The sequence below is a fragment of the Hibiscus syriacus genome, unplaced genomic scaffold (assembly GCF_006381635.1).
Source record: "Hibiscus syriacus cultivar Baekdansim isolate YM2019G1 unplaced genomic scaffold, ASM638163v2 tig00015339_pilon, whole genome shotgun sequence".
In the NCBI taxonomy this organism is placed as follows: Eukaryota; Viridiplantae; Streptophyta; class Magnoliopsida; order Malvales; family Malvaceae; genus Hibiscus; species Hibiscus syriacus.
In genome coordinates, this window is record NW_024062358.1 from 12,667 (window position 1) to 83,605 (window position 70,939).

The 70,939-nt window shown below is 33.1% G+C and overlaps 7 protein-coding genes, 1 long non-coding RNA gene and 1 pseudogene across 10 annotated transcripts; 6 read left to right on the forward strand and 3 right to left on the reverse strand.

Annotated features, from left to right (window-relative positions):
• Nucleotides 1–1,278: 1,278 nt before the first annotated feature.
• LOC120207761 (probable CCR4-associated factor 1 homolog 6) lies at nt 1,279–2,744 on the forward strand. The gene is made up of 2 exons (XM_039207182.1): nt 1,279–1,603; nt 1,697–2,744. Exon 2 carries the CDS (start codon nt 1,772–1,774, stop codon nt 2,594–2,596), a length of 825 nt encoding a protein of 274 aa, XP_039063113.1. The 5' UTR covers nt 1,279–1,603; nt 1,697–1,771; the 3' UTR covers nt 2,597–2,744.
• Nucleotides 2,745–9,950: 7,206 nt separating this feature from the next.
• On the forward strand, nt 9,951–10,762 carry LOC120207768 (annotated as a pseudogene).
• A 4,877-nt stretch (nt 10,763–15,639) lies between these two features.
• Nucleotides 15,640–18,456, forward strand: LOC120207764. Of its 2 annotated transcripts, none has more exons than XR_005524236.1 (9): nt 15,640–15,811; nt 16,064–16,146; nt 16,279–16,313; nt 16,755–16,866; nt 17,201–17,282; nt 17,626–17,737; nt 17,862–17,992; nt 18,084–18,132; nt 18,259–18,456. XR_005524236.1 is itself a non-coding variant. In XM_039207185.1 (9 exons), the coding sequence occupies exons 4-9, from the start codon at nt 16,828–16,830 to the stop codon at nt 18,334–18,336; spliced, it is 498 nt and encodes a 165-aa protein (XP_039063116.1). In that variant the 5' UTR covers nt 15,640–15,811; nt 16,064–16,146; nt 16,279–16,313; nt 16,755–16,827; the 3' UTR covers nt 18,337–18,456. The 2 variants fall into 2 exon arrangements, 1 of the variants encoding a protein (XP_039063116.1); XM_039207185.1 differs by having other exon boundaries at nt 17,194–17,282.
• An 853-nt stretch (nt 18,457–19,309) lies between these two features.
• Nucleotides 19,310–22,665, forward strand: LOC120207762 (VAMP-like protein YKT61). The gene is made up of 6 exons (XM_039207183.1): nt 19,310–19,509; nt 19,759–19,856; nt 20,704–20,808; nt 20,923–20,988; nt 21,898–21,984; nt 22,591–22,665. The coding sequence occupies exons 1-6, from the start codon at nt 19,317–19,319 to the stop codon at nt 22,639–22,641; spliced, it is 600 nt and encodes a 199-aa protein (XP_039063114.1). The 5' UTR covers nt 19,310–19,316; the 3' UTR covers nt 22,642–22,665.
• Nucleotides 22,666–23,897: 1,232 nt separating this feature from the next.
• LOC120207763 lies at nt 23,898–26,070 on the forward strand. The gene is made up of 3 exons (XM_039207184.1): nt 23,898–24,159; nt 25,388–25,411; nt 25,580–26,070. The coding sequence occupies exons 1-3, from the start codon at nt 23,964–23,966 to the stop codon at nt 25,879–25,881; spliced, it is 522 nt and encodes a 173-aa protein (XP_039063115.1). The 5' UTR covers nt 23,898–23,963; the 3' UTR covers nt 25,882–26,070.
• Nucleotides 26,071–26,417: 347 nt separating this feature from the next.
• Nucleotides 26,418–28,671, reverse strand: LOC120207759 (alpha/beta hydrolase domain-containing protein 17B). Its single transcript, XM_039207179.1, has 5 exons — nt 28,291–28,671; nt 27,866–27,902; nt 26,991–27,227; nt 26,855–26,902; nt 26,418–26,792 (listed from the first exon to the last, which is right to left on the reverse strand). Exons 1-5 carry the CDS (start codon nt 28,587–28,589, stop codon nt 26,511–26,513), a joined length of 903 nt encoding a protein of 300 aa, XP_039063110.1. The 5' UTR covers nt 28,590–28,671; the 3' UTR covers nt 26,418–26,510.
• Nucleotides 28,672–37,603: 8,932 nt separating this feature from the next.
• Nucleotides 37,604–40,173, reverse strand: LOC120207760. 2 transcript variants are annotated; one of them, XM_039207181.1, is made up of 2 exons: nt 39,913–40,173; nt 37,604–38,445 (listed from the first exon to the last, which is right to left on the reverse strand). In XM_039207181.1, exons 1-2 carry the CDS (start codon nt 40,100–40,102, stop codon nt 37,766–37,768), a joined length of 870 nt encoding a protein of 289 aa, XP_039063112.1. In that variant the 5' UTR covers nt 40,103–40,173; the 3' UTR covers nt 37,604–37,765. The 2 variants fall into 2 exon arrangements, with proteins under 2 accessions (XP_039063112.1, XP_039063111.1); XM_039207180.1 differs by having other exon boundaries at nt 39,901–40,173.
• A 713-nt stretch (nt 40,174–40,886) lies between these two features.
• On the reverse strand, nt 40,887–42,406 carry LOC120207758. The gene is made up of 3 exons (XR_005524235.1): nt 42,354–42,406; nt 42,026–42,181; nt 40,887–41,080 (listed from the first exon to the last, which is right to left on the reverse strand). It is a non-coding gene; the product is annotated as an uncharacterized LOC120207758 (long non-coding RNA).
• Nucleotides 42,407–59,252: 16,846 nt separating this feature from the next.
• On the forward strand, nt 59,253–62,883 carry LOC120207756 (indole-3-pyruvate monooxygenase YUCCA6-like). The gene is made up of 4 exons (XM_039207177.1): nt 59,253–59,975; nt 61,231–61,479; nt 62,425–62,547; nt 62,644–62,883. The coding sequence occupies exons 1-4, from the start codon at nt 59,277–59,279 to the stop codon at nt 62,854–62,856; spliced, it is 1,284 nt and encodes a 427-aa protein (XP_039063108.1). The 5' UTR covers nt 59,253–59,276; the 3' UTR covers nt 62,857–62,883.
• Nucleotides 62,884–70,939: the final 8,056 nt, after the last annotated feature.

Sequence of the window (70,939 nt, forward strand, 5' to 3'; positions counted from 1 at the left end):
TATCGCTTCCACTTGTTCCACTAGAGCATCAACAACCGATTCCATCATCACGACACCTTTAACAGCAGTGCATCTATGGCCGCTGTAGGAAAATCCTCCTTTGATTATGTTTGATGCAACTGAATCTAAGTCGACATCTTCAAGTACGATACCTGCATATTTTCCTACCATTCCATTTGAAGAGGGACCATTTTGACCTTATTCAAGATAGCGATACCGGTGTGTCCACCGGTGAAGCCGAGCAAAAGGTGATTGCAACATGTTATTATTGTCGAAGACATGTATTACCTCGATCACGAGACGAGTCGAGAGTCCTCATTGTTCTCTATCACTCAACAAGGAAGTGGGAAATACAAACCTTAAATACTCATTCCCAATAATGTTCCAATACTATGTGAATTGAACATTACCAACAAATAATGCCGGTAAAATCGAATCGGAATTTCCTGATGCAGTTAACTCCAAGATGCATAATGAGGAAATCACCGATTTTGGAGCCGTTCTCGGTCACACAGCTAATGAGCCCTTTGGGAAATCCGGCCATGTGAAAACAGTGGGCCATATGAAGAGCAGAAACAGCACCCTGCAGGAAGAACCATCACTTTCGGCTTTTTTTTTTATCAAATACCTGTGTCGGTGGCTTGAGTACAAGCGAGTTCCCGGCGATTAACGCGGATACGATCTTCCAAACGGCGAGGTTGACAGGGTAATTGAATGGTGGAATAGCTTGTCACTCCAAGTGGAACCTGCAGTTTCAAATGCCCATGATTTGTGTGCTTCTTTTGCTGATTCCATGACCTTATTCACTTCTTGTGCACAAGCTAGTTTTCAAGCATCAACGATGGATGGACCAAGGGGTGGTCGCACCCGAAACTTTAAATCCCTACATAATTTAGATTTTTTTATCGATCTAATCTTGCACTTTTGAAATTTATAATTTCGCACCTCTTAAATTTCTAATATAACTTATTATGTTATACCTCTAACATAAAATCATACATTCATCCTGATTGTAATAACCAAATCACTTAATTTAATAATATTAATAATTAGAACACTCATTTGTAACTAAAAATTTAAGGTATTAAACATTAAATGACAGAAGGATATATTTGTAACATTCGATTAATTGAGTAATCTATTTATATTTGTTTTAAAATTAATAACTCATTTGTAATATTATTAATAGTTTAATGTCTTATATTGTAATTTACCAAAGTAAGAAGCTATTCCGTATCTATAAAAGCCTTCCTTCTTCCTCTTATAAAGTGCCTGGTCTTTCTCTCTTCTCTCACTTTATGATTTCATCTCCTCCATGCTGATGTTGTCACAATGTGAAGCCCAGGGAAGCTTTTGGATAAAAGCTTTCTTCATCTTCTTCATCCCATCCTTAACCCCCTTTCTATAAAACAAAGAAAACGAAACTTATACGCCCCCGAGATTTCAATTTCTCGTTTTTTCTTAAGAAAACAAAAAAACAAAAATAAAGATAAGAATCCATAAAACCCTCCTCCTACCATCATTCATTTCATCTCTCTAAAGCCCCTACAGGTTTCGATTCGAATCTCATTATCTTTTTCCCTTTGCTGCCACGTTTCCCGGGGTAAGATCTTATGTTTTTTTTTTAAATTTTCAAGGCTTTGATTGTTTTTCAAGATATGGGTACCTATTGTTGTTGTTTTTTTATTATTTGCAGATTCTGGGGATTTTTTTTTATAGTTATCCAGGAAATTAGAACTTTGTTCCTTTTTTTTCCTTTTGGTGAAGAAAGATGTCGATTTTGCCGAAAAGTGAATCAATTCACATAAGGGAAGTTTGGGATGAGAATTTGGGTTGTGAATTCGATTTAATTCGTGATATTGTTGATGATTACCCCTACATTGCTATGGACACCGAGTTCCCCGGCATTGTTCTACGCCCATTAGGCAATTTCAAGAGCAGCTTTGATTACAATTACCATACTTTGAAAGACAATGTTGATCTTTTGAAACTGATTCAGTTGGGTCTTACTTTCTCGGATGCCAAAGGGAATTTGCCTACTTGTGGAACTGATAAATACTGCGTTTGGCAATTCAATTTCCGCGAATTTGACCGCAACTTGGATATGTATGCTAATGACTCCATTGAGCTTTTGTCTCAGAGTGGCATTGATTTTCAGAAGAACAAAGAAAAGGGTGTTAGTGTTCGTGACTTTAGCGAACTGTTAATGTCTTCTGGGATTGTTTTGAATGTTAATGTTCATTGGGTGACTTTTCATAGCGGTTACGACTTCGGGTATTTGCTTAAGTTGCTTACGTGCAAGAATCTTCCTGAAACACAAACGGGTTTTTTTAGTTTGATCAAGATTTACTTCCCGAAACTTTACGATATCAAGCATCTGATGAAGTTTTGCAATAGCCTTCATGGTGGGTTGAACAAGCTCGCTGAGCTGTTAGAAGTGGAGAGGATTGGAATTTGTCACCAAGCTGGTTCAGATAGTTTGCTTACTTGTTGTACATTCATGAAACTGAAAGAAAATTTCTTTGGTGGTTCGACAGAGAAATATGCCGGTGTGTTATATGGTCTTGGTGTTGAGAATGGACAGAGTGCTCCGTAATGATTCAAAGAAAATTTCTTTAGTTGGTGGACTGAGAAATATGCTGGTTTGTTATATGGTTTTGGTTGTTGAGAATTGACAGAATACTTATTAAATATCAAAGAATTATGAAATAAAATCCATTTGTTAGACTTCGTGTTCCACTTGCGATCTACTTATACTATCTGTTATCTTTACCATCAGCTTGTTTTACTCATCTAATTGTCATTTCTATTATCATGGATATATTACTGATTATTTTGCCGACCTATCATACGTGTTTTGCTCTTGTTCTTTGTAATACATATAAGAGGAGGGATAGGTGGGGATGGATGATAAGAGAAATGTTTCACGACGGCCAGCCATTGTAAGAATGATTTCATGGTGGTTTTGAGCTATTCCTATGTGATTGTTTTGCTCATGCTAATCCTTAATCAAAACTGTAAGTTTTGATCAATTTTCTTTCTTTTTTCCATTGTAATTATTTTGAAGTGTTCAACCCTCAATTCAACAGGTATAATTTAGGGATGCCAAGGAGCAACTGTAAGATTTATCTCGGACATTGCCGTATTGCACAGAGCTGATGCTATATCAAGATTGCGAAACTTAGGTAAGCTATTGTTGATCAAACTTAAAAAAAGCAAACCCAACATATTTAAGAAGAATAAACTGTAAGATTAATTAATGATCATATTTGCTGTGCCCTTGGCATGTTCTTTATTAACTGACTGCAGCCCTTTACGTTACATCATCCCAGTCTTGGAGAACATGTTAGGATGGATATGCTATGTTATGTTTTGTTTTATGATATGTATTATGTTTTACTCTAGAAAACAGATGTACCTTTTAGTTCATATGTATTATCTCGTACTTTTGTAACGGTAATGGACGTGTTATTGTTTGAAAATGAATTTAAATTGTGAAAATATATTGGGACTATATGTTGATGGTTGAAAACTCTGGTAGTTCACCTCATATTTTGTTATCTTGAGGTTGGCCGCAACTACTATATTATCTGGCGCATTACTCCAACTACTTTCTGTTTTCTAGCGATTCACCGCAATTTCTGATTTGGAGTGCATGGCTAGACCAAGTTTCGGGGAACTCGTACTGATTTGGAGTATAGTAGATGAACTATGTAGCGAGGCTTACTATCCTAGATAGGCATACCGTCATCCGAATGCATTTTTTCCACCACCTTTGCTTGTGATTACTAGATAGGCTTGATATAACTTGTTATGAGGATGTGGAAATGATGATAGCAATACATTGCTAAATCAAAAATGCAGTAGCGAAGTTGGATAATCCCTCGGTAAGATTATGGTCTTGTTGATCATCCCAGTGTTGCGGAAGACGGCTATCGGATAAGCAAAATCGCAACTGATAATTTGAGAAAATAAAAAAAGATAAAAAGAGACACAAAATTTACGTGAAAACCCCTAAATAATATAGGGTAAAAACCACGGGCAACGGTAGAAGAATTTCACTATGAGAAAATAGGAATTACAACTCTCTCGATCTACCAAGGAGAAAACAATGATAATTCTCTCTTGATAAAAAGGAGAAAACAACTCTCAAGAAACTCTCTAAATTCTTTCTAGTATTGGAAGAAAGCTAGAATGCTTTGGGATGATTTTGAAGCTAAATGAGCTAGGGTATTTATAGTTGATGCTTTAAGGACTAATTTGTAAATACCTTAAATTACAATGACTAAAAATATGATTTTACCATTGTCCAAAATTCTACAAAAACCCAACCTTTTTGACAAATTTTTTTGGTGGAATTTTTTTATTAGCACCTTTCGGTGCCTGCCAAGACTTTTCAACAATCTCCCACTTGAAGATTTGATTGGAGCAATCATATCTTCACACCATTCTTTCTACCTTGTACCTTCATGTTGCTTACGTTTCTGACAGGCCACAGGAGGATCGACACCAGGTAAATTTATCAGCATTGATTGCCTTCGTCATGAAATCTGCTATGTTGTCTTTGGTATGGATTTTCTGTATGTCTACCATTCCTTCTTCCACCTTTTCACGAATGAAGTGGTACTGAACTCGTATGTGTTTTGTCCTTGAATGAAATGCTAGATTCCTTGCTAGATGCAAGACGCTTTGACTATCACAAAATAGAGAGACATACTCTTGATTATGCCCAAGCTCCTCCAACAGCATCTTCAACCAAATTGCTTCTTTACTGGCTTGTGTAGCTGCTACATATTCTGCCTCTGTTGTGGATGTAGCCACAACTGATTGCAACTTAGAAACCCAGCTTACAGCTCCGCCAGCAACTTTGAACACATACCCTGTAGTAGATTTGCTTTTATCCAAATCCCCTGCATAGTCAGAATCTACATACCCATTGATTAGTAAATTTGATCTTCCGTAACATAATGCAACATTTGAGGTCCCTTTGATGTATCTCAGGATCCTATTTATTGTATTCCAATGCTCTATGCCTGGATTCGTCATGTACCGACTAATCACTCCCACTGCTTGTGCAATGTCTGGTCTTATACATATCATAGCGGACATTAAACTTCCCACTGCTGATGCATACGGTACTCGAGACATCTTCATCCTCTCTTCTTCACTGCTAGGACTCATACTGGAGGATAACTTTAAGTTAATAAAAGAGGGGTATAAATTCGCTTACAATCTTGCATGTTGAATCGTGACAAGATCTTCTTCAAGTAATTCTTTTGTGAAAGCCAAATCTTCATATTACTTCTGTCTCGGTGAATTTGCATCCCTAGAATCTTGTTTGTTGATCCCAAGTCCTTCATTTCAAATTCCCTAGCCAGTTGTGCCTTCAATTCTTCAATATGATCTTTGTTGGGTTCTGCAACCAACATGTCATCTACATACAACAACAATATAACACCAGACCTCTTGAAATAAGCACAAGGGTATGCGTTAAGTCTGTTGTATCCAAGGCACATAATGAAGGAATCAAATATCTTATACCAATACATCGGCGCCTGCTTTAGACCGTACAGAGATTTGTTCAACTTGCAAACCAAGTTCTTCTTTCCTTTTTCTTCAAAACCTTCAGGCTGGAGCATGTAAATCTCTTCTTCAAGATTTCCATGAAGAAAAGCTGTTTTAACATCTAGTTGCTCTAGATGTAAGTTCAATGTAACACATATTGCCAAAACTACTCGAACTGTTGTTAGTCGAACCACAGGAGAAAATATTTCATTGAAATCAATACCTTCTTTTTGAGCATATCCTTTGACCACCAGTCTTGCACGATACCTCTTTACTTGATTGTCATCATTTCGCTTGATTTTGAAGACCCATTTTTTACCAATTGCCTTCCTTCCTTGTGGTAGTGGCACAAGGTCCCATGTATTATTCTTATGAAGGGCTTCAATTTCTTCTTGCATCGCCATCATCCACAGTGAAGCATCAGAGCTGTTTTTTGCCTCCTGGTATGTTGATGGCTCACCGTCCTCTGTTAAAAGGCAGTATGCAATATTATCTTCTATAACATAATCTGAGTGCCAATTGAGATGTCTTCTCACACGATCTGATTGACGAGTTGTTGGAGCTTCAGAACTCTCTGGTTCTTGTTCATCATGTGTTGGTTCTGCTTCAGAAGAATCTCCTTGTTCAAACTCTTTTTCCACATGTATCTGCGTAGTCTCTGACTTTTCAGCGTTACCATCTTTTTCTTTTCTTTGTAGCTTATCTTCTACAAAGATAACATCCCTGCTAATGATCACTTTGCAGGCAGTGGGATCCCACAAGCGATACCCCTTTACTCCATCACATACCCCAAGAATTTGCATTTTCTGGATTTTGGATCCAACTTTGAAATTTCTTGGGAGTTGTACATCACGTACACTATACTTCCAAATACATGGAGGTTTGAATAATCAGCTGGTTTACCAGTCCACATCTCCATTGGTGTCTTCAGCTCTATTGCAGCTGATGGAGCTCGATTCACCAAATAACAGGCGGTATTGTCTGCTTCTGCCCATAATGATTTTTCTAGGCCTGCATCCCTCAACATTGCTCTTGTTCTTTCTAACAAGGTTCTGTTCATCCGCTCTGCCACTCCATTTTGTTGAGGAGTGTTCGCCACTGTGAACTGTCTTTTGATGCTTCTTTCCTGCAAAAGTCATCAAATTCTTCACTTGTGTATTCTCCTCCATTATCTGTTCTGAAACACTTGATTTTATTTCTAGAATCAAGTTCCACCCGCTCTTTGAAGTTTTTAAAAGTTGAAAACACATCGGACTTCTTCTTAATAGGGTACACCCAACATCTCCTGGAGTAGTCATCAATAAATGAGACAAAATATTTTGCTCCGCCTAGGGATGTAACTTGTGCTTGCCATACGTCAGAGTGAACCAGTTCTAGAACACTTTTGCCTCTAGAATTTGATGTGCTGAATTTGAACCGGTGCTGCTTACTTGTTATGCAATGCTCACATAAAGTAAGTGATACATTTGTTAAGCCTGAAAGTAGCTTTTGCTCCACAAGGACTTTCATTCCTTGTTCTGACATGTGTCCAAGTTTCTGATGCCATAGCATTGTAGAATCTGAACTACATGAGGCAATAGAGGCTTCTGCTTCTAGCAAAGTTTCTCCCTTCAGCATGTATAAGTTTGCAGCTATCTTTTCGCCTTTCAGCACCAAAACGCTCCACGAAACACCTTCATGATTCCTTTCTGTGTTTCAATCTTGCTTGCATTATTATCCAACAATCCATAGGATAATAAATTTTTCTTCAGGCCTTTCACGTGTCTCACATCTCGAACAATTTTAATTGTTCCATCATACATCTTCAATTTGATGGTCCCCACGCCAACGATCTCTAAGACATGATCATTGCAACTATACACAGATCCTCCTGAGACAGGTTCATATTGATGGAACCATTCTCTTCTTGAGGTCATGTGATATGTTGCTCCTGAATCAATGAGCCATATATATGCAAATCTTTTTCTTCCTTCCACGGTGGTTGACGCTTCACAGCATAGAGCATCTCCATCATCTGAAGTGTTTGCGGTATTACCTTGTGGATTGGAGTTTTATTTAGACTCCAACAATCCTTCTTCAAGTGACCCTTCTTTCCACAGTTGTAGCACTTTAAATTCTTCTTGCTCCTCGACTTCGATCTACCATATTTGTGACTGCTGCTTTGGCCACGTTCTGTTGATCTCCCTCTCATCGTTGTCAATGCTTCTGCTTGTTGCAGATTTACTTGTCTGTCTTCCTTGTTCTTGCGTCGATTTTCTTCTTGGAGAACAGCAGCTGCAACGTCATCGAAGACTAGACTGGTGACATTACTGTTTATCAAGTTGATGATGAGTTGATCATACGATTCAGGTAGACTTTGAAGTAAAAGTTCAGCACGTTCTTGTTCTCCTATTGTACATCTTAAGGATGTAAGCTGAGAAAATAATGTGTTCAGTGTGTTTAAGTGCTCCGTCACTGAAGTAGATTCTGGCATACGGAGAGTGTACAATTTCCTCTCAAGGAAAATTTTATTGTGCAACGATGTGGCCTCGTACAATTTGGTGAGATGATCCCATATCTCCTTGGCTGTCTTCTTTTCCTCGATGCTTGACAATACTTCATCTGCTAACGCTAGATGAAAGTTTGTCATAGCATTCTCGTCCATTTCGATCCATTTGTTGTCATCTGTAAAATCTACTGGCCTTTCACTGATAGCTGCTAGACATCCGTCTTTCCTCAGGATGGCCTTCATCTTCAATTTCTACAATGAGAAATTTCTCCCATTAAATTTTTCAATATCAAATTTCGTTGTCATAACTTCTATTACGGATAGCTCCCACTATTTCACTATCGTGAATAGTTCTTTGGAACCTTCAAAGAATGGGTAATACCTTCTTACTTTCTTATGTTGGAGGATCCACCTTTTGGTGGCAACCACAAAGACAATAAGCAGATATTACACACTCTAATCTAGCTCGGATACCAATTGTTGCGGAAGACGGCTATCGGATAGAGCAAAATCGCAACTGATAATTTGAGAAAATAAAAATGAAGATAAAAAGAGACACAAAATTTACGTGAAAAATCCCTAAATAATATAAGGTAAAAATCACGGGCAACGGTAGAAGAATTTCACTATGAGAAAATAGGAATTACAACCTCTCTCGATCTACCAAGGAGAAAACAATGATAATTCTCTCTTGATAAAAAGGAGAAAACAACTCTCAAGAAACTCTCTAAATTCTCTCTAGTATTGGAAGAAAGCTAGAATGCTTTGGGATGGTTTTGAAGCTAAATGAGCTAGGGTATTTATAGTTGAAGCTCTAAGGACTAATTTGTAAATACCCTAAATTACAATGGCTAAAATTATGATTTTACCAGTCTAAAATTCAACAAAAACCCAACCTTTTTGACAAATTTTTTCGGTGGAATTTTTTTATTAGCACCTTTCGGTGCTTACCAAGACTTTTCAACAATGATGATAGCAATACATTGCTAAATCAAAAATGCAGTAGCGAAGTCGGATAATCCCTCGGTAAGATTATGGTCTTGTTGATCATCCCAGTTCATCTGCATTTCCGGAACATATCGCCCTGTAAGTATATTAGCCATATGAGGGTGAAGAGTAGGATGCTAGGAGACGTTCGTTTGTGTGTAGATCTAACTTTGATCTAAATGGTACCCTGAAGACCCCTACCTGTACCAGTATCTTGCAGGGCATTCAATAGGTGGAGTTCATAATATCCTATCTGATGAAATGTTTTAGTATAATGTTGACGGTGCAAGCAAACTCGAGGGCTTTAGTCCTTGTGTTGATAGCTGCCATGAGATCCCAAGTTGGATACAATGTCTCATAAGAGCATGGATAGTCAAACATAGTGCTATATGATTGTAAGATTTATTATTTTAGTACTTATACTCGAAAATCAAACAAGTTCTTGCTTGGAATGTCAACTTAAATAATTCCTTGTTTAAAAAGTTGTGATCCAATAAATCATGAAACACACTAATATTCATTAACTATAGGATAACACTTAATTGCTTGAAATTTGTTTTCTTTACAAATATATAATAAAAAAACAATAAAATAAAACATCATGAAGTTCTTAAAATAGCAATATTTTTAAAAATTGGTCCTTAAAACTTTTTTTTTAATTTCATATTAACTCTTAAACTTTTGTCTTTTGCCAAAATCTCATGATTTACTTATATCATCTTTCTTTAGTTTCTTGAATTTTCATGGCTTTGATTGTTTTTTCAAGAAATGGGTTCTTCTCTGTTGATCGTGAGAAATGGGTACCATCCTACTTATTGGTGTTTCATCTTGATCCTGAAGATTTGGGTTTCTTCCATACTTATCCAAGAAATCAAGCCTTCATTCCTTCTTTTTCATTTGGTGAAGAAACATGTCGAATTTGCCAACAAGTGAATCAGTTCAGATAAGGGAAGTTTGGGATGAAAACTTGGCTTCTGAAATCAAGTTAATCGAAAACATCGTGGATGATTACCCCTACATCGCCATGGACACCGATTCCCAGGCACTGTAATAACACCCACAGGCACTTCCAGGAACATATTTGACTACGAAACAATGAAACCAAACGTCGATCTTACGAAACTGATCCAGTTGGGTCTAACATTCTCCGATGCCAATGGAAACTTACCTACATGTGGAACTGGTAAACACTGCGTCTGGCAATTCAACTTCAAAGAGTTCGATCCGAACTACGATGTTCATCACGAGCATTCCATTAAGTTATTGTCTGAAAGTGGAATCGATTTCAAGAAGAACAAAGAAAAGGGTGTTAGTGCCAGAGATTTCGGCGAGCTGTTGATGTCGTCTGGTGTTGTTTTGAACGGCGAAGTGCATTGGGTGACTTTTCACGGCGGATATGACATAGGGTACTTGCTGAAGTTGCTTACGGGGATGAATCTTCCTAGAAATAAAGAAGGGTTCTTTGGTTTGGTTAGGGTTTTCTTCCCTAACCTATATGATATCAAGCACATGATTAGGTTTACCAATGGTTTATATGGTTCGTTAAAAAGGGTTGCAGAACAGTTGCGGATCGAGAGGATTGGTCCTGCTCACCAAGCTGGTTCGGATAGTTTGGTTACTTGCCGTGTGTTCATGAAGATGAAAGCATGCGTCTTGGGTGATCGTAAGACCGAGAAACTTGTCGGTGAGCTGTTTTGGCTTGGTGCTGTGGATGGAAGATGAACCCTAGTGAATCAAAGGAAAAATCTTGTCATTTTCTTTTCTTTTTCTTGTCATCTTCATGTGAAACTTGCTGGAACATGTAGAAAACATTATTCCAGTGCCTCGAATCTTTCTATTTTCGAGTCATTTGTTCAGAGTTTGAATCTTATCTGATTATAGAAGTTGGAACTGCATGGTCATGATATTACAGCGCCCTTGAAACAATGATCTAAATATATTACATTTAAATTATGATAAAATTAATTGTCAATGTATTATTATATTATACTGTTATATTTACGTTGATGATATTTATCTTATTCTTTATCGTAGACAACAATGATATTTGTATATTTTATTTTAACTATTTGTTTATATGATTTTATTTTTCATTTAACAGATCATTTTTAATTTTGACGGTTTTAAGAAAAATGTTTAATTGATGTAATTAATTTACTTTAGGTTTTGTATACTCTTTTTATTGGAGGTTATGAGTTTAATGTTTTACTTCAATGATGACATTTTCGTTGTTTATTTAAATTAATCTTTATTAATTTTAAATAAGATTATAAGTTAAATGAAATTTATTTCATTGATAAAATAAAATAAATAATTTAAACTAACAAAAACCATAAAAATCAAAACGATTATATTATTAAATATTATTTTTTTTAATATTATATATATTTTAAATTTAAAAGTCTAAAAATAAAAAAAAAATATCGAGATTATAATATTTATTTAAAAAAAGGTTGGAGAACCAAACGAACGTTAAAAAACACATTCAAAACCCTTTTCCATAATCCTCTCTCTCTTTGCTTTTCCCGTCTCGCCCTCTCTTTCTTGTTCTTTTCGAGGAACTCCCATGGAAGACGACGATGAGTTCGGAGATCTTTACACCGACGTTCTCAAGCCTTTCTCTTCCATTGCTCTGCTACCGTCTCAGCCTTCTACAACCCCCAACTCCGTCGTCCGGTTGATTCCAATCATCAATCCCAAGACGGCGACGATAACCTCCTCGGAGCGCCGCGTCCAATCCCCGATGTTCAAACCCTAACGACTTTTAATTTTCATCCACCCGCTGCTGCTACAGAAACTCTGGGTTTGGATTGAGGGAAGGGATTGGGGAAGAAATTGGAGGGGAAGGATTCCTCGGTAAATCTTCTTTAACTTTGTAAACAAAGTTACTCTTATTTTAACATTTCATTTTAATTATGTAAAAGGTTTCACTTCTGGAAGAAAATGGTAATTTACCATTGACAGTAAGCTTAATTTCAGATAACATGATCTATAGATTGAACATAAAGCAAAGTTGGATTTGAGCTATTAGCACTTTGGTTCTTAGATTTCTCCTTTGCATCATAAATTGCAATTTTTGATTGAACATTGCTATTACTTGTTAGTTTTATAACCAGTGTAATGGTTTTGTGTCATTATTACTGTTACCTTTTGCCTTGGTTAGGGCTCGAAAAGTGACGAGAAGAATAAGAATCCGGTTCATTATAACTCTTCCAGAAAACGCAGAGAAGATGCTTCTTCGGGTGATGAACAGAAAGAGTCGACACAGGGGCGCTCCAAATCGGAACGTTGGACGAGCCATAAGGAGAGGGATTATAGTATCATCAGCAAGTCATCATCTTCCTCAAAGTTCAATGAGATCGAGAAGATCAATAATGTGGATGCTTCAGAATCTAACAAAACACTAGAAGAGTGTCCGCGAGCCGGAGACCAAGGATGCTGATACAAGGCCATCAGAGGATCGGCATCTTGACACTGTCGAGAAGCTGAAGAAGCGGAGCGAGAGGTTCAAACTTCCGATGCCCGAGGAAAAAGATGACGTGTCAATATAGAAGTTGGAGAACGAGGCACTGCCTTCGTCAATGAATGAAACTCCTGCAGATTCCGAGATTAAACCAGAGAGACCAGCCCGAAAACGAAGGTGGATAAGCAAGTAATAGTGGAATAAGTAAACCCTCATTTTTGCTGTGTGACCCCCAAAGGTCCTGCATAAGGGTTCCTGGCCATGTACTCCCCCCCCCCCCACCCAAAAAAAATACTTTGTATATACTAGAGAATGTAACATTGAACTAGTCATAAATGGTGGCACGTATTTGGTGACGGCCGTGTAGATTAATGGCACCGGAGCAGGAACTTGTTTTATTGCCTTAGCTTTCAGTTTTTTTAATGGAAATTTGTGCTAACCGGCAAGTGGATGGGGATGCTTTGCTCTTGCCATGGCTGGAGAAGACACTTGGAGAATGGTGGCATGTACGAGTGTGCGACACCGTTATTTGTGTATACCCACGGTTGATTAGATTTTTTTTTCTTTCGTTTTCTCCCCTCGAGAGAAGTTGCAATTTGAGTATTGGGAAAGGCATTGTAGATGTTAAAATTTGAATTATAGGTTTATTGGATTTCTCTTGCTAGAATTTCAATTGAAGGTGCGTTTGAACCAGCGATATCTCTGAAATTTTGCTTTAATTAAATTCAAACGATATGATGGTATGGATTAATGATATTGTTTTGGTTTGATTATTGATGTCTAATACGGCGTCATTTTAAATGTTAAGAGTATTGTTTTTACTATTAAACTTTTAAGGGTAAATTATGTAAATGGTTATTAATTTTTTAGTAAATTTTTGTTTTTATCACTAACGTTTCAAAAGTCATAAATCGATCACTAACACGTTATCGTTTGTTACAAATTGGTCATTCAACGTTAATAGTTGTTAACAGGCTTGACGGAAAAACACATTTGACGTATGAACTGATTACATGGACTGGGTTGACTGCCACGTTAGAGACCCAAAAGCCTTTAAGGATCACCTCTTCTCCTTTAAAAAAATCACAATCCTTATACTTAATTTAGGGTTTTTCATTCATATCTCTATTCTTTAATTTTTTTTTTTTTGAAATTGTAAGAGAAAGAAACTTTGTGAAGATGGAAGGCTCCATTATGTTCAGCTTTAGAATTGTGGATGCCCAGCTAAGGTTTTTTTTCCTATCAAACCCAAAAGAAGCTAACCATAAAGCATAGCGTTGTATCCCTTTGCTATAACATTCATGTAAGTATAATGGTTTTTCTTTGCTCATTTCTTTGCTCATTTTTCTCTCTATTTTTTCTCTCAAATTAATGGAAGAAGAAGAAATGAGTTTATGAAAGAAGAAGAAAAATGTTTTTGGAAGAAAAAGAAATGGGTTTATGGAAGAAAAAATGTGTTTATGGAAGAAGAAGAAAGACACGCTTGTTAACGATCGTTAACGTTAGTGACCAATTTGTGACTTTTGAAACATCAGTGATGAAAATGAAACTTACTCAAATATTAGTGTCCAACTATGTAGTTTACCCAACTTTTAAATGGTTCACTTTTATATACTAAACTTTTTAGTCATTGTTGACAATGTATCACTATGTTTTATCGGTCGTCATTTGCGATAATATTGATATCAAATTATTCGTATTTCATTTATTTTTATTCTCCTAAAATTGATTTTTTTACAAAAATTACCCAAAATTGATGAAATTAATAGAAAATATATCTTTTTTAGGGTTTTGTAGTTTTCTCAAATTTGATGGGATTGAGTTGTTTTTTGAAATTCAAAAGATGAAAAATATTAGTTCGAGAAGATAAACAAAATATCTCAAAATTAACTTCATCGGATGATCATCAGAGGATGTTAGAGTATTAACATATTGAATTTTTAGATGAATTTTCATCGATTTTTGGTGTGTTTAGTTAAAAATCAATTTAATGAGAAGAAAACATAAAGAAATGTGAACGCTTTGATATTGATCTCAACGCAAATGACAGCTTGTGAAGGGTGACAATTAATTGATAGTAACAGTCGAAAAAGTTTAATGCCAAAAATTAAATCTCTTTAAAATTTAATTACAAAATCAATACATGCCTAAACTTTAGAGTCTAAAACGATATTGTTTTGGGTATCAATATACACATCAAAACAATTGTCAACTTTACATATCATCACAATAACTTAGGGTGTGCTTGGTTGAGAGAATGTGAGATTCCCATGGGAATGAAATCCACATTCCCCTGTTTGGTTGGTCGGGAATGTCATTCTCGGTAATCTTACATTACCAATAGTAGATTTTTTGGGTATATTATCGGGAATGTCATTACCTCTATTTCCTTAGGTATTGTTGGATTACCGACGTTTTGGACTAAAATACCCTTAAATTTTTTTTTCTTCAAAAATATCCTTAATCTGTCATTGAATAATAAAAATTCTACAAAGGTTAAATTACAAATTTTTCCTTAAACTATTTTAGATTTACAAAAAAAATCTATAATTAAAATTTTATATGAAGTTCAGGGGTTAAAATAAAATTTTACCCTTTCATTAAACCTTTTTATTTTTAAATTTTGTAAAAAAAATTATATAAATTTTATGAATTTAATTTTTTTTAAAGAAAATATATAAATATTTTTCAACTTGTTAAAAAATAAATATATAATAAGGACAATTTGGTCAAATATACATTCCAATAATCTTTTATTCCTTTAACCAAACACGGTAATCTTACATTTCTGCTAAACCAACCAAACACAAAATACAACATTCCCAGTAATCCTATTCTCTGGTAATCTTTTATTCTCATTGGTAATCTTACATTCCGTGAACCAAACGCACCTTAAAGGTTTGTTAAAGTTTAGGGTTATAGTTAAAATAATTGGAAGTTTAGTGATATGAATAGTGCATCAATTAAAATTTAGTGTATCTAATGTAATTTACGCTATTTATTTTATCTAGGTAGTAGTAAAGTATTTACTAATACCATTTTTTTATATAGGTTATTAATAAAAGCAAACTATATCGTTCATTTTGAAAGAAACAGTTTTTGCAGAGCTACCAATGGAGAGATCCCCATCGTGGCTTCGTACTTTGACTATTCAGCTCTCCCTTTGCGTTGCTCTCTTCCTTGTTATCAACTTCGGTCGCCCTCAAAACTTGCTTTATAACCATAACCGTACCCCCCTTGATCTCTACTTTATCAGCGTCAGAGGAGGCTTCAGATCAATTCAACAACAGACCCATCTTCTCAAACTCGTTAGTTTCTCTGTTTCTTTCCTCTTTCTTCTTTTTCCGTTTAGTTCTCTTATCGGAATATCAATCTCATTGAGAATTTAGACACTGTCGGATCACTTTTGTTTCCCCTTTCTTCATGGGGTGGTGGTGTTTTGGATTGTATATTTGGCTTATGGAGTTGATGATTGTTGAATTTGTTGAATTTCTATTAAGATGAATAGGAAAATTTTGGGTTTTCTATAGAAAACGAAAATTTCTTTGTCCTTGATGCAGATGGAGACTGTGGTGAAAGCTTATGATGTAAAGTTTGTGGTGAATATTTGCGAGCTGGGGGGGATGATCCACTCGTGCAGAACGTAAGTCCTCTCTGCATTTTTCTCCAATTGCTTATCATACAATGAAAATCCTTTTCAACAAGAAATTAACCTATAACTTATCTCTAGCTTGGTTTTTTTGGTTAGTAATGAATCTAAATATATGTTTTGTAGGTAACAAGGCTCTCTCCATTACTGAATATTCCTTGGTATTCGATCCTCTTGCCATTTTCCAATTCAGTCTCTCTTGGGGTGCAGAAGCATCATATGCTGAAGCTTTATGTGTGCTGCATCATACAAAGATAATATGTTTACCAGGGCTTTCTCGGACATTTTCGGGATCCTGAGTGAAAACTCAAAAATGGCCCCCTTTAGAACAAAAGCATATTCCGTTCCTTCGAATAATTAATTTAATATTTTATTAATATATCGTAGAAACATAATTAAACTTTGTCAAACACATTATTTTCATTGTTTTGTTAGGAAAGCTCCTTAAATACAACTAAAACAATAAGGGGCAGCCACTAAGTTACAATAATGTCAAACACATTGCTGATGCTCATGCTGCTCCCCCCATGAGCCGCGCTTGATGTTTGCATGCATCTGCCACCCTTGCTTCTGTGAGTAGTGATGGGTAATGGTTGTTGTAGGTATACTACTGGAGGTTCTAAACGTGATGGACTTGGTTGCTTTCTCCAGCAGATAAAACTGCCCGGTGGGGAAATGTTAGATATCATCGGTTTAAATACTTCTTCACTGCAGGTGGATATTTTTTTCGAATTCTGCATTTAAATTTGTTCTTTATTGACTGCACATATGATGAGATTTAAAAAGAAAATCCCACTAACTCCTGCACCATCGCTTAGAATATTGAGGTTGGTGGAAGTTATGTTCTGTTAGTTGTTTATTCTACTTTTCTATCATAGTTCCTGGTTTTAAACCTCATAGATCGGGTATCGAGATATTACCATGTTGAGAGGCCCTACATGTTAGAGAAGAGTATGTTTGATGTAGTGTATTTATGAGCATAGTTATGTGTTAATAATCTTTCTTCTTTCCTCTAATTTGGGCTCATTATGAAACTGTAAGGACACAGAACTTGCGGGATCATCAAGTGGCACGAGGGACAGGTTGTCGAATTGGCTTACAAGGACACTAAAAGCAACCATTAGTAGCTGGTAAACGAGACAATATCTTGTTGGTTGGTCATAGTTTAGTCTTTCAGTGGTTTAGTTAACTTGGATTTGACAAGGTTTCTCATTTCTGATCTCGATGATAATAGTAAAGATCTGTAACTGAAAGATAGTCCAGCTAAGTTCCTTCTGCTTTAAGCAAGAAATCTTGCATTTCTTGTTCTTTGGTTATTGTTCAGCCTGCCTGCTGAAGTGAAAACTTCGAGAAATGATCTATATTTTCTTGACCTGTACTGATTTTGCACACAAGCTTACTCTTTGAGTTTCAGCTCTTTATTATCGAACCCACCCCTAACAGTAGTTATGGTTGTATGATCTGTTAATTCAGGAGGGTAGTAGTTGGATTCCATCCGTTGGTTGCATGTGAAGAGGACGAGGAACAATCGGTTGCAAAGCTGATTAATGAGCCTCTACACCAAAAATTTGTTAAGTTTGGAGTGGTGAGACTTCTTTGAATTCAGTATCATAATGAAATAAAAAGGAAAACCATTGTTTTTCTTTAAACATGACATTACTGGTAATCACGATGCTTAGACTGACTCGTAATATTCTGCTTGTTTCTAGAATGTTTACCTAAGTCAGCAAGGTTGCTTAAGCTATGCCCTTCAAGATAGTGTTGCTTATATAAGTTACCTAGGTTTGACTAAACAGAAATTCCTTTCAGACTCTGCCAATGAAAGATACCAAGCTAGAAAGTGAGTTATATTCTTGGACACCTCATGTCAATCTGTTTTATATTTCGAATACTAATAAGAAACGAACATTCTTCGTCTTGTTGTTTCTCAGAGAGATGACTAATGGGTTTCTTCTCCATAGACTCAACTCGTTAGAGATGGTAAGTACTCAGATTCATTTTGAACTTCAGAAGTATCCATAAATATTGGTATTAGGCATTGGATTGGATTTCCAAAATCTTCTCTCTTTTTTAATTGCCTGCAACTTTCAAAGCCTTCTATGGCAGGTTACCTACTTTGTTACCTCGGCAGGGGAGATCGTGAACAAAATTGTAGTCCGACAGAGGGGCAGAGAGATCATGTAAAAAACTGTCTGAATTCTGTATACATTTGCTTCCAGTTTTTCTTTTTTCGATTGTTTGAGCTTCTATTCAACAATCCCTGTAAATGGCATTTGATTTACGGATCATTATCCTTATATTTGAAATGGGAATCTTTATTTACAATCTTATTCGGATGATATCAATGAAATATTGAGCATATTTAGCATCACTGCTAATGTGATGAAGAATGAAGTTTAGCATAATTGCCACAAGTAATTACGAAGTTCGAAGCTAGAATGAGCTCAATCAAGGCAAGTGAAGGAAGAGGAGCGGCTGAAAAATAAAATGAAAATGGAAACTCTAACTTCTAATTGACCAATTCAGAAACTGCATTTGCCTTTGCAAAATCCAAAAAACTCAACCACTATCATGAATTTAAACTTGTATATTTACATTCAGATTAAACTTGAAGTTTTCTTTCTTTAGATGTTGAGTTTGAAAGGTGGTGAACGGTTAAAATCGTAAAACCAAGCCGAATCAAAGCAAAAATTTCAATTTTCATATCATTCGATTTCAATATTTTTTAAACCTTAGTGCGATTTGATTCATCTTTTATTAAAAAAACTAAACAAACCAAATTTACTATATTTTTAAAGTTTTTATATATTTTACTATAATTTTTGGTATAACTATTAGTATCCAGCTTATTGACTAACTAATACGAATCGAATATTATAAAGATCTATTTTAAATCGAATTACTTTATTCGTAACATAAGAATTTAAACCTCTAGCCCTTTCCCAAACTACGTATTGTTGGTATTTTTATAAATTTATATAATAATTTTATAATATTTAAAGTGGAGAAAATATTTCAACATTGCATGGTGCTGTTGGTTTTATTGCCAAGAATCCAGGAAAGAAAAAGCCTCCAACTTCGTTTCTTACGGATCCGAACAAAGAAAAAAGATATTTCTACAGAGAGAAAGATCAAGAGACAGAAATTGTGATTGCTAGGGAAAGATGAAGATTACATCGTTATTAGTATTGAAATGCCACCCAGAAGGATCAGATCCCATAATACTAGCCAACGCATCCGATGTTAGCCATTTCGGTTACTTCCAAAGGCCAAGCATCAGGGAGTTTATCGTCTTTGTCTCTCGAACCGTCGCCAAACGAACCCCTCCCGGCCAGCGCCAGTCCGTCCAGCACGAAGGTTATTTCTTATTCGTTAATTCTTGTGTTATTTGTTTCGTTGATTATTAATATCTCTGGCAATTAGATCAATAACATTAACACTGTCTTCAGATCTTTTGTGTATTATCTTGTATTACATTGCGCTCTCCATTTTTTTTCTGTCGATTTCATTTCTGTTTTAGATTTCAGACGATGATTCGGTTGAACATGTCGAGGCTACGGGGAATTATGCTTATTTATTCATTTATGTTTGGTGATTTTAATGTAGAGTACATGGTGCATTCTTACAACAGAACTGGACTTTGTGCTATTGGATTTATGGATGGTCACTATCCCGTTCGAAGTGCTTTTTTGCTTCTCAACCAGGTATTATATATACAAACTGTAACTCCAATCTTCTCTGTGTCATGATTTGCCTTAAGATTCAATATCATCCAATCTTATTGACTGTAATATTGCTGTTTTGCATTGGTTGTATATTTTTAGTTCGATTATACAAGGTGTCATAGCCTGAGAGTGATTATAGCAGGAAATGAATGGACAGGCAAAGGTGAGAAGAAGAGAGGAATTGGGGAGAGGACATTTTCATTGATGGTTATGATCTTTTAAATGGATATATCTTCATAGACTCGATTATTGTATAATGAGCTATAATTTATCTGCGCAACAGGTTTTGACTGTTGTTCTATTTACAACAGAAGCTTCTACTCCTATGTATTGGCCTAATTTCACCAGATTCAGTAACCACAAGCTCTACTCTTAAATTTATTGCCCTGGATTCTTGCTCCTTTTCAGCATGAACTGTTTATGATCCAATAAATATATAGAAAGTGTCAATAATAGTTAAAAGTTTCCTTAAAATACCATTACCTTTTGATTGCTTTTCACTGGTAACTCATGTTTATGCTTGTTGATTGCCACCATATATGTTGGACATGGTTGTCCTTTTTTGATTTTTAGATATCTGGATAAAGGTTTTGTTCCTTTCTCTTTGCATCCGATAGAAATAACTAGATGGACAGGGCGATGGGGGATGGTAGATGTGTCTGTGTCTATAATACATTAATAGTTTAAGATGATGTCAAGAGTTTGTTGATCACATTCATCACGTTTGGTATGCATCGTTTTCTGTTTCATTGTGTTCTGAAATATGTTTGCGAGGTTGAATCCTCTGTGAGTTCTTTGGAAAATTTCAAAGGGTAATGTTTGGCAGGTGGTAGATGAATATCAGAAAAGTTTTGGGGAATCATGGAGAAGTGCACAAGCTGATAGCACTCAAACTTGGCCCTATTTGGATGAGGCTTTGACCAAGTTTCAGGTGTCTGTTTTCTTTCTCATTCTTTATGCTATGTTTTAAATTTTTGATATGGGATGTATAGTTATACTTTTCAAATTAAACTCACACCTTATATTATCCTTTTACCGTTTTCAGGACCCTGAAGAGGCTGATAAATTGTTGAAAATTCAGAGGGAGTTGGATGAGACTAAAATCATCCTTGTAAGTATTTTGCTATTTTTTGGGGGGAAAATGATGATTCTCTGCACTTTTCTATTTGCTTTTACATATCCTACTATGCCATACTCAGCTCCAATGATCTTTTTTGTTGACTATCTATACTTGAATCTTTTTTTCTTTGTAATGCTGTGATGAATTATATCATTTCAACATAAAGATTTGTTTATAAAGGGCAAATTCGTTAAGGTCATCGTGTATGTGATTTGAATATGGATGATGTTATGGAATCTTTTTTTTTGGGTTTTTTTTTCCAGTTGGATATTGGAGTCAAGTTTTTGGTTTCATAAATTGTTTCTCCTTAAAATTCTGCTGCCTGGAAAAGTCGTTTGCTGATAGTTGTAGCTTATTGTAAATTGTCAGGGAAGATAAGTACTGTGAAATATTCAAGTTTAGGTATAACTTGTAAAGTGGCCAGTTAGAAAAGAGGAAAAGATCTATGGTTGCATTGTTTTCATATGGTTTGTTAAGTCCATAAAGAGATTGTGTTTTAGACCCCATTTAGCATCGCTTTTAAAAAGTGTTCGAGGTTCAAAAATACTTTTGGAGTCGAAAATATTTTTAGTCCCCATTTAGCATTGCTTTTAGAGCCAAAATTACACTTTTAGTTATCTTTTTGTGTTTGAAAAGCGTTTTTCCATATCAAGTTTCAAAAGCAATGCTAAACCAGACCTTAGTATTCTTTTCATGTTCTCAAGTTGAGGATTATAAAGGATTTTAGTTCTGCTGAATTATTTCATTGTATTCTCTTCACATGTCATGATTTCCGTAGATTTTCCATTTAAAATGCAACTTTTAGAAATGCTGAAAGTATTAGTATGCTTGTGTTAGCTACGATTTGATTCATTATAAATCCTTCTCTCAATCATTGGAATGACTATGCCTTGGATGCAGCATAAAACTATTGACAGCGTGCTTGCACGAGGTGAGAAGCTGGACAGTTTGGTTGAGAAGAGTTCAGATCTGAGTGCAGCATCTCAGGTACATGTGCAAGACAATATAATCCTCTATATCTTATTGTTCTTTTGTAGTTACAATCACAAGTCATACATATCTAATTAGAATCGGAATTAATAGCTATAAAACACGAATCATATCGAAATAAATTTAGAACAACTCACATACGATAGAATTTAAATTATAATAAAATCTGGAGATAATAACCCACACGTGATTTACACGAGTAAAATCTGGGTGTATGTCCTTACCAACTGTGCCAAGGTCTCGTTGGTTGCATGTCTTATAGTTTATTTTTAATAATTGTTACTATTCTAATGTTAGTTTCTTATACTAAGTAGTAAGGGGTTATTCGGTTTGGTTCGATTTTTAAATAAAAGATTATTCGAACTCAACATTTTCTGTTTGATTTTGTTGTTTTATTCATCATTTTTCAAACTCAACTTCCAAATAAAATAAAGGAAAATTGATTTTTCAATTTTGTTGTCAGCCCTACTTTTACCTTTTTTTTACCCCCTCCCCACTTTTATGTTCTTATAGGAATTATTATTGTCTTTACTACACATCATCTGAATTGAGTTGAACAATACGTTGTTGCTAACATGAAACCTGTTTTGGTTATTGGAACAGATGTTTTACAATCAGGCTAAGAAAAACAATCAGTGTTGTAGTATACTGTGAAACTTGTAGACAAAGACGGCTATGGCATTCCCTTGTTCTACCACCTGAAGCCGATGGTAACTGTTATTTGTACTGAGAAATAGCAGATTTTTAATTACCGGTTTCTTTTTCTGGATGTTTGCGATTCTTATATAACATAACTGTATGCCTAATATGGCTTAAAGTGTGGGTAGTGCAAAATAAATAAATTCCATATCGGTTAGATATTGACCTTTTAAAACGTACCTTATATTTCTTTTTAGGCCTTGTCTTATAGTATAAATTATGAATGTGGTTATGATGTCGTGATTACGGATATTTTGAATATTATAATATCATTTGTTTCTTAAAAATAGTCGTTTTTAAATTAAGGATATGAACTTAGTGTCGTAATAACATTGAAAATCGTTATAATATGATAGTAATATTATGTTGCGATTATAATTTAGTACTATGCATTTTTCACAAGTTTTTTTTTATCAAAATTATATTATTTTGGTACATTACACTCATGAGCACTTGATTATGAGTGAATTTTATTTTGACCATTGATCTTTTGATTTTGTCAATCAAATTACTTAATTATTTAAGTGTTGTCAAGCAAGTCATCAGTCGTTAACATTTAATGGAGTAGTCAATGTAGTTATTAAAAAATTAGTATAATTACATATTTAATCCTTACTATCTACATATTTTATAAATTTAATCATAATTTTAATTTAATTTAATAAATTAATCTAGATTTTGGGGTTTCACTACTTTTAAGTTTTGAGTTGAGTTTCGTGACTTTTAAAATGATTTTAAAAAATTCTAAATTGATAGAAGGATAGGAGATGATGAGATAAGCTAAATGATATTTTGAATGGTTGAAGAAAATATAAGAGAATAATTATTATGACATTGATGTGATAAAGAGATAAGTTATAAAGTTTACCTTTAAAAAAGAAGAATAAATCAAAAGATAAAAAGGAAAATATGAGATGGATGACATCTAAATATCTAATTATTTAATGCTCTAATAATCAAATGTGAGTAAATTAAAAAATTAGTGGTTAAATTAAAATTTTAAAATTTCAAGGACCAAAATAGAAATAAAATTAAAATTGAGTGATAAAATAATGTAGTTTAACCTTGATTATTTTGGTGAAAGCTGACTTTAGAAGCTAATTACTAAAGGTTAATGGGAAAAAGACGTGAGAATGAAAACATTAAAAAGGCAGTTGAAGCAGTAGATTTCATATTTATAGCCACCAATCAATGCATCCCTGTTCAGATCTCGCTGTTCCATCAACACTATAAGAGAAAGAGTGAGAGAAGCAAAGTAAAGAGATAGACAGTAAACGATGTCAAGGCGATCATCAGGGACTTGCTTGAGGCTATGTCTAGTAACATTTGCTGTAGTATCAGCACTTGCAGTTTGTGGACCAGCTCTTTACTGGAGATTCAAGAAAACTCTCAAGCTGGGTGATTCCAAATCCTCTTGTCCTCCTTGCATCTGTGATTGTCCTCCTCCTCTTTCTCTTCTCAACATTGCCCCTGGTATCCTTTCCTTCCCCCCCCCCCTCTGTTGTGGTTCTGGATTTGCTGTTAGATTTTGTTTTTGATTTACTTATGGAATACCCATTTGAGAAATTAGAAGTTTTGATCTGCTTTTTGTTGCTAAATTTGAATTCCGAGCTTTGGCTTTGTTTGTTGTCTTTGTGAAGTTCATGTTTCTTCTGTTTGGGGTTTTGATCTGTTGCTGTTGATAATGTCTCTGCTTGGCTGTTGTTATGCAAGTAAACCCTAATTTGAATTCGGATTTGTGCTTGATTAATCATATGTTGAGTATGAAACTCAATCCCCTTCCTGGAATTTCCGTCAAAGTGGACAAACTTATAATATTTAAGGGGGACAAATTTATAAAATTTTAGGTTGTTGAGAATATATTCTCATTTATTAATAGAAAATACAAAGAAAATTTCTAAAATATGAGAATTTGGAATTTTGAGTGGAGATTGTCCCTGCCGCCCCATTCGATGTTATATTATTACATTCATACACCCATACGAGGAAGATGAAACTCAATTAGTATCGCTCTTTCCATCTGAAGAAGAAGGTTGATCTTTATAGAACTAAAATGGCGAGAAGGGGTAAGGAGAAAACATAGGCAACCAGAATACCAGATAGATGGTGGTATATGAAACAGGGAAAAAAGAGTGATGGTGTCTTAAAAAAAACACGCCAGTTACGTGTGAAAACTAACCGCCGATCACTCAATGAGAGAAAGTATGAATATTATACTTAAACACTCATGATAACCGATACTCGATCGATGATTTCTCACTTTGCATTATCAACGGCGACCGACCTTTCGTGATTTTAGGGCTTACTAACCATACAATAACATGTCATAGAAAAGAGGTCCGGTTTCCTTTGTTTAGTGATTTTGTTACTTGTCAATCTGTGGGGAGATGTAAACTACACCCTCTCTGGGTTTTACATCGAGGATGGTGAACTGGTCTTTAAATTTCTGGAATGACTATTGATAGTTAGCTGCATGTAAACTGATAACTTTGGACTATATTACCTTGTGATGATGATATATCATGCCGAATCTGCAGCTCTTATGCATTTTCGCTGTTGATTTCCTTCTTTCGTGTTTCTGCTAGTTTTGGCGGCAACAGTTGTAAAAGTTTGCGTCAAGTGTTCATGTGTCTGCTACTCGAAACTGTAGTTGTCTCACTGAATTACTCATCTTTTTTGTGCTTTTGTTCTTCTTTTACAGGATTGAGCAATCTCTCAATCACAGGTTAGAGTTTACTTTATCAACTCATATTGGTTTAATTTATGACGAATTTCTTCCTATCCAACTTTTTTATCTATACTGAATCGTTCCCCTTCTTTCCTAACGTGTACTCTGTCCGTTCATCTGATGAACCAAGATCATGTATGCCTGATATGAACTATGATGTCACAGATTGTGGAAGCAATGACCCTGATCTCAAACAAGAGATGGAGAAGCAATTCGTGGACCTTCTGACGGAGGAGTTGAAGTTGCAGAAGGCTGTTGCCGAAGAGCATTCCCGCCATATGAACATCACCTTTGGTGAGGCAAAAAGGGTGGCTTCCCAGTACCAAAAGGAGGCAGAAAAATGTATCTCGGCCACTGAAACCTGCGAGGATGCAAGAGAGCGAGCCGAGGCCTCACTAATCCGGGAGAGGAAAGTTACAACATTGTGGGAACAAAGAGCTCGACAAATAGGTTGGGAAGGGGAATAAACTGTCATACTACTGTGTGGACCTATTACTATAAGATCTCTTTTTCAGATTTTCTGCTTTGCATGAGAAGCTGAGACTGCATTATTTACATAGGTTCCAGGCCATAGGATGAATGTTGATAAACGTGGTGGACCATAGGAATAACAACAGAATGAGTCGAATCGGGTAATGTTTGATCCTCCGCCGATTCCTTATTGGCTTGCTCTGCTCTATCTCTCGTCTCATCTTGATTTTAGATGTCAGACTATGATAAATGTTGGACACATTCATAACTGTATCATTACATCATTTCTATTGTTGAAAAAGAAAACATTCAAAATGAATCGATTCAAAATTCATTTAACGATTCGAATTTTACAATCTCATGCAAAGATCAGGGCTAAGATGGGGGATAGGGAAGAACATAGATGGTAAATGATTTTCTTTCTTTCTTGCTGAATGCTTTGAGTTTTTACACAGAATCAACTTTGTAATATTATACATGAAACCCTATGAATATCGATAGTTCAAAAAACGAATCCGAATCAGAGATTATCTATGATCCCTATCAATTTATAAATTTCAGAGAAACAGATCAAGCCCCGCTGCCATTCAATGGGGCAGGACAATGAAACTATACGTGTTCGGACTCATGATTCCTTTGTCGAAGCACTTCGCTTCGTCTTCAATCTCAAGCATTTACAGTGGTTAGTTTCTGCAATGCTTGGGGTAGACGTAAGCTGTTTAGCCGGCTTCGTAATCGAAAGCTTCTCCATCGCTTTTATGAATTTGCGTAGATGCCTAATGTACTCCGGAAATGTTTCGAGGTTGCAATGGCCACCACCCTCCACCCATAAAGGATCATATTTTTCCTTAGCAAGTTCCCACAATCTCTTCCCGTGTGACCAATCGACAATGTCATCTTCCGTTCCCTGCGATGAACCATTGGTATCATTCGACAAAGACAGAGGACAAAGACATGAACATCACTTACATGAATAACCAGAACTGGACAGTTGACGTGCCGGATTTTGTCGATATTCTACAAATACAATCAGAAAGAGCTTTCAAGTTCCAATCATATCTGCAACGACGGGGGAATTTAGACAATAAAAGAATAAGTTACAAACCTTGAAGATATCGAACCAGAACGTCATCTTGACCGGATATAAGACCCGAAGGCCGGAAAGGATGGCGCTGTGAAGAACAACGCCGCCGAGTTTCTTTAAACGAGAAGCTAAATGGAGAGTCGGTCCACTTCCGACAGATTGGCCATACACAATCAAATCTTCCTGCTTAACTCCATATTTGTCCTTTAAACAATTGTGCACCGCCTCTATGTCATGATACGTGTTGATTTCGGATGGCTATATTGTATTTGCACAAGAATTAGCAAACATGTTCAAGCAATTCAAATTACAAAAATGCTTAATTGAAACAAGTATTTAAATTATGTCTCTTATTCATTTTACGTCTTTTCTTATTAAATTAGATGTTTAACGTTTTTAAAGTTATTATTTAAGATGTTCGACTATTGCAGAACCGAACGATTTCGGTGTAAAGGAATTGATCTTATACTTACCTTACAGATTAATAAAAAAAATGTTTGGATGCTTAAAAAAATTATTATCCAATCAATGTTTGATATGTAATATTTTTGTTTTTTTAAATAAAATCATTAATTTTTAAAAATTTCTTATATTACTCAAAATTTCGAAATTCATTAAATCTCTAACCCAAAATCCTTATTTTTTTCTTTCAAAATTTAGAGTTTATCATTTTTAAAAAATTAATATTAATCAGAAATAATACTATGTGTCAAGTAATCATTTGTTGGTGGATTTTTTTTAGTAGTAGTTGACAGTATGACCTTAAAATGGTGACATAATGAAACCTTAAATGATAATTACACCTAAAATAAATAAGAGATATAATTTAAAAATTTATTTCATTTTAATTAAATCATACAAAGATGAAAGGAAACAATCTTAAATGCCCCATTTACCTTGCCAGTGGATGCTCCGTATCCTGAATAATCATAACTACAAAATCAAAAGCAAAATGATAATATAAAAACCAATTTGCTGATAGGAGAATCACAGCTGTGGCGACTTCCCACAATTTAATATTTGATAGCAAAATGAGCAATAAAGCAGTTTTAAACTTTAGTTGTCCGTTCAAATGAAGAGTAAACCGTTAAGAGCCACCACAACCACAATTTTCTTATCAACACAAACCTTTCATGAAGATGGAAGACGATACAGAGATTTACGCATAAACGGATTTAAGATTTTATGTTAGAAGGAAGATGGAGACGAACTTATAAAATTTGAAGGAGACAAAAATATATTTTTAATAAAAAATATAATCAAATAATCTAAAATATATAGTAATTTGAACTTTTTATTGAGTTCATGAATTCAGGTATACCTCATGATATTAACCCGAAGATGGGACCTGAGCTCGGTGAAGAGTTCATGCATCTGCCCCAAATCGGCAGCATTTCCATGGGAATACAATAGCGTTAAACGAGCAATGGGGTGTTTCCAAAAGGTTGCGACGATCTTATTACCGCCTTTGGTATCGAGCAAATGAACATCCATGTTCTTGTCGGCCGGTACGCCTTGCAGAACCAGCCGCCCATCTTCTTCCTTTTTAACCTCGTACGTTGGTGGGTCTGGTGGGAAGAATGCAAATCTTGCAGCCACGTTCGACGTTACATTCCCCATGTAAAACCAGACCGACGAGGAGAAGAAAAAAAGAAGAAGCAAAGTTCTTTGTTTTGTTTTTTTTATTTATTTATTTCAGATTTGGAATTGGACAAGACATGAAATGAACATGAGGGAAGGTTAAAAAATGATTTTTTTTTCCAATGGGGACGACGATGAAAAGAAAATTAAGAATGGAAGGGAAATTGGACCCGATCAACAAGGATGGCGCTCCAACTGTGTTCCTGTCATTGACTTGAGATTATCGTGTTTTAGTTTTAATTCAAATTATAGGGTAAACCATTTATTTGGTATATAATCTATTTCTGTATTTCTATTTTGGTTATCTAATTATTTCTTTTAACAAAATCAAACATAATATTATGTTTTGTTTCTATTTTGACAACGAATCATTAATTTTAATTGTTGACTTTGTTTCTATTTTGATCATAAAATATTAATTTTGGTTGTTGAATTAATAGAGAAAGCGACGTAGCATGATATAATAACAGTCGTAGTCCCCAAAACTTATATATTCTATTAATTTAATCCTAATTAAAAAATTAATTAATATAATAAGATTGTGACATATGTCACCATCTTGTTAGAGTAAAATAAGGGAAAATATAATAAGATGCTCGTACCATTTTTCAGGATCATCCTCGTTTTTGTATTTTGTATACTCCTAGAGAGTGTAATCATGTTGCTCATGTATTAGCCAGCTGGGCTTTAAATTCGGGTGGTTCTTTGTTTTTTGAGTCGGTTTATCCCGACATCATTGTTCAGAATGTTAAAAACGATGTCATTGATTTTTGATTAATATAATTTGGGTACTCTTTTCCCCTTACTAGGTTTAGAAGGGGTTTTTAACGAGGCCCATGAGTTTCATTCAAAAAAAAGGGAAAATATAATGAAAGAAGGGGACCCAAACCTAGGACTAGGAGGGGAAGGGCACAACTAAGGATGGTTATGGGTTTGGTTGTGTTGGATTTTTGGCTCATCCGAATCTGACTCGAGTATAATATCCTCTCATCTAATCTGACTCGAATTTAAGATAAAAATTTGGACCCAATCCGATCCGACACAAATATAAATATAAATAATATCATTTTTATTAGGTAAAATAGGGACCTAATTCGAAAAATATAGATAGAGGATTATTATAGCAACTATCTCAAATTATACAAAAGTTACTTAAATTATTATTCTTGGGTGAGGTATTTTGGACCCTAAAGTCAGTCAGACTTCACATTTCTAAAATCTAACTCAATCTGAACCCAAATATTTTAACAAAACGAATTATCCTATAAAATCGGGTCAAGTTAGAATTCGTCAAATTAATGTCAAATACATCCCTAAGCACAACATTCAATTATTGAACCAGTTTTTTTTTAACTATTGAACCAACATGAATATAAAAAGATATTTAATAATATACTATATTTAATAATATTGATTTCTAAAAATACTAAATCATTTTTACCCTAAATGAAGGAACTCCTAGTATAAAAAGATATGATTCATAAAGGAATTGTTGTTAAAGAAAAGTATTAACTAGAAAAACAAATTCAAGATGAAGATGAAGATGAAGGATGCTTTTGTCTTTTAGTTCTCTAGGTTGAACGTTCCTTTTGTCCAAAACAATGTGTTGTTCCTAAAATCTTTTTTATAGTGTCGTTTTAAGTTATGATTTAGTATCATCGTCTCTCTTTTTCTTATTATTGTTTTTATTGAATTTTCTTTTGATTTAGATCTAAATAAATATTCTCCCCGTTTTGATTTCATTCTTTCTACATATTCTTGAAGCGTTTGTTTTAGTCTACTTTTATAATACGATTGTTCTACTTTTATGACATGATTTTGTTTATCGTTATGCTAGTTTTTTGTTTCATATTACATTCATCACGATGCGTCTCTACCTCATGATCAGGAAAGATCGATGGTCTCGTTCGAAAGGCTAAACCATTAGGTAATGAACGCTCAAACATCCTTGTAGACATTATATTGGAACTTATAAGAATAATAATATGTTCGAAATGTTCAATCATTTGATAATAAACACTCAGACACCCCTATAAATGTTATGCTCAACGAGACCTCGAAGAATAATAATTATATCTTTAATCACTGAGATCGTTTGATACGTAAATTCTATTTGATAGGTAAATTCTATTAGTTAATTAACTTGTCACATGTTTGATGATATTAATTTCACAATAAGAATAATGACGGAGATAGACTATAGAGGAGTTCCTTTATTTATCATAATTCCACGTTTGCATGGATGAAACATTCACGTCTATAAATATCAACATGTTGATATTCATCCAGTATTATTTTACCTCGTATTTTACTAATTATTTTCTTAATCTAATATTAAAAAATATATTTTACTCTATTTATGTACGTAATTTCAGTGTATATAATATACATTTAATTAAACGTAAAATTATTATATTAAACATTTAATTAAATTATAAGTACCAGTTATAGCACAGCCACCGTCAATATTAATGATTGCACTACGTTACCGATTACTTATATACTTTGCTAATTTCATAAAATATTATTTATTTTAAATGGTAATGAATTTGATTGTAGAGATTGTGTAGACTTTTGTTGCAATACGTTAACGATTACTTATATGCTTCTTAACCTCATAAAGTATTATTTACTTTTATAATTATTTATATTTGATTTATACATCATTTAATATAAATAAAATATTATAAAAATATATTATCATTTTCTACTTGTGACGTTGAAATTTAAATATTTAACATTATTTAGAGATAAATGTTTCAAAACTATTGATAATATATATTATCTGACTACAGTTAAATCAAAATGAAAAAAATGCTAAAATTATGAAAAATTTATACAGTTATTATTAAAAAAACACACGTAATGCATGTTTAAGTTACATATTTACACTATAAGAATCAGTTGGTCTAATGAGTGAGATACTAGATCCCTTAAACAATGTTAGATGTTCGAATCTTGATATTTGCAAGTGAAATAAACTAATTTAAGGGGGTCATTTTCGTCTCTACAGTATATGATCTAAAGTAATCGATCGATATCACATAAACATGAATACAACAACAATGATATCACATATGTATTAACTTTATCTTCAATTAAATTTTTTATGTGATATTTAGGTGAAAGAATCATATACTTTGACTTATTTCATAGCTAATTTTCTAGGGTATGTTTGACCCGGCAACGCAAGTTGGTCATTGCCACGTATTAGCCGCTTATTCAACTAGTGTTTTAGACACCCAAATAAGTTGGCGGCGACAGATTTAGCCACGTATGCATGTTGCAACACACGTTCTTGATCTCCATTTTAATTTATTTTTCTAATATCCACAAGTTATCATAAATAAAACACTATGTATCGATATCTAGTTGGTTTAATAAGATAAAACATTTACTTTTTAAGTAATATCAAAAGTTTAAACATTTATATTTATGAATTAATAACTTAAATTAATAGAATTATTCTTGTTTCTATAGTATTATATCCAAATTAGTCTATTAATATTATTTTGAATACTCTAACTATTAAAACACCACCACCAATATTCGAACCACCGTGTAATTCCGATCAAAATCTAAGTTGGCGGCAATAATGGTGGCCGGAGATGACTGACAACGGTTCATAATGGGTGAAAATGATATATTTTAGTTTTTTAGAGTTTTTTTATAATTTTCATTAATTTTTTAAGTTTTTTTTATAAATAAATGAAGTTTTTTTGTTTTTTTAAATAATATTTTTATTATTAAAAATTTTAAAAATATAATGGTAGCCACATAAAAGTGTAATTGAAAAAACGTTAGACAATTATTTTTAACAAAATTTTCTTTATTCACTAAAATATTTTTCGAGACAAAATTTAAATACTTAATTTTGTATTAAGCCTAAAAATAATTAGTGATAAAATTTATAATTTACTCCTAAGTATAAAGTCGGAGACCGAGAGGCTAAAGGACTTCAAAGGCATACATCTCCATTAAAGGAAACATTTACTCAACAAACCGTCAACGTTCTAAATATAAGGGACTTTTTGTCTTAAAATCACCAAAATATTTCATAAAAAGAATAAAGACTAAAGTGATTATTTAATTAAAAGTTAGAGCATTTTTTCTTAAATTAAATTATCGAGTCAAAATACTAAAAAAATAAAGATTAAAATAATTATTTAATCAAAAGCTAAAAATATTTTTTAATATTACACTTTAAATTTTTAATATGATTTTTTAAAAAATTCACGTAAAATCATATGGGTCATTTCCTCCACTCTTTCAAAGCTTCTTTATATTGTAATTTTTTAATCACTTCCCAAAGCTTTGATTAGACAGTCGTGGGAACTTGGCTTTTAGTGTACTTTGTCCCAACCTCAATTTGAAATCCTAATGATAGAGAGTGGGAACTTTATTCTATTTGAACTTCAAAAAATATATATATATAGTTAAATATAAGTTCACCTTCATCACTTATCTTGTAAATAATTTCATAATTACTCATCATTTAAAATTGGAAGTTGGGATCACCATTGATTTAAGGGTGCGTTTGGTTCACGGAATATAAGATTACCAGTGGGAATGTAAGATTACCAAGAAATAGCATTACTGGGAATGTTGTATTTTGTGTTTGGTTGGCTTAGCAGGAATGTAAGATTACCGTGTTTGGTTAAAGGAATAAAAGATTATTGGAATGTATATTTGACCAAATTGTCCTAATTATATATTTGTGTAATATTACAAGTTGGAAAATATTTATATATTTTCTTTAAAAAAATTAAATTCATAATATTTATATATTTTTTACAAAATTAAAAATAAAAAAAAGTTTAATGAAAGGGTAAAAATTTTATTTAAACCCTTGAACTTTATATAAAATTTTAATTATAGATTTTTTTTTTGTAAATCTAAAATAATTTAAGGATAAATTTGTAATTTAACATTCGTAAAATTTTTATTATTCGATGACAGAATAAATATATTTTTGAAAAAAAATAAAAATTTAAGGGCATTTTAGTCCAAAACGCCGGTAATCCAACAATACCTAAGGAAAGGGAGGTAATGACATTCCCGGTAATATACCCCAAAAAATCCATTATTGGTAATCTTACATTACCGGGAATAGGATTCCCGGGCTAACCAAACGGGGGAATGTGGATTACATTCCCATGGGAATCCCACATTCCCCAATCCAAACACCCCCTAAGGGTGCGTTTGGTTCACGGAATGTAAGATTACCAGTGGGAATAAAAGATTACCAGGGAATAGGATTACTGGGAATGTTGTATTTTGTGTTTGGTTGGTTTAGCAGGAATGTAAGATTACTGTGTTTGGTTAAATGAATAAAAAATTATTGGAATGTATATTTGACCAAATTGTCCTTATTATATATTTGTATAATATTACAAGTTGTAAAATATTTATATATTTTCTTCAAAAAAATAAATTCATAATATTTATATAATTTTTTTACAAAATTAAAAATATAAAAAAAGGTTTAATGAAAGGGTAAAATTTTATTTTAACCCCTGAACTTCATAAAAAATTTTAATTTTAGACTTTTTTTTTGTAAATCTAAAATAATTTAAGGATAAATTTGTAATTTAACCTTCGTAGAATTTTTATTATTTAATGACAGAATAATGATATTTTGAAAAAAAATAAAAATTTAAGGGCATTTTAGTCCAAAACGCCGGTAATGTTACAATACCTAAGAGAAGGGAGGTAATGACATTCCCGATAATATACCCCAAAAAATCCACTATTGGTAATAAAACATTACCGGGAATGACATTACCGGCCAAACCAAACGGGGGAATGTGGATTCCATTCCCGGGGGAATCCCACATTCCCCCATCCAAACGCCCCCTAAATGTTAAAGAAAATGTTATTTTTCCTAGGTGATTTGTGTTTGAACAATTTTATATATAAGTATGCATAAGTTTATCCATATTTAAAATCGAACAAAAATACTATGTTATTTTAATTTTTTATATATATTTTTTAATATTTTATTTATATTTTTAATTGAAAATATGTTTTTGCGTCTCCTAAAATATTATAAGTTTAATCTCTTTGTAATTTTATAAATTCGTCCTCAAACATAAAATTCTACGTTCGTTTTCATATGCAAGCAATTTAAACCTATGCTCAAACTTAGAATTTAGGTTAGATTCTGAATATACATATGAACTGAAAGGAAGAACCTACAAGCCTAAAATAAACACTTTCAACTGACCTAAAAGGGTACAATTATTGGGTGTATTTTAAAAGAGTTCTTTTTTGTTAACAACATAAGGGTAAAGTGATTAAGCTCTCTTATTGTCACTTTCATATATCAACGTTCAAACTTTGTTGGTATAATTCTTTCTTTCAATTAAGTACTTCAAAACCTTATCTTAGGTAGGATGATGACTTTTTCGACTCCGATAGATTATGATGTCACTTAATCTGATCGAATCTTATTTTTTTTAATTATGGGTCGATACAAGTCTTTTATTAAAATATTTAAATCTAATCGTGATCATATTATTGTCTCATTATGTCAGTCTAAGTCAGATTAAATAATGTTGAAATAGAGATCAAATTGAGGTCAGACGTAGATCCTAAAGTTTTGGATCAGGATAAAGATGACCACAAACTCATACGACCTTGTTGCCATCCTAACCACAAGGTTCAGTTTAATATCTTAAATTCTTTTTTGGTTCAATTAGGTACAAGAATTTGATTTCATAGTTTAAATAAATCATTTACTATGAGTATCAATTTGGATTGAAAATTCATGTTCAAGTACCAATTATTTAATTGGACTAAAAAATAAATTAAAGTATCTAATTAGATTAAAAGAACATTAAATATTGAATTAAAGTTTTTAAAAGTAAATACCTCATTAAAATAAAAATTTAGATATCAAATATATATATTTATTGGAAATTAAAAAAAAAACTTTGGGTGCTTCTTCCTTATTATAAAAATTAGGCCCATCTTTTAGGCCTATTGACCACAGATTAGGGGAACATGGAAGTTACAGTAGTTGGGCCAAACCCAAAACGCTAAAGAACGGAATAGAATAGTCCAAGTCACTTACTCAAAACATATGAAAATTAAGGATTTAGCTTAGGTTGTTGTTCGGATCGGGTCGAATTTTTTCTCACTCAAATTTAGTTTGAAAATTATTTTTTATTCATGAGAACTTGACCATATATATATATAATTTTCTTTTTATTAGATAAAATAAGAATTTAATTGACAAAATTAATATAAAAAGAATAATATTGTATTTATCTCTAAATATATTAGGGATATTTATAATATTATACCGGGTTGGGTCAAGTCAAAATTTGTAACTCTAAACTCAAGTCCGACCCAACTCGAATCCATATTTTAAAGAAAAAAAATTAACCAACTAAACCAAAACCTGAATTTTAAAAAATTATTTTTTTTGATAACGTAGGACCTCTCAATGCCAGGTTAAAGAACCCGACCCTACAAGGCAACCTCCGGAGGGGCTCAAAGAACCCACCACTCTGTCCCCCGCTTTTTTCCAGGATTCCCAGCCAACGCGGTTCGAACCTAGGACATGAGACCAACTCATAATCCCAAGAGTCCTTGTTTTGCCAATTGGGCCACGCATGCGGTGGTAAAAATAATTAATTTTCTATTGCTTAAAAAATATTAAAAATGTTGAGGTAGATTAAGGATTATTTACCAATTTTTAGGATATTGTTTATAGAAATATTTACTTGTTATTTTACCTTTTTTAAAATAATAAAAATTGAATTTCATTAATAAAAATGATAAAATGAATTATAATTATAACGTACCGAATCATAGAAAGAAAAAATGGGACAATAGTCTAACAAAATTCATATAATAATACCCAAAGATACAAATAAAAATAAAATACTCCGTTAAAAAAAATCCGATAACTTTAATAAAAACTTGCATGCCACTTTGCGGAATGGACTGTCAGATGTAAACTTAGGGGGTTCAGCAAGTGTTCCAAAGAAAGCTAGTGGATTGGTTTAGCAAGTATTCCAACGAAACGCAAGTTGATTAGGACTGCGTCTACGACTGCCATTGCCTCATCGTTGGAGCTCTAGCTTGGGCGAGGAACTTTCAAACCTGTTTCCGTCCCTATGGTGAAGCTTCGCAAAGCATCGAAAGAGCAGTGCGATGGGAGAAACCTTTGGCAGGGTGGATATGTGTTAACACAGATGGTGCTGCTGCAAATGGTTCGTTGCGAAGTGCCGCAGGGGGATCCATGCTTGACTGTGAGGGTAACTGGCTCCTCGGATTTATGCGTTCGATTGGTTGCTGCTCACCTCTCCAATCCGAAGCATTGCATGGGACAAGGGATATGAAAAATAATTCTTCAATCCGATTGTCTTACTGCTGTGAATATGATGAGTTCAAATGATGATAGTGCTGATCATTGTTCCTTGGTTCGAGCAATTCGAAGTTTAAGAAAACGAGCATGGGCAACATGTATTCAATGGATTCCACCAGAAGCTAATAGAGTTGCGGATGGTTTAGCCAAAATGGGTCTTTCGAGTTCAATCGACATCACTATGCTTGATTCTATACCTGCGACTATCCTTGATCTAGCATTAAGGGATGTTCATGGACCTCTCTATCTACGGGTTGATGTTAGGTGATGTAATTTGATATCTTCTTTCTTCAATTCAAAAAAAACATTTAAATTAAATTCATATTCATTTTTGAATATTTCAAATTAAAATATATTTATCAATTTAATTTGAATAATAAAAAGTATCTATTTATTTTAGATATTTCAAATTAAAATATATTATTATCGGTTTAAATTTGAATATATATATATATATATGTACATACATTGAGTAAATCTCTCTTGGAAGGAAATCCCTATAAATAGAGAGCTAGCTTTCTAGATTAAACATATCATATAATACAAACCAACATTCATATAAAAAACTAAATTCAATAGTAATTTACCTTAATTTCAGAAATCTCAGTTGGTAGTATTAAACAAAGGAAATACAACCCAAAACTTCATTTAAGATGGCATTGAAATACAAAAGTATAAACTGACAAGTACACCAAAGATAATACTATGGCCAAAAGGATACAATATAATCCCCAACACATAAAGACACTAATCGAAAGAAATATGCTTTGCTGAATTGTCATGTGAATGAGAGGCCACATATGACAATTATGAGATATACACTACAATCCATGAACAACGCATCAATCGCCTTCTTTGCCACCAATCCTACCTCCAATGTCTTGCTTAATTGCTCGGCCCAATTATTGTCGGCGGCAGAGGAGGGTTTGTTCTCTTCTGGAATGACTTTTCGTGAACTTACGTGATCCCCGAGAAGAAGTCGCCCCATCACGAGTGTTACGTTGGTCAACAGAATGAGGTAGAGTGGCCTGAAGCTGATAATGTTCCCTAAGAATCTGGTTCCTAGATGAGGAAACCCCAAGCGTACCAAAACAACTAAAACAGCCACAATCACTGAACAAAAAAGGCGTGCTTGCTCAGATGCATCAATTGCAGAACTTACTTGCTTAGGTGTGAAAAAATTATGTTTTCGAGTTGGTGTTTCTGAATGATGTACTGTCCTTGACGTGGAAATCAATGAAACTTGGTCATCTGATAAAACCGGCAGTGAATTTGTTTGACCACTTGTATTCAACGCAGAATCATTTGAAGGTCCGATGCTTCTATCTCGTCTGTGGGATGTTGATCCTTCACCAATTCCACCATTATAAGCGCTGGGCTGACTGTGATTAGAATCAGAACTAGGATTATTTTTTAGAAGCACAGAAGTTGAGGCTTCATCATGGACATCAGGAGAAACTGCATGGCAATAAAAACCGAAAAGCAATTAACCAAAAGAACAAGGAATCCATCAACAAAACCATCGGTACTAATATCTATTCAAAACTTTTGTCATTATTTCAGTAACTTAGAGATACCAAACAAGAATATTTGAGGCGCTTATGAGAAGCAAGTTCAATGCTTTCAAGAACCCAAAAAGCTAAACCTGAGAAGAGACTAGCTTTTCCATATGCAAAATTCAGCTACCATCCTAATTTCAAATTTTCAATTGCCAGGATTCAACTAAACATTGATCCTCAATTGACCCATCCAATTTTTAATGCATAATAAACTCAAAAAAAAGAAAAAAACTTGAAAAGATGCATACCAATCAGAGTGGAGGGAGAGAGAAGAAGAGTACTAGTAAAAACCCAAAAGCAATTAATCAAAAAAACATTGGGATCCATTTAAAAAAAAAGAGTAAAAAAACCATTGGTATTAGTATCTTTCAAAACCTTTGTTCATCATTTCAGTAACTTGGTGGCACTTGAAGGATACTTGATGGCACTTATGAGAAGCAAGCTCAATGCTTTCCAGAACCCAGAAAGCTAAACCTCGCAAAAGACTTTAACTTTCCCAAACGCAAAATTAAGCTCCCTTTCTAAATACAAATTTTCAATTGCAGGAATTAAACTAAACATCAATCCTTAACCAACCCATCCAATTATCAATGCATAATAAATGAAACAACCCTCCAAAAGATGCATAAAAATCTGAATGGAGGGAGGGAGAAGGATACTAGTAGTAGTAGAAACCCAAAACCAATTAATAAAAGAAAACAGAATCCATCAACAAAACCATTGACATTAGTATTCTTCGATACTTCTATTCAATATTTCAGTAACATGGTGACATTAATGAAGAATATTTGATGGCGTATATAAGAAACAAGTCCGATGCTTTCCAGAACCCAAAACGCTAAACCTTGGAAGAAACTTTGAGTAGCTTTCCTATTGCAAAATTTAGCTACCTTTATAAACCCAATTTTTCAATTGCTAGGATTCAACTAAACCTCCATCCTTAATAGACCCATCAAAGTATAAAGACATAACAAACTGAAACAAGTACAACCTTTCAAAAGATTCATAAAAACAAGAATTGTGGAATATTTATCGGTACTAGAATCAAAATAACATGAATCCATCAGCAAAAGCATTGGTATTAGTATCTTTAAGAACATTTGTTCGTTATTTCAGTACCTCATACATTAATCAATGATGTTTAACGGCGCTTACGAGAAGTAAGCTCAATTCTTTCCAGAACCTAAACCATAGAAGATACTTCGACTAGTTTTCCCAAATCCTAAATCCAACTAACATCTTAAATTTCAATCTTCAATTGCTAAGATTCAACTAAACCCTGATCCTCAATAGACAAAATAAACTGAAAAGATACCTAAAAATGAAAATCGAGGGGGGGAGAGAAAAAGGGTACCGGCGTTTTGACCTGGGAAGTCGGGTGGCGGATCTTGAGCGAGGGGGACCAACGGCGGCGGCGGCGGAGGGTTGGCGTCGATTTGGTTTTCAGAGTGAGGAGGAGGAGAGAGATTTTGAAGATGACCCGTAATAAAAGCCAAACGATCGGATCCTCTTTCGAGGATTTTCCGGCGCCGACTTTCTCTGCTGCTTGTTGCCATGTTTCCGCAGCTATTGTCTGGTGAAATCTTGAAATTTGGAGACCGTAAACTAACCAAAGCAATAAAATGCTTCTATTCGGCTTTCTTTTTCATAATGAGATTTTATCATATTTTTGTTTGAGTCACTTAACTTTAAAATTTTTCAATTTCATCTTTAAGTTTTCAAATTCAACTCTTCTATATCACTTGACCTTTAAGTGTTATTTTTTTTGATAAATTTATGAAAAAGAATCAAAACTAGAATTAACTGAATAAATTTATAGAGTTATTCAATTTTTAAATCAAATTGGAATAATTATTTTGATTTTTTTAAATATCCTTTGACCAATTTAAATTGTTAGGTCTTAACGTAAAATTTACAAATTTAACGGTAATATGACATGTGATATCAACTAATAAATTTTTTATTAGATTTAAATGTTAACATTGATCAAATAAATGAATTGATGAAATTTTAAAATTTAGAAATGTGATCGAATATAAAAAAAACAGTGACTTACATTCTATTATAGTAATAAGATCCACCATTTCCCAACACCTCTTTCGTAAAACCGTTGAAAAGACCTACATTGTAGTATTGGGAGCAGTGGTTAAGCATCATTCTGTATTATGCATTTTTTGCATTTTTTTCCTAACCTCGTAAGCAAAATCTAAACTCTGAAATTGCAGGATGTGGTGACATACAAGAACTGAATGGATCAGGTATGATATTTCTTCGACGAGAATGTATTTCATAATGATTGGAGAACTTAGAAGTACAAAACATAGAAGCAAACGAAGATGCCTTATTTGATTATCAATCTGAAATATGATGACATTATAGTAAAAACATAGTCCTTCACCTCTGTATCAAACCAATAGCCTCAAAGATAATGTCTCGGGCTAGTGATAGGTTTACAAGTAAACTGCTCTCTTTGGCCTCGATTTCTCTAAGATGACGGATTTGACTCTTATTATTCTATTACCTTCGACAAAATTCTGCAGTAAGTAGGAAATTGTTTATTTTACAAAGTAAAATATACCGAATCTAGGAATGAGATATCAATAATTTAACTAGATGCTCAGTTATCAAAATCTATTATTTCTAGTCTGAAGAAAGCAGATGAAGAATTGCTGCATATCTACCATAGATTAGAATCAGAAGATATGACCATGAAGAAACCTTCTGATCATTGATCAAGAAACCCAAATGAGTATCATACGAGTTTGGCGGTTTTTGCCGAACGACCGGATGCAACGGTAGAATTCACGTCATTTCCCTAAATATTTCTTCACCAACGTCAATTCGCTAAACTTTTTTAATGACAATATTGGCCTAAGCCACTAAAAGCACTTAACATATATGTTAACACTTCTAGTTAAATTAATTTCATTAATATATGGTTGGCAAGTTAGTAAACTTACTTAAGAGGAAACCAGTATGCTCTACACTTCACGAATAAAAAATAAAAGAGGTATAAGTGATCATCAATGGAGGACGCTGAATTTGGTTATATCTGGTTAATGCAGAAAAGAAACTGGGAAAGAGAGGTAGCACTATTCTTATGGCGGATGGCTCAGAACTTGACGAACTTAATGCTCTGAGAGAAGATGATCACTTATTCATTGTATAAACGTTAAAATTGTATTCATCAGTGATCCATACTTTGATCTGTTTAACAGATTATTATTATACGTATGTAAGTTATGTCGCGTGACATTTCTTAAGAAGAAAAATATTTGCAATACAATTGCATGTGTATATGAATGGATCTTTCTATGTCCACTGTTTGTGACAGAGGCAATGCATATTTACCAATTGTGTTTTAGCTTCAATGATAATGGTAGAGTGGCATTTATTAATGCCCAATATTAACCCATCTTTAGTTATTAGGTTCCCCATAAGAGTAATGAGAAGGTGGTGATGGAAATTATAGAGCTTACAGTTTTCATTCTCTGCTATTCAGCATGTCCAAAACGGTGAATGCAGCTTTCTGGAACCGTTCCTTCTCTTCCTCCAAACTTTTCTTCCTTTCAAGAGCTGAGTCTTTGCACTTCTCTACATCTTCCAGTATTCCCGAAGAGTTTTGATCAATTTCACTGCAGAAATTAATTTAAAAGGTAAACAGAATATAATGTTAGGAGAAATAACAGAGTTTCGATCCATTATTCCATTATTCCCAAATTAAGTTCCACATCGCTATTATTCACTGATGAAGTAACAAAGAAAGATTCAATTCACTGATGATGTAACAAAGAAAGACTCACTTACTTTATCATCTTAAGCATATTCTCCATTGCCATCTGAACATGTTGTGACAAATCTGTATTAATTAAATAGAAGTTACCGATTATTATTGTGCGAGGTAAATAAATATAAGAAAACAACACGATAGGAGAAAATAAAATTGTAAAAGAATTGCAAGGACGTGTTCATAGAAGTGAAATCTATTCAACTTATCATCCTGGAAAATGTCCAGAATCCACAGAAAATGAGAGGGAAACATGCGATCTCAAGAAATAAACAATTAATTATCCAATTTAAAACTGATTCAAGCCAAGAACTCCACGTTTGCACGCCGTTTCTTAAACAATTTGAATCACGCTGGTAAACAATAATGAAATGCATTTGTTAAACGCGAATATTTAGAACATGCGATGGTTGAAAGGAGAAATCAAGTAACAAAAGATAATATGGAAAGCAGTTTGAAATGATAAGAGAAGCGAAAGTAATAATCGGACGAAGGGAGAAAGATGAAAGAGAATTAACCATAAATGAGAGAAGAGAGGGGAGATTCAGCTTCTTCTGCCGCAGGCGGAGGAAGAGACAGATTATCAACCTGCTGAGATGGTGAAGTAGCCATTGCTTTCTTTTCGAGCTTCGAAGAGAGCGTGTTCTGGTTTTGATTTGGTACGTAAATTATGGTTTGTTTGGGAGGCTAAATTCAAAATACTGAAAATTCTATCGCGGCAAATGTGTTCGCTTTAAAATGAAACGTTGGGTCCAAGATACACTAAAATTAAGAATATAGGCTAAAGTGATTATTCAGTCAGACGTTAAAGACGTTTATTGCCATTATACCAAAATTTAAATATATGAAATTATAAAATTTTCAAGAGGTATAATTAGAGATGTGGATGGATTAGGTCAAGTTTTAGCTGACTCGAGTATCCTGCCTCTCCACCCGTCACCTAATTTGACTTGGGTTTAGGGAGGTTTCGTCGGACCTGAAATTCGACCTGATTTTTTAGATAAAAATCTTCATTTGACCCAACCCGACTCGACACAAATATATATTATATAATTCTCATTTTTTAAGGTAAAATAGATACATAATTGAAGAAAAAAATATAAGGAGAAAGATATTATTATAATTTTCTCTAAATATATAAGGGATAAGTTAGGTTAGAGATTTTTTTATCGTAAATCCAAACTCGACCATATCTGACCTTATCATTTAATTTTTTTTAACTCTACCAAAATCTAATTTTAAAAATTCAATCTTATAAAATTTATGGAATCCAAATCTTATGCTCATCTCTGATACCCTCTCAGTTCATCGTTGTCCGCCAACAGATTCTATGTCTTATATAGTAATATATATAAATAGATATATATAATTGCAAGGGAGTGGAAGATCATGATTCACATAAAGCTAAAGATTCTTCTCTCCCCCAACATTAATCCATTGTCGTATTGAAATCTTTTCATTAGTTTAATTATCTTTCTCAAATCAGCATGTCTTTATCAAATAGATACATCAAATGTGGCACAATGATTTTTTGATGGAACCCAAAGTGTTTCTTTGTGTTTTATTCTAAAGAAAAAAAGGCTTAAAAAACTCATCTTTGAACTTATATACACACACAAATATATACAAAATATAGGGACACTCTTGCAATCATTTGAGGTGGGAGGAAACATAGTTTAAAAGGAAAACCTTTCCACTTAGGCAAAATGAAGGTTCACACCACGTGGTCATAAGTACTCTCGACCTAATTTTATTATCGGATAAAATGATATTCTAACATTAAATTTTGAATAATTTAAAGATGTGTTTGTAATATTTCGATAAGCATAAAGATCATTTTGTAATAATTTGATAAATTTTAAGACTATTTTATAATCGTTTGAGAAAATTAATAATTATTTTATAACATTTAGATGGTCATTAAGTTAAAAGATCATTTTTACATGATTTAATGATCTTCGGTGTAATTTACCCATTATTATTTTATGAACAATATGAAAAGATGCATGTTTATGATACTTTTAGCTTCAAAAGGCAATATGAAGACAAAATTGTAATGCCCTTTTCTTATATTTCTTGAAGTATTTAATGAATGATATTTTAATGCCATTTTTTTATTTAACTTGAAAGAAAGTTGGTTTAATATTTTTTATATATAATAAAGTGTGAATAAGGTTAATCAAGACTCATCAAACAAAGGTTTCCAACCTTCACAATGAAGCATTAAACTTGTTATTATTATTATTATTATTATTATTATTATTATTATTATTATTATTATTAGTAGTAGTAGTAGAATTAAACTTGTTATTTGATTATGCTTAATCACACCACGTTTTCCTATTAAATCATAATGTATGCAAGTTTTGCTTTAATTACTTTAATTTTCTTCTTCCCAACCCCACTATTTTTCATGATGATTAGATTCTATATTTTCTTTCACTAATCACACCAATATTTAAAATGCTAATGACATATTTAGGAAATAATTACATCTTGCTTTCTATCTTAAATCTTATCTAATCAAAATAATATCAACTACAAGTTATTATATTAGGTGCAATGTATCTTAAAAGATCATCGAGAGTTCAAATTATAACATTGCAAATGAAGCAAATTGAGTTGGGATAATCACCTCTAAGTTAGTCTATGAGGTGTTTGAAGATACCAAATTTCGCCCAGAAACATAAACACGTGAAGCCCAACAGACTTCTATCGCCTCTCCACCAGCGCAGCAACCCTCATATGTGAGGACTCTTAACAGCCGCCGTGCGCACGCAACTATCTCCGAGAATCTCGACCATTATCAACACACCAGCGTTAGTATTTTACTAGGATTTAAATACCCAAAAATAGGAGTACATGAACACTATAAATACATTGTAATCCCTTCTGTAAGGAACACAGAGATTTCATACGAAATGCAAGCTTTTTCTACACCCATACATACGAAATACTCGAGCAAAAAAACAGTGAATAACACAGAAGCTTTCCAGCAAAATCACACGATTTACACTAGAAATTGCACAAAACAATACGAAGGAATACCAAGGAGATCGAAGCTTTTGTACCAATCTCGAAGCTAAATAAAAAAGACGAAAAGGTTCTTAACCGAGGCGACGCGGGCTAGGAGCCTTTGGGAGTCGGCCACTGCGAGATTTGTGAAAGGTTAGGGATCTGTTTCCATCGCACGAAATAAAAAGGAAAGGGATATTTGTTGGTTCACGTGATCTGGAGTTAAGATAGAAAGATGAGTGCTTTTAATTTGGTTTTTTGGGTTAATATGACATAGGGTGCCTATATTTGTAGTTATCTTTTACTTTGGTCGCTTAAAGTATTGGTTTATTCACATTCAAGTCCCCTCAATTCCTACCGTGTTTTGCATAATGACCCCAAAATATATGCGTAAAAATTGCGTTAAACCCCCTTAAATGTCACTGTTTTTTTACATTCTGGTACCTAAAATTCTACATTTTATTTATTTCACTTTTTGGCATTTTAATTTCATTATTTTTAATTTAGCCACTACATGTTTCTGGCTTTGTTTATTTCTAATTTTGACACTTTATTTTTTGTCTATTTTATTTTAGTAACTGTTAATTCCCAATTTGGTACTGCTTTTCTTATTTTTTGCATTTTTATCTTTGTTTATTTTTAGCTATTATTTTATGTTTTCTTACACTTGGATTTTCTTTCATTCCTTTTATTTATTTATTTATTTTTTAAAAATACTAACTTTTTTAATGATCTTTTTAGGATAATTTTAATTGATCAAGAGGTAAATAATTATAATCTAATTCATAAATTCTAATTTAAATTTTTAATTTTCGCAATTAAGACAACCGGTAAATTAATTGGTATCGAAAGGGCGGTTCAAGGGTGTTAATCCTTCCTTGACCGTAACCGACTCCCGAACCCAACACATTTCTGGTAAAACGCAGATCAGGTAAGACATAGGGTATCCGATCAACCCATTTATTTTAAAATAAATGATCGGTGGCGACTCCAATCCACATTTTTCAAGTCGAAGCCCAATTCCGGGGCCCGACCGAAAGACGGTTCCGACAGCTTGGCGACTCCACTGGGGACAGGTAAGTGAGTCAGGCCGAAATTAATTTTTGGTTGTCTTTTTATGCGAAAATGTTAAATTTTAATTTTAATTTATTTATTCGATTCCAATTATTTATCTTTGATTATTTTGTTTCAAATAAATAGTTGTACTGATGTTTTTTAATGATTTCAGATTTTTTCAAAATTGTCATCTCTAAGCTCTAAACCCGAGCTCCGAACCCGTTTTAAGTGGGGGTGAAAGCGACGCATTCGTGTGAATTTATTCACCGCATATGCCTAGCAAGTAGCCTTCGGGATTCATATACCTTATGTCTTCGTGTGAATTTATTCACCGTGCGGCCATAAGGGAATGTGTCCTCTCGAGTTTAACTTAGTCCACACAAGCTTGTAATAGGCTTAGGACTAAGGGTCTGGCAAGCCCAATGGGACACCGGCAAGGAGAACTCGAGTACCTTTTTAGAACCTAAACCGGGAGAGTGCAGGGAATTAGAGCTCACCCCAAGACCTCATTCCAAACCCTAGGATGCTTTGTTTCCTGCTTTATTTTCTGTTCAAAGCATGCGAACTAGACAAATATGCGGCTAGGATTTGTTTGAAATTAGCATGCGGGATAGAAATCATGTATGTGTAGGAATATTAAGCATGTTCGGGTAGATTATCATGTGGGGTAGGATTTTTTATTTTTATTTTGATTTACCTCACTAACCCCTTTTATTTTTTTATTCTATTTTTCGCATCATTTAAAACGAGGTGTTGATCCACCAAAAATGTGTTTGTTAAACATGAATAATCTGCATTAATGGACAAAGGGATTATAATACAAAGAGATAAAAAGCTCAGAAGCCCAGCCGTGGTCAAAGAATACTTGGAGGCAAAGGATGCAGGGGCAAGACGAGGAAAATGTTACTGACCCGGAGAGTCCTTTCGAAAACTGCGAGATCAAGATGGTGAAACCCTAGCTAAGCTGGAGATCATTATTGATAAATTCTAGAAACAAGCCGATAAACTTTGGGTGGAGGGCTCCGATGGCACTTTTGTTTGGAACAAGCCGGCGATGCAGTCCTTCGAGACCTTTTGGGGGCAAGCAGCTCGTTATTTGCACATTTTAGCCAAAGGAGCCGGAACGGTTTGACAGGGTATTCAACCGGTGACAGACGAAGGTAGAAGACTAGTCAACCTATCAGAAGCTGTTCGGGGTCTATGCCTTCAAAATATTTTTGTCTCTTAAGACGTAACACTTTTGCCCCAATAAGGATTATTTAATATAACAGGTACATTTTTTGGATCAATGCCTCGAACATTTCATGCATCATGCATTCAGACATATTGTGCATTTTGTTTACATTCGCATTATTTTTCCTTTTTTTTTACATTCACATGTCTCATCAAAAATGAGAACATTTTGATCCTATGACATATAAGGAGCTTTACCAACAGTTGTTTGACGCACACGTGGTGTCACCATATCCAGAGAAATCCATGAAGCCCCGTACCCCAGATAGTATGATGAGAACGCTCATTACAAAAATCATAGCGGAGTCTCAGGGCGCACTATCGAGAATTACTCCACAATCAAGAGAATCATACATAAAATACGTAACAAGAATCGGATCGACTTCAACAACTTGGGGGCATCCAAGTGAGGAAGACCATTTCATCATTTGAGACATTTTGTTTGAATTTGTTTTTTCATTTTTTTCTCAAGTTTTTGTAAGGACTTTTAAATAAATTTATGTTACTTTAAAGATGTTAAACAATGAATCACATTTGCAAACTTGCAATTCTTTGAATATCATCTGAATTAAAAACTCTGAAATGGTTCAAAGTTACATATCTTTGACGAAGTAACATGATTTAAAACAAGGAATTTGACTTTACCCAGAATATACACTCAAACACCGTACCCTGCTCTTGTAATTAACCAATATAACATTTTCCTTTCATAAGGTGCGGACAACATGGGGCATCCTTTTGTATATGACATTATTATACTTTTTATTTAAGACGTTCAGTGATGATAATGATCTTCACAGATGGAATAGTCGAGTAAGTGAATCTAGTTTAGGTCAGTTGCTTGAAAATTAAACTCTAAAGATGAAATTTTTTACTTTCAACAAACACCTAGACTATAACAGGTTCTTCTTGACAATCTTAAGAAATTAAATCCGTAAAACTGAGCTATTCCACTAAGGCAATTGGTTACAGAGGAAACTCGAAAGCCCTGGCTTTATGAATAGATTGTATTCAAACCATGATATTGCTCGGACACTTGGCAATTCGGTGTTTGCTCCACTGCTTTTGTCAGGCCGAAGACTTTGTGATGAGATGAACCCTTCAGTTAAACCTGATAAAAGTGATTATAATGTTAAGCTGTCCCTCTAAAGTAATTGGTTAAACGCCTCGACTTTATGGATTCAGCTAGCCAGACAATGGAAAATTAAATCAAATTTATCTGAGCAAGAAATTTTCGGTAATGTTGGACTAAGGGAGTTAAAGAACACCTGTTATAGTCGACTACACACGAGCACTCAAGAATTTCATTTTTAGACCGATATTTTTCGCATTGCCTTTGTTGGAGGAGCCTACAAAGCTTGAACAAATGAAAGATTTCAGAGGACCGAAATAAAATGTCTAGTAATTGGTCATTATAGTTGCGTCATTATGTCCGCACCCAAATGAAATGCCAAAGCATATTTCGATATTTAAAAAAATGACATTTTGGGTTACCAAAACCTTATAAAAGAGGCTAACCTAAAGCCAACTCATCCATTTGAACATTTGTCAAAGATTTGTAACTCTGAAAGCATTAAAAGAGCTCTTGATTCCTTTGATATTTTTTGAACTCACATTTACAATTTGATTCAATTGCGAACAATATTTTACAACATTTTTATCATGTCTCTCTCCTAAAACAAGAAAAATGAGAAAAACATTTTCAAGCAGAACAGTCTCAGATATGAAAGGTCTGTAAAGCCAAAGCTCGGAAAGCAAATGGGGCACGATCGATTCCATGTATCAGATTGACAGACAAAGCACGAGACTCCATCCAGAAGATAACACATAATTCATTCATATTGCATGCATCTTAAACATACTTAGGTGCATCACATTCATCATTTTAGCATACACGTTTTTGCAGCTCGAGAGTGGATTTCAACTTCACGACGAAGGATAAATAGCTCGAAGCCAAACTTTACAATAAAGGGGTCTCCACGGTTTCAACTTCACGGCGAGGGGAATTGTGTCCACCCGCAACATACAATACTTGGATTTCAACTTCACGACGAAGGATATTCAAGTCAAGGCTCAACTTCACAACGAAAGGGCCATCCGCGATTTCAACTCCACGACGGAGGGTATCGTGCCACTCGAGACAACACAAGTTCAACTTCACAACGAAGGGACGGCTGGTTGTCAACAAATAACTTCCCAATTTCAGAGCCAATTTCAACTTCACAACGAAGGATATTGGACTCCAGACAACGCAAGTTCAACTTCACGACGAAGGGACCGCTGGTTGTCAACAAACAACTTTTCAATTTCAGAGCCAATTTCAACTTCACAGCGAATGATATTGGACTCAAGACAACGCAAGTTCAACTTCACGACGAAGGGACCGCTGGTTGTCAATAAACAACTTCCAAATTTCATAGCCAATTTCAACTTCACAACGAAGGATATTGGACTCCAGACAACGCAAGTTCAACTTCACGACGAAGGGACCGCTGGTTGTCAATAAACAATTTCCCAATTTCAGAGCCAATTTCAACTTCACAGCGAAGGATATTGGACTCCAGACAACACAAGTTCAACTTCACAACGAAGGGACCGCTGGTTGTCAATAAACAACTTCCCAATTTCAGAGCCAATTTCAACTTCACAGCGAAGGATATTGGACTCCAGACAACGCAAGTTCAACTTCACGACGAAGGGACCGCTGGTTGTCAATAAACAATTTCCCAATTTCAGAGCCAATTTCAACTTCACAACGAAGGATATTGGACTCAAGACAATGCAAGTTCAACTTCACGACGAAGGGACCGCTGGTTGTCAATAAACAACTTCCCAATTTCAGAGCCAATTTCAACTTCACAGCGAAGGATATTGGACTCCAGACAATGCAAGTTCAACTTCACGACGAAGGGACCGCTGGTTGTCAACAAATAACTTCTCAATTTCAGAGTCAATTTCAACTTCACAACGAAAGATATTGGACTCCAGACAACGCAAGTTCAACTTCACGACGAAGGGACCGCTGGTTGTCAATAAACAATTTCCCAATTTCAGAGCCAATTTCAACTTCATAGCGAAGGATATTGGACTCAAGACAACGCAAGTTCAACATCACGACGAAGGGACCACTGATTGTCAATAAACAACTTCCCAATTTCGGAGCCAATTTCAACTTCTCAGCGAAGGATCTTGGACCCAAGACAACACAAGCTCAACTTCACGACAAAGGGGCGGCTGATTGTCAATAAATTTCATTCAGAGTCAATTTCAACTTCACAGCGAATGATATTAGACTCGAGACAGCACAAGTTCAACTTCACAAACGAAGGGACGGCTGGTTGTCAACAAACAACTTCCCAATTTCAGAGCCAATTTCAACTTCACAGCGAAGAATATTGGACTCGAGACAACACAAGTTCAACTTCACAACAAAGGGACGGCTGGTTGTCAACAAATAATTTCCCGGTTTCAGAGCCAATTTCAACTTCACGACAGAGGATATTGGACTCGGAACAATGCTACTTACTTGGAAGGATATCCAATTTCAGGCTCAACTTCACGACGAAGGGGCCCTATACGATTCCAAATTCACAAACAGATTGACCCAACTTCACGACGAAGGGGTCATCTGTAACGTCACAACACCAAAGTCTTCAGGTCAAGTTCCACCTTCACAACGAAGTATCTTGAGCCAGAAGACGACTCAGAGGCCACTTGTCAAAAGCTTTGAGCTCGTTTTCAACTTCACAACGAAGGATTTCGTGCTCAGAGTTTTCCATTTTTGACTTAACCTCACAATGATGGAGTCATTTTGTGATTGACAAACCAGTCTTAATATCGGACTTCAACTCTACGGCAGATGATATTCGATATGGCCGAAATTTGTATATTTTAATCTTTGCTCTATTTTCATTACACGATAAACGAGCAAAGAGGGGCAGCTGAAGATACCAAATTTCGCCCAGAAACATAAACACGTGAAGCCCAACAGACTTCTATCGCCTCTCCACCAGCGCAGCAACCCTCATATGTGAGGACTCTTAACAGCCGCCGTGCGCACGCAACTATCTCCGAGAATCTCGACCATTATCAACACACCAGCGTTAGTATTTTACTAGGATTTAAATACCCAAAAATAGGAGTACATGAACACTATAAATACATTGTAATCCCTTCTGTAAGGAACACAGAGATTTCATACGAAATGCAAGCTTTTTCTACACCCATACATACGAAATACTCGAGCAAAAAAACAGTGAATAACACAGAAGCTTTCCAGCAAAATCACACGATTTACACTAGAAATTGCACAAAAAAATACGAAGGAATACCAAGGAGATCGAAGCTTTTGTACCAATCTCGAAGCTAAATAAAAAAGACGAAAAAGGTTCTTAACCGAGGCGACGCGGGCTAGGAGCCTTTGGGAGTCGGCCACTGCGAGATTTGTGAAAGGTTAGGGATCTGTTTCCATCGCACGAAATAAAAAGGAAAGGGATATTTGTTGGTTCACGTGATCTGGAGTTAAGATAGAAAGATGAGTGCTTTTAATTTGGTTTTTTGGGTTAATATGACATAGGGTGCCTATATTTGTAGTTATCTTTTACTTTGGTCGCTTAAAGTATTGGTTTATTCACATTCAAGTCCCCTCAATTCCTACCGTGTTTTGCATAATGACCCCAAAATATATGCGTAAAAATTGCGTTAAACCCCCTTAAATGTCACAGTTTTTTTACATTATGGTCCCTAAAATTCTACATTTTATTTATTTCACTTTTTGGCATTTTAATTTCATTATTTTTAATTTAGCCACTACATGTTTCTGGCTTTGTTTATTTCTAATTTTGACACTTTATTTTTTGTCTATTTTATTTTAGTAACTGTTTATTCCCAATTTGGTACTGCTTTTCTTATTTTTTGCATTTTTATCTTTGTTTATTTTTAGCTATTATTTTATGTTTTCTTACACTTGGATTTTCTTTCATTCCTTTTATTTATTTATTTATTTTTTAAAAATACTAACTTTTTTAATGATCTTTTTAGGATAATTTTAATTGATCAAGAGGTAAATAATTATAATCTAATTCATAAATTCTAATTTAAATTTTTAATTTTCGCAATTAAGACAACCGGTAAATTAATTGGTATCGAAAGGGCAGTTCAAGGGTGTTAATCCTTCCTTGACCGTAACCGACTCCCGAACCCAACACATTTCTGGTAAAACGCAGATCAGGTAAGACATAGGGTATCCGATCAACCCATTTATTTTAAAATAAATGATCGGTGGCGACTCCAATCCACATTTTTCAAGTCGAAGCCCAATTCCGGGGCCCGACCGAAAGACGGTTCCGACAGTGTTATATCTCTTAGACAACATCTATAGTTCAAATCATAATATTGCAAATGAAACAAACTGAGTTAGAAAAATCACATCTATAATAGGTTTTTGTAACATCCGATTTTAGATTTATTTACCAATAAATTAGATACATGTAACTATAAATGTTTATAGTATGAATATAGTAAATTTTCAAATTGAATTAATTAAATATAATTGTGAAAAGGATTGATTGAATTTATAATAAACATAATATCAAAATTAGTCCTAACATTTGAATTTATGGTCACTTTGATCAATTATTATGTTTTGAATCACTTTATCTCTCAATGTTTCATTTTTGTTCAAAATGACCCTTTTTAGATGAATCGTTACTTGATTAACTGGTAGTACTTGTTGTTGACATTGCCATATGCATGTGCTTAAATATTGACACGACATATCCACGTGTTTAATTATTCACATGATATAATATTGCGCCAGTAAAAAATATATTTTTATTTGTGGGGTTGACGTAATCTTGCTCACTATCCTTTCAATATTGTGTTTCCATGAAGATTTAGGTTAAACACCTTCAAATCATACTTAAATTAATATACCTCCTTAACCTCATCTTTAGTTAATGGCCTACCATTTGTATTAGGCCATCATCTTTGTGGACTAAAATATTATCTCATAAATGATAGTGATCAAATAAGGGCTTGTTTGGAAACTACATAAAATTTGATTGAATTTACATGATGATAGTGATGCATCGTAGAGATGAAGATAAAGCTTCTATTTAGAGTATTTAAGGTTTTATGGTAATGATTTGGACATATTCTCTAATATATAATCAAACTTAGAGTGCTTTGCTAAATTAAGCATAAACAATTATGATTTTTCGGTTAAGTGTGTGAAGAGATTGATTATTTAAAGGTAAAATAGTCTTTTTGACCTCCAATTTTATTATTTGTCATATTAGTCCTTAAATTTTTATTATGCTTCTTTTGACCCTTAAACTTTTATTACACTTCTTTTGACCCTCAAACTTTATTTTTGTCTAACTGATCCAAACGTCAAAGAATATTGTAACATTAAGCGAATGTCAACTATTTTATCATTATTGAAATGTTAATATTAGTAATTTTATCTTTTTTACTACGTCATCAAAATTTTAAAAAAAAATAATAATACTAATTTAACAATATCATTACTGTTTCATCCCATTTATGTTAATTCAATAAAAAAAATAAAAAGTTTAAGGGCTCAAATTAGTAAACTGATAAAGTTGTTAGGTCAAAAAAGTCATTCTGTTGCAGGCTCACTCAGTAAGTCTAAAGCCCATATTATGAGGTGGTTTGGGCTTTAGTAACTTCATCCAATGGACCCCATATAATAATAATGATTATTATTAAAAAAACGTAGAGAAAAATAATTTTATTATAATCGATGATAAAATATAAAAGGGTTATATGATATCATTTTAAATTCTATAATTTTACATATAAATATATAATTAACTCAACAAGTGGTCTCAGTGGTAAAAGAGAATGTTGTTCTTACTAGAGGTTGAGTTCGAGTAGTTGCTTCTGTAGAATGTGTGTGTTGTCAATTGATTAAGAAATTATGAACAAATATTATCTTGTAATAACCCCATATTATTAAAATATATATACAAATATATTAGTGGGTAAAGTACACAAATAGTCCCCCGACTAAAGGACACTGATTATAAAGTACTTTTCTTAGTCCTCTGACTATAAGGTATTGCTTTATTGAGTCTCAGACTATTAAAAGTTACAAAATAGTCACATAACTATTCAAATGTTCCAAACTTGTCCTTTTCCATTATAAATTGACGATCATTTGAGTTGTACGTTAACTTGTTCATTGGGATATGATAAAACTTGGTCCCATAACCGTTTGAGTTATATTTAGCGGATCGAGTCTTTATTTACATTACGTCGTTGAGCTAGTGTTTTAAGCATAATGTCGTGGAGTCAGTGTTTTAAGCATTATGTCGTGGAGTCAGTGCTTGAAAGCAACGAAGATGGCAGTAGATATCATTAAGATATGATTCTATAAGTCAATAGGTTAATGTCCAATTCAGACAACCCTAATTTTTATAACTAAAAATTATGAGTTTGGAACATATGAATAGTCATGTGAGTATTTTGTAACTCTTAATTGTCAGGAGACTCAACAAAGCAACGACCTATAGCCGGATGACCATTTTGTAATTTTTAATAACTAAAGACTTAATAAAGTATTATCCTATAATCGGAGGATTATTTATATATTTTACCCTAAAAACTATCAAATATATGATTCGACTATAATAATATGAACAGTCTTTCTATAATTATTACTCTTTTTTCCATAAGCTTAATAAATATATATTGAATAATAATCTTTACCAATCAAAACACTCCATTTTGTAAAATAATTTGATAGATCATATGATAAACGATCATTTATATTTTTTATTTAATAATATTTGTTATATTTGTAGTTTTAAAATAAATTCGATATTGCCAAAATAACTAATGACATATAAAACATAATTAGGGATTCATCAAGTGGTTTTAGTCATAAAAGACAATTGTATTTTTTTAGAGATTTTATGTTCGAGTAATTACGTCAGCAGAATATGTATATTATCAATTAATTTAAAAAACTATAAAAAAATATTATCGTATATAATCATTTTAAATCATACAAAGAATATACATAATCAAATCGAGTCAAAATTCATTATGAGTTTTTCTTTTTCTGTAAACCCTAGGGCATACACATGGTTGATGGTTACCCAATTATTTGGCAGGGGCTTTCATTTAAGACACTGCTTTAATTTGCTGCTGTTTTCAACTGCCAAGTACTCCATACATTTGTCCTCGGTCCCACCCCCTGAGTGGCTTACAGATTTTCACAAGCACCTTTCAAGATTACAACATTTATAAACTGGTCCAGCACAATCATCAAAATCTACCCAATTATTCATTTTTTTCTTGTCAAATTGATAGAATTTTCATTTTTTTAAAAATGCAAATATATTAATAAGCTCTTTAATTTTGTCTGTTTAAACAACCCTTTATACTTTTATTGTATTCAAATAAGCCCTTAAACTTTAATTAGTATTCAAATATGACCTTGTATCAATCCGAAACGAGAATAATAATATAAATGACCCTTATATGTTTAAGGATAATTGTTTTAATGTTCCTCTATCTATATTTTTTTCAATTAAGTCCCTATTTTACCTAATAAATTATGTATGTATCAGGTCAGGTCGAATGCATGTTATTTCCTTAAAACGAGTCAAATTTTAGGCTGGATAGTGCTTCCCTAAACTCAGGTCGAGTGGATGAGTGTTATGCTCATATTAAGTTCGAAATGATCAAAGACCCGACCCGATCCATATTTATCCCTGATTGAGTTTGTGGTATAAGTTAACTATCCCGTGACACCAACTCCATCGTGAAAAGATTATAATTTTTCTTCAAATAATCCTTAAATTATTATTTGGGTATTTAACTTTTATATAACCTTTAAATGAAACAAATAAAAATTTCTATTTAAAGATCAAACACAAAACTAATATCATTTCATACTTTCACGTGTAATAATATGTTGTATTAAATCTTATATATATACATAAAATTTTCATACACTCGAATTGTGGATGTGACAAAATTCAGTACAAATTAATATCTTATTTGAAATAAAAGCCAATTTAAATACGAATATAGCAAAGATATAGGGGCTTATCTAGTAAAAGCAAGCTGATTTAAGTTTCTTTTAATAATTTAGTATTAAATATTTGTATGAATTAATTGAATTAAATTTCATTATATCTTATCGGATCTGTCATATTATTTTAAAGTCAAATTCTTAATAATCAATCAATCAGGCTGCTCTTCGTAAATGTATTTAAATAATTCATTTTTTAAGGAATAAATGAATTTATATGAGATTGAAAACAACTGGCCAATACGATACACTTTGAAACATATATATATATGTGTGTGTGTGTGTGTGTGTGAGGATTAATTTTAGTATGTTGATTTTAGATAATTTGTTCCTTTTACTATTGTAGTCAAAATTACTAATATTGTTAAAATATTGAATTTTATATATTAATTAGATTATACTTTTTCTCTTTAATTAGTGTATATTTGATTATCTTAATAATCTACTCGTGCTTTAGATTATTAGATTAATTATTTCATATTAATAGGTGGTCATAGACAATTCAAATGTGTCGTGCTTGAATTGTGATAAACACATTTGTCAACGTGTTATTTCAATATTAATGTTGATGTTTTATCATTCACCGTTGATAATAGATGTGGTTATCTATTGGTCTTTACATTTTTTGTATGAAAATGATGGATTATTTTATCTCTTTTTGTAACATGTTTTTTGTTCGGTCTTGTAGCATATATTTTTTTAATTTTTTAAAGGTTGAATTTGATGCTATTTCTTCAAATGGTGTTTATTTGATCATCCTGTTGATATATCTATATTTTAGACCCTCAGGCTAGCTATTTTTTTCATTAAACGAAGAGTTTACATTTTCAAGGTAAATGTCAAGGCTTGAACCCACACAAGGTGAGACATCATGAGTATCCTTAATCACTAGGTCAGTTAATAGATCTCCGAACTAGCTATTGGTAAACTCTCACAATCACTAAAGATAGATCAAAATTGAATTATGATAATATCAATTTGCCATCGAGTCCATATTATTGTGTAAGTTTATATCTTAGTGTTGATGGTGTTATTTTTCGCTGTCGATAATAATGTTTGTTTGTATCTATCATGGGTTTGAATTGGTTAGTTGGTGAAGTTTATTGTTTTTGAAAGTATAACCTATGCATTAATTTTAATGATTTTAGTGAAATTCGACCTATATAATTGATTTATTTTATTTAATAAAACTATCCACGAGTTATTTTTTATGAAAAAAATCCTAAGTTGAATAGAATACAAGTACAAAACCGAGAAACACCTGTAATGACAGGGATTAACATCATTTCCTGATAAATTCAACACAGAATTTTCAGTGCATTAATGACACGACGCTCCAAGCTGTAAAAAATTGAAATTATTTTAGGCAATTGGATGAAGATATTGTGCAAACATAAGACCTTGTGGACAAGGATGTACATGGGTCAAACTTTATTGAGTTTTCTGTCTATTTGAATTTAATATAATTATTATGTTATTTTATTTATTATTTAATTTGATTTAAATTTAGGAAAGCTTTAACAACGACTTGTCTTTGATTTGATCCGACATTTATATATATAATTTTCATTTTCATTTTATAAAATAAGGATTTAATTGAAAAAATATAGAGATATGTATTATTTACAATTATTCATAATATATAATATATAATTATACTATTATCTTAGATTCAGTAAGAGATGTTTTACTTTAAACTCAAGTTTAAATTGATCTAATCTTATCATTCAAACACTCAATTAGATTCAATGATTTTTCTTTAAAATAATCTTACAAATTGGGTCAACTCGGGATCAATAATTAGATTTTGTAATAAGATTGATTTAAGGAAATATTGTGAAAAAAATAGATATAAATATATATATACATGAAATTTCATAAAATGATGAATTTGGAACATATAAATAATCGACGACCATTTTGTAACATTTAATAGTCATGGACTCAACAAAGTAATGTCTTATAGTCAAAGAATTATTTTATAACTTTTAATAGTCAAATGACGCAACATAACACTATCTTATAAATGAGATATCATTTTTATACTTTACCCTTAAAATATTTGGTTCCCCATCGAATACATCCAATTTCGACAATTATTATATTTACCTTAATGTGACATAATTCCATCATTTTACTATTAGTAATATTATGTAAATCAATAGCATCATTAAAAAATGGTCAAATTATAGTTTTTATCCCTTTAATATATTCAATTTAGAATTTTATTATTTTTACCCTAATATGACATAATTTGCTCATTTTGTTATCAGTAATATTTGCCCCTCCTTTACCACTTCCCAAACTTAATTCCACCTCATGAATATGAAAAAGAATTATTCAATGAAACAAAAGGAATATATATAAATCTATTTATACAGGGAGTTACTGACATATCACGATCTTTCTCTCTCTCTCTTAATTCTCCCCTTCTTTCATTCTTCCGGTTTCTCTCTCTGTGATCATCTTTCATGGTTGAATGAATGCTGAATAATTTCTAAACTTCTTAATTCACTTAGATGTTTTCTTCTCAGTTTTTGCTCTTCTTCTTTAGCTGAAGCTGGGAGTTTTTATGGAGTACTGTTTGAGAGAAATAAAAGGAAAACAAGCTCATGATCCCATATTTATCGAGAAGATGATGAAGTGGCCGTCGTCTCGGTGTTTATACGTTCCGGGGCCGGTTATCGTCGGCGCGGGTCCGTCGGGTCTAGCGACGGCGGCTTGCCTGAAAGAGAAAGGAGTCCCGAGCGTAATCCTCGAGAGATCGAGCTGCATAGCGTCTTTATGGCAGCTCAAGACATACGACCGCCTTCGTCTTCACTTGCCGAAGCAATTCTGCGAGCTTCCATTAATGGCGTTCCCCAGTGATTTCCCTACTTACCCTACCAAGCAACAGTTCGTGGACTACTTGGAAGCCTACGCTCAGAAATTCGATATAAAGCCGAGGTTCGACGAGACGGTTTCACAGGCGGAGTACGACGGAGCGTTGGGGTTTTGGCGAGTGAGAAGCGTTGGGGTTAAAGGGAAGGTTATGGAATACGTTTGTCGGTGGCTGGTGGTGGCGACGGGGGAGAATGCGGAGGCGATGACGCCGGAGATGGAAGGAATGGAGGAATTCGGTGGGGAGGTAAGGCATACGAGTTGGTATAAGAGTGGAGAAGAGTTTAGAGGGAAAACGGTATTGGTTGTGGGGTGTGGGAATTCAGGCATGGAGGTGTGCTTGGATCTTTGCAATCATAATGCAAAGCCTTCACTTGTGGTCAGAGACACAGTAAGAAATCTCTTCTTTATCTATCATTTTTAATCATAAATATTCAAAATTACAACCTATAATACAATTATAATTTTAATCATAATATTAAATTACGATTATGATCGTGATTATAAATGTTAGAAAATTACAGTGTAATTTGTTTCTTAAAATAACTATATTCTAAAATTGTGGATATAATTGTGATATTACAATAATCTTAACGCTCCTTATTGTACCATAGTAGATAAAACCTAAAGTTTTTAGAGAATTTTAGGTTTTTCCCTCAATTTTCATATAAATAGCTAGAACAGGGGATGACAATCGTCGAGTTTATGGTTAATCTGATTTAACTCGAAAATAGTATCTTTTTCTTTCGAAATTTGACCTTAATTAAGAGAAATTTCATCACATTTGATTTTTAGAAACAAAGAGAGGTAGGATTCAGTTATCCTATAAAAATTAAAATGTTTTATGATTATTTAAAATTATTGGATAATTGAATATAAACTATTGAAATTAGCAGTAGAAAATGATAATATATTTACATAAAATAAAAAATAAAAATATAATTATAGCCGTCTATTTTTACTCATACAACCATGTTAAATTAATATAAAACAAAAAGTTTTTTTATATTATGTAACTAAATCTTAATTTGTATATATAATTCTTATTTTATTCAATAAAATAGTGATATAATTAAAAAATAGAGAAATAAATATTATTGTAAATTTTCTTTAAAATATAAAGGATATTTACATTATTATGTCGAGACAAATCAGGTAGAGTATTTTTACCATAAATTCAAATCCAATCTTATTTTCTATAAAGAACTTGACCTAATTTAACTCAATTCCAAATTTTTTATAAAAAAAATTATCTTATAAAGTCAGTTCCAACCAAAATCGGATGAAACCTAATCCTATGCCCATTCATAACTAAAACCTTGTATGTATGGCTTCAAGTTCCAAAGATTTGATCAGTTGTAAGGCTGCTTTCACATGTTTACTACTACCAAAATTCGGTAGACAAAAGGAAAAGAACAAAGATCTTTGTTCTTTCACTTTCTTGGGTTTCCCAAGCATGCGCAACGTAGTAAAATACATAAAAAAACAAACCATAGGATTTTGTCTAGTCTATGTTGTCCTAATCATAAACAAAATCTAAGGCGGCTCGATTCATCCCATCAATCAAAATCCCATGTTTTTTTTATGTTATCTTTGTTTCATGTGTCCATTCAAACTGTTTCCTTTACTGTTTTTTCTTCTGGAAGGTCCATGTCCTCCCGCAAGAGATGCTAGGGATACCGACTTTCGGGTTGTCCATGTGGCTGCTCAAATGGCTGCCGTTGCGGCTCGTCGATCGGTTGTTACTGATTGTGTCTCGGTTGATTCTCGGCGACACTGCTCGCTTCGGATTGCCCCGGCCGGAGCTGGGTCCTCTTGAGCTGAAGAATCTGTCGGGGAAAACACCAGTTTTGGATGTTGGCACGCTTGCTAAAATCAAAAGTGGAGACATTAAGGTACTTTACCCTTTTGATACTGATATCACATCACTTTTTTTCCCTTGACAACTAAATATGGAGTGCTTGATTGATCCTATAATAGTATGTTTTTCAATAAAAGTATATGGGGATGGTCATAGGATAGGGTTTTTGTCCCGAGTATATTCAAGTTGAGTATAATATTTTTTTTATTTTTCACTTAATCTGATCTAAGTTTTAAAAAAAATTAGATTCAAAATTCGACTTAGTTTTTGAGATAAAAATTTGTACTCAACCCGACACCTATATAATTATCATTTTTATCATATAAAATAAGGATATAGTAGAGAAAATGTAGAAAGAGGACATCAATTATCCTTAAATATATAAAAAAAACAACTATACTATTATTCTTCGGTCACGTCAAATAATTTTTACCCTAAACTTAAACCCTAATCCAATCTTATCATTTAAAATCTCAAACCAACCTGACCCAAATCTACTTAATTTTTTTTATAAGATTGAATCGGGTCATATCTCATATCGAAGTCGAATAGACCTACCTTTTATCACATTGATTCTTGCTAACCCTAAATACGTTTGATATTGTATTTTCAGAATATTTGTGTTCAATTTTAGCACAAGTGATATAAAGTCACCAAAAAGTAACTTTTAAGTCTTTTATCATTGCTTTGAACCCTACTATGAGTGTGATTTAATCCCCCATGATGCCAAAGATTTAGATTATTGTTTACTCCGAAAGTATTAGAGGTAAAAAGGTGTTTTTAATACCACCAAAAGGGATACAAGAGACGAAAACTCAAGATTAAAATCGAACATAAATATTTAAATTTATAATATTAGACCTACCGGAGGGATTAATAATTAATTGTATGAAAAATATTAATACAAAAATTTATCTCAAATGAGTCGAAATTTTTGTCAAGCGTCACAATTCTTAATTTGGAACCATTGTTGATGTAGGTACGTCCAAGTATAAAGAGCCTAAAACGACACGCCGTGGTGTTTGTTGATGGCAAAACCGAGAACTTTGATGCAATCATATTAGCAACCGGATACAAAAGCAATGTACCCTCTTGGCTAAAGGTATACAAACCCTAAATTCACTACTTTTTCTCTCCTTTTTCACATGCTAATGTTCTCCGTAACTAAAATAAAAGAGAAATGGAAATGCTTTTACAGGAAAAAAAGATGTTCTCAGAGAAAGATGGGTACCCTCGGAAGTCATTCCCCAATGGGTGGAAAGGTGAACGTGGGCTATATGCCGTGGGGTTCACTAAACGTGGATTGCTCGGTACATCGATGGACGCTACGAAGATCGCATGCAACATTCAACGGTGTTGGAACGACGAGGCTAAGCATCGTTTGCCCTTCGCTCCACTTTTTCCCCAATGATCATAGCTTTGATTGTTTTTAAGTAAGATGAGAGATAGAAACATATTTTTGGTTAGTAAAGCATACATACTACATATGGGCAGCTGTGGATTTTGATATCGGACATGTATTCGTATCCGAAACTCGACCGGACTATGATGTCTACTTCGGTTTAAGAAGGGAAAAGTTTGAGCAAAGGGGGGGGAGACCCTAGACAACCTTAGATATTGTACATTACTAATACTATTTCATTTTCGTGTTATTAGGCATCACTTTTTCTTTATTTTGAGAGAGGAGGAATAGAGATTGACCAGGGCAAGCTGATTAAAGGATGTTTGGTATTTATTTTGCAAAGCAATATGATTCGGTCTTTTAACTTGTATTTTCCAAAAGAGTTTGAAATTAGGAGTAATTACATGATATTATTATATTTTTCTCCTAATATCTGATCTTAATTCTGTTTCTAAGTGGATGTGTATTATGTAACAAGGCAATTCCGACAAATGCTTGTTTCGCTCCGCCTTACTCGTTTTTAAAATGACTATTTATCGCATTATAATATTATGTATATATTAATTTTATATATTTATGTTATGGAGAAGGACTATGATTTATTTATACTGTGTAAAATTCATTAATTTACACGAAATTATAGTTATTGGATGAATCTAAATGGATGATTTAATTTAAAATAAAATTATTTATTTTATGTGAAAATTGACAAAAAAAAAGATAATATTAATGTGCAAACTTTTACTCTCAATCATCTATTTAGATTCATCCAAACAACTATGTTTATGTGTAAAACTATTAGTTTATACAATGTAGGTCGATGCTTCCCCTATGTTATTTTATATTTATATTATAAATATACCAAAATATAATTATAAATTATGTTCATTGATAAATGAAGAATAAAATATAAGGTGTTAAAACATGGACTTAATATCCAAAATAATGGGTAATTTATAAGACGCGTCCCTAGACATTTTCAGGTTCACGATCTGGCCTCACAAGTTTGTTTTGTATTCATATCAGTCCTCATTTTCTTCAAATTGATTTCTTAGTTTTGAATATTGATGAGTGTTTTATATTGCATATATTTATTGTTATTTATTCCTTATTTTTCGATTAGATATTACTGATTTATCTTTATTTTGGACATGAGTTTTATTGGATTAATTAGCCCAAAATGTAGCAGATTTCGATGGTCCAATCAACATCTTGAATATTTAATTGGAATTTATCTGATATAAGGTTATCCATAAGATGGAGCATAATTCAACGAGAAGTACAAGACTTAAATATTTATTTTTTATCTTTTGTGATAAGCCTTTTTATTTAGGATTTTTAGTTTGATTATTTTATTTAAGAATTAGTTATTTTATTAGAACTCTTGGTAGGATTTTTAGTTTGATTAGGAATTAATCATTTTATTTGCTTAGAACTTTTTGGTTATAAATGCTCCTTAGGTTTACCCTTTGAACTCATATTGGAATTTATATTCCATTGGCTATTTATTGAAGTTCTACTTTTCTTTCATTATTTTCTTTTCACAATGCTAAGCATGATCCAATCCATATGCTTAGCTAAATCTATTTTAAGTGATAGCTGAGCGACGATTCAATCCATTTAGTGATAATTGAAAAGCGCTTCATACCTTCAAGTATCTTTCTTGATTTTTGACAAACAAAGTTAGGTAATCGACTTAATCTTTAAATTCTTTTCACTTTCAATTGAAAGATTGCACATTAGCTTGAATGTTGTTTCGATTTACCGTTAGGGAAGAGAATTTGCTTGTAGCAAATTTAAACCCCTAAGAACAAACTTAGTAGTAGGGATGGCAACAGGCCGGGTTCGGGCCGAGTATTGGTCCCCTTTGTCCCCGTTTAAAAAACTTGTACCCGTCCCCGCTTAAAAAACCGTGGGGATTTAAACGGGGATCCCCATCGGGTAATCGGGGAAAACCGCTGGGAAACGAGTATCTCCGTTTAGCATAAACGGTTATTTAAACGGGTATCGGGCCGGATATATATATTTAAATTAAATATATAAATATTAAATATATATATATTTTTAATTTAATTTAAATTTATTAATATTATATATATGTAAAATAATTATTTTTAATATTTATCGGGCCGAGTATCGGTCTGGATAATCGGGTAATCGGGGCGGGAATTACTAAACCCGTCCCCCATCCCCGTCCCCGTTTAACATAAACAGTTTTCCCCGTCCCATCCCCGTTTAGCATAAACGGTTTTTCCCGTCCCCGTTTAATTCGGTTTTGGGTTTTCCCCGTCGGGTTCGGGTTTTTTTGCCATCCCTACTTAGTAGTGGTCCGCTAAGGGAAATCAATATCAAGTTCGATTCTCATTGAGATGCGTAATCCAAGTACGGGCTTTTCCAACATTAAATAAGATATTTGTTAACATCAATAGTCGAAGTTAAATCCAAACAAGGATTAATTTTCAATAATTGATTTTGGGATTAATTCACATGAGAGAAGAGCAAGTTATAAGGGTTGAGCCTTGTAAACTGTAACTGATAAGATTTTGAAGTAAAATCTATTTCAATGATTGAGACGAGTCGAGTCAAACCAAAGCTAAAGACTATCTCCTATCATTATCTCTTTCAATTATTTATTTTTATTTTATTTAATTTTAGTTTATTCAATTAAATTCAATAAACCACCCCTTTTATTTTATTTTGTAGATTTTTAGTTAGAGATCAAATCAGATTTAATTAGAATTTCCTTAGACCATATGGATCAATCCTATTTCTCTATATTATTTTATTTATTTAAATTGAGAATTAGGTTTATTTATTTGACAATTACCGATGCTTGTCAAATATGTTTGATTTAATCCTAAATTAATATTATTCAGATACAACAGAGTCCTTTAAACCTTAGGTTTCTTCCAATTTAGACCCACTGAATTTGAATTTCACTTAAATTTTTTTAAATTTTCTCAAAACTTTTAACTCGAAATTTGGAGTGTGACACAGACTTCAGGGTTACCCCCACACCAGCCACAACTACCATCATTAGTCAAGTAACAATGAAGTCTCTCATCATTTATCAAAAGATGACCTCGATAAATTAATCAAAGCTAGATCTTGATCCTAAGCAATACGTGATAGTGCGAGATTACATTCCAAGAAGGTGCAACAATAATAGTATACATAATAAAAGTACTACAATGTTTTTAAATATATTAATTTAAATTATACTTTAAATATCTAAATAGGTTAAAAATATATTGATTCAATGAGTATAAAATAAAATAAAATTAAAAAATAAAGAACGAATATATAAATTTATGAATTAGAAGACAATTTTAAATAATAAATGTATAGTAGTTTAATTCGTATATACAACACAAATCAAACGACCTAAGAGATTTGTTGTTATTAATTGAGATCTTAAATTTTAGCATCGTGTATACTAGTAATATGACTAGAACTCTCATTATCAAAAAATTAATTTTTTTTTAAATAAATATTAATTTATATCCACATTTATTATAAAATAATAGTCCGTATACAATAAATCTTATTTATGACATTCAAATTAGACCACCACAACATCTATGGTTCACAACTTGTCATGTTCCATCTCTGTTGGACCCCCACCTTTGAGCTTTTATTACTATCAACTGTCATTTCCCCGTGCTTATCTCTTTATTCTTCTTCTTCCTCGATCTCTTCATATTTCATTTTAAAATTTAATTATTTATATATAATCTATTCATCAATTAATTCAATTTAAATATTATAAAAATACTAAAATGAGATAATCCAATAATTATCTAGAAAAATAGAATTATTTTTAAAATAATTTTTTTTCTACAATAAAAAAAATAAATGAGTCAAATTCGTTTTATATATAGAGATAATTGCAATAATATTAATCTCTATCTATTATTTTCAGTTACATCCTTATTTTACCTGATAAAAATAGAATTATATACATGCGTGTCATATTGTATTAGTGTCAGATACATTTTTACTAAAAAAAAATTAGATTAAATTTCATTAGCGTAGTTTCTTAAACCCAAGTCGAATTAAATGACAAATAAAAAAATATAATATTCAAATCAAATTTAAATTGACCAAAACTCAACTCAACTCAACTTCATAGTCATCCCTACTTATCATTACACCCAAAATTTATTGATTTTAATTTTTCTTCTTTAAATATTCATATGATTAATGAAATCTCTAATGACTCACTACATGAGCATTGACCGACCGACTGACCAACCAACTTTAGCTCTTCAGGCTATTAATAATTGGCATCTTACTTTTATGATCAAAGAAAGAAAATGTTGTAAGGACCCCTTTTTAACTAATTAATGTAATATCCCTAAACATCTTTTCTTATCCTTAATTAATGCTATTTAGTTAGCTCCCTCTCATGATTTACATGAACAAAACAATTTAAGTTTCTGAATTTGAACGCCATTCCAAAAATTGATCCTATTTCTTTTTTATTAAGTTGAGTTAACGAGTCCTATTTTAAAAATTAGTTTTTTTTAAATTTTGTTAGATGAGCCGAGTTTATTAAATTCGGTTAGAGTTAAATCGAGTTGAGTTTTCAAATTTCTATTCAAATTTAATTATAAATATTTATAATGTTATGGAGTGTGTTGGTCCAATTTAATGAGTTTCTCTATATATATATATTCATTCTTTTTCACATTGCAATGCTATTTAATATATCAAATGTAATCTATAATTGTAGAAATATATTTTTTAAACAAGGTATTTTGGAGATAAAGTGTTAATTGAGTATAACGGAAATAAGGAATTAATGAAAAGAAAGAATTTACAAGAAAATTATAGTAAAAATCAAAATTTCAAATTACAAAGTTGAAAGATTAAATTATAGAAAAAGTAAATTGTTATTAAGAATAAGATTTGAAGTTACGTATAAATTTTATAGTAATATAGGAATTTGTGATTGAAATTTGATCTAAAATGAACTTCAAATGAATGAGGAATTAAGAATGAATATTCAATCAAATTAAATTGAATTAATAAAATTTTGAATTAGTCAAATTGACAAGTTATATTTTATTATTTAAACTTTGTTTCAAACTGAATCAAATTTTGCATTTACTTAATTATAAAATTAACAGACACTTATAAAGTAATTAACACCCAAAAAAAGCGATTCTAACATCACTGTTTTTTTTTATTAAGTTGAAGGTGATTATCAAGTTGTATCTGTTGTAAGTATTATCAATCATTTGACAATGAACATTCAATCACTCTTACAGTCGGTAATGTTCGAACCCATGAATTCTAGGAATAGTAACAATTCTTTTAATCACTGAGGTAAGTTGGTTCATATTTTTTTTAATAACTAAAACTCAAAATATGACATTCATGATATAGATAACTCAAAAAATAATAAATACATATAACTTATTTATTAACCTATTAGAATTTATATAAAATAGACATAATTATCTTTAGAGATAAACTATAATTTTATGTTAAAAAATACGAATCTTTAAAAAAGGGAGTGAAATTAAATTTTTTAAAATAATATAAAAATAGATCTTTAAAAGAAATACTTAAATTATATAAGAATTTAGAAATTTTAATATACCAATCGGCCCAACACCCTTCTATGATATCCATCTCTGATTACCTTAGGTGAAATACAACAGAAATCGACAAGTCACGTGCAATGCAAGACTTGTAACAGGCGCTGGTCGCCAAGCCTGTAGACATAACATTGCATCGATCCATTGGTGCTACAGAAAACAACGTTTGGAATATGCTCAACTTTCCAATGATCGGCTCCTTCATCAGGCACCAACTTCAGAGCAAAGCTATTCGGCATGTTATGGAATGCCAAAGGCTTAAGGCTTTTTAAACAAGAAATCGTCCATGGCAGCTCCTGCAAGTACGGACAGGGTCCGATCGACAACCATTCGAGCGAAGGGAACGCTCCTTCATCTATCGTCAATCTGTTCAATCCGTTCAACATCCGAAATGCTAGTTCTTCGAGTCTCTGAAAGTATCCCTTCTCAAAATGCAGCTGAGCTCCATCATATCCATTTGTCAGCTGAAACTTCAACAGATTAGGCACAACTCCAAGGATTTTAAGCGAGTCATCGAATATTCTCGACCAGTGTAAGCCGATTCTGACCAGGTTGTGATGATGATCCTACAACCTTTGTTATTATCTAACAAAACATGTTCTATACTATTCCAGAAATCTTGGTTCCACACATCATCAAAGACAGCAACATACCTCTTGTCATGTAAATATTCTCTGGATTTGCTGATGAGCTCCTATTCATCCATCCGACCGATCGCCTCGGGAGGCGACTCTTTCCTCGCCTCGGGAGGCGACTCTTTCCTCGCCTCGTGAAATCGTTTCAAGAGGGTCCTCAGCAGCTCTTGCACCTGGAATGATTAAGATACTGTGACTCAAGCATGGCAATCGAAATGTTGAACCACAGTCTGGTTTTCATAAACTTTCCTCGCAAGAGTCGTCTTGCCGATCCCGCCCATGCCGACGAGTGAAACAACGGTGCTCACGGATGGTCCGGATATCAACCTATGGACCAATTCGCTTCTCGGTGAAACGATTCCAACGAGCTCATTGTCCTGGACAAATTGCAGACCAACTCGAGGATCACGTCGAGCCACACCGGTATTACCAGGCATGTTCAACCCGTATCTCCTTCGTTTCTGGCCGATTTCTCGAACCGATATCCTGATATCTCGAAGCTCCGACGCTATCTCGTGAGTCGTGACGTTTCTTCATGCTCTTGAGGAATTTAGCCACTTTACACAGGTAAGCCTTGATGAAACCATGGTGTTCATGGCTGTTAACGACATGGAGATGGAGGATGTCATGTAGCCATCAATGGCGTCTTCAATCCTGAATGCTGTTTCTCTTACAAGCTTCACCCATGTAATAATACTGGTGGAACCCTGATCTCTGGCCGCCATTGCATCTGCTTCTTTTAAGAAACATGTGATGAACTCGAGCTCGAGCTTGATGTCTTCAACTTCTTCATGGACGCCTCTGAGCAACTCGACGTCTTCACTCAGCAAACTGGTTAGCTTCTCCGTAGCCAAACTCGCAGCCACTTCGGCCATCGCAATTTCATTCAAATCTTGGATGAAAAAATTAAACAGAAATCACCGAATATGATTTTTGGGTTAAAATTGTTGAAACAGAGACTTTGTTTACAGGAAATTGCTCGTTCTTTTGGAATCTTCTAGTATTTCTATTTTCTACCCACAAATGGCTGAATTTTCCTTTGTTATTGCCCCACTCCACAAGTTGAGAAAATTAATTGCAAAAGAATATTTATTTTGAGTAATATTTTGTGATAAATGTGCAATATAAAGTTTATAAATTCTCCTTCATCTAAACCTTTAAATTTAAGAATCAGAATGATCTATTGATTTTGGTGGTAAAAGACTTAAGTTTGAGCACTAAGAATTTTAGGATATAAGAATTTAATGTCAAATGGTTGAGAGTTATCTTTGAACTACTTTGTAGTTATCTCAGATTATAAAAAAAATTAAGAATGACATAATGTCTCACTTAGTTCCCAACATTTACCAAAATAATCATTTAACGAATAATAAAGATCAAAGTGAATATTCGATCAAATTTTAAATATTTTTTTCCGTGAAATGAAACGTTGGGAGATAAAATATTTAAAAAAAGAAAGAAAAAAGAATAAATGTCAAAATAATTAATTTGATAAACGTTGGTTAAAAGAAATATAATGAAGTAATATATGACTCTACGTAGTTAAAAAGAACGTTGTTTACTTAAATTTAAACAATTGTATCATGAGAATAGGCGTACATTATTAATAATTAAAAAATATTTTAAACACGAGCACTTCATAATTTTTACATACTATTAAAAAACATTAGAAATCTAAAATTTTATATTTTAAACTCTAAACTTTAAGAAATTAAATATTAAATAAAATACTTGACGGGAAAAAAAAAGATAAATTAAAATTTACACAATATTATATAATTTTTCATATATTTATATTCATAATAATATAAATTTGAACACAAATATTAACATCAATTTACACCATCTATA

Bases quoted from the DNA above. Each gene is read 5' to 3' on its own strand.
- LOC120207761 (XM_039207182.1), top strand. From the start codon at position 1,772: ATGTCGATTTTGCCGAAAAGTGAATCAATTCACATAAGGGAAGTTTGG.
- LOC120207764 (XM_039207185.1), top strand. From the start codon at position 16,828: ATGTTAGATATCATCGGTTTAAATACTTCTTCACTGCAG. The intron at 16,867-17,193 runs GTGGATATTTTT...TGAAACTGTAAG, and splicing joins TAAATACTTCTTCACTGCAG to GACACAGAACTTGCGGGATC. The intron at 17,993-18,083 runs GTGAGTTATATT...GTTGTTTCTCAG, and splicing joins GAAAGATACCAAGCTAGAAA to AGAGATGACTAATGGGTTTC.
- LOC120207762 (XM_039207183.1), top strand. From the start codon at position 19,317: ATGAAGATTACATCGTTATTAGTATTGAAATGCCACCCAGAAGGATCA. The intron at 19,510-19,758 runs GTTATTTCTTAT...ATTTTAATGTAG, and splicing joins CCAGTCCGTCCAGCACGAAG to AGTACATGGTGCATTCTTAC. The intron at 20,989-21,897 runs GTAAGTATTTTG...CCTTGGATGCAG, and splicing joins ATGAGACTAAAATCATCCTT to CATAAAACTATTGACAGCGT.
- LOC120207763 (XM_039207184.1), top strand. From the start codon at position 23,964: ATGTCAAGGCGATCATCAGGGACTTGCTTGAGGCTATGTCTAGTAACA. The intron at 24,160-25,387 runs GTATCCTTTCCT...CTTCTTTTACAG, and splicing joins TCTTCTCAACATTGCCCCTG to GATTGAGCAATCTCTCAATC. The intron at 25,412-25,579 runs GTTAGAGTTTAC...ATGATGTCACAG, and splicing joins GAGCAATCTCTCAATCACAG to ATTGTGGAAGCAATGACCCT.
- LOC120207759 (XM_039207179.1), bottom strand. From the start codon at position 28,589: ATGGGGAATGTAACGTCGAACGTGGCTGCAAGATTTGCATTCTTCCCA. The intron at 27,903-28,290 runs GTATACCTGAAT...TTGATTTTGTAG, and splicing joins CTTCGGGTTAATATCATGAG to TTATGATTATTCAGGATACG. The intron at 26,903-26,990 runs GTTTGTAACTTA...TTGTATTTGTAG, and splicing joins TCTGGTTCGATATCTTCAAG to AATATCGACAAAATCCGGCA.
- LOC120207760 (XM_039207180.1), bottom strand. From the start codon at position 40,102: ATGGCAACAAGCAGCAGAGAAAGTCGGCGCCGGAAAATCCTCGAAAGA. The intron at 38,446-39,900 runs GTACCCTTTTTC...ATTGCCATGCAG, and splicing joins CTTCCCAGGTCAAAACGCCG to TTTCTCCTGATGTCCATGAT.
- LOC120207756 (XM_039207177.1), top strand. From the start codon at position 59,277: ATGGAGTACTGTTTGAGAGAAATAAAAGGAAAACAAGCTCATGATCCC. The intron at 61,480-62,424 runs GTACTTTACCCT...TTGTTGATGTAG, and splicing joins TCAAAAGTGGAGACATTAAG to GTACGTCCAAGTATAAAGAG. The intron at 62,548-62,643 runs GTATACAAACCC...ATGCTTTTACAG, and splicing joins ATGTACCCTCTTGGCTAAAG to GAAAAAAAGATGTTCTCAGA.